The sequence below is a fragment of the Hordeum vulgare genome, chromosome 6H (genome assembly GCF_904849725.1).
Source record: "Hordeum vulgare subsp. vulgare chromosome 6H, MorexV3_pseudomolecules_assembly, whole genome shotgun sequence".
NCBI lineage: Eukaryota > Viridiplantae > Streptophyta > Magnoliopsida > Poales > Poaceae > Hordeum > Hordeum vulgare.
The window spans coordinates 33,756,171-33,827,636 of record NC_058523.1 but is presented as its reverse complement, the minus strand read 5'-3'; the positions used below and the strand labels follow the sequence as shown (position 1 = coordinate 33,827,636).

Genomic DNA, 71,466 nt, shown 5'->3' with positions numbered 1-71,466 from the left:
CCGCAGAAACGCGATCTAGAGGTAAAACCGTGGAGGTATGTGGTCGGGCTGCCGTGGCAAAAGTTGTCTCAAATCAGCCCTAAAACCCCACTATATATAGGAGGGAGGGAGGGGAGGAGGCAGCCTGAAAACCTAAAGGTTTGGCCGAAATTGGAGGTGGAGGAGTCCTACTCCAATCCTACTTGGAGTAGGATTCCACCTTCCCACTTGGAAACTCTTTCCACCTATTGTTTTTTCCTTCTCAAACCTTATGGGCCTTAGTGAGAACTTATTCCAGCCCACTAGGGGCTGGTTTATCTCTTCCCATAGCCCATGAGACCCTTTGGGGCGTGACACCCCTCCTGATGGTCCCCGGCACCCCTCCCGGCACTCCCAGTACACTGCCGATGAGCCCGAAACTTTTCCGGTAATGCACGAAAACCTTCCGGTAACCAAATGAGGTCATCCTATATATCAATCTTCGTTTCCGGACCATTCCGGAAACCCTCGTGACGTCTGTGATCTCATCCGGGACTCCGAACAACATTCGGTAACCAACCATATAACTCAAATACGCATAAAACAACGTCGAACCTTAAGTGTGCAGACCCTGCGGGTTCGAGAAGTATGTAGACATGACCTGAGAGACTCCTTGGTCAATATCCAATAGCGGGACCTGGATGCCCATATTGGATCCTACATATTCTACGAATATCTTATCGTTTGAACCTCAGTGCCAAGGATTCATATAATCCCGTATGTCATTCCCTTTGTCCTTCGGTATATTACTTGCCTGATATTCGAACGTCAGTATCCGCATACCTATTTCAATCTCGTTTACCGACAAGTCTCTTTACTCGTTCTGTAATACAAGATCCCGCAACTTACACTAAGTCACATTGCTTGCAAGGCTTGTGTGTGATGTTGTATTACCGAGTGGGCCCCGAGATACCTCTCCGTCATACGGAGTGACAAATCCCAGTCTTGATCCATACTAACTCAACGAACACCTTCGGAGATACCTGTAGAGCATCTTTATAGTCACCCAGTTACGTTGCGACGTTTGATACACATAAAGCATTCCTCCGGTGTGAGTGAGTTATATGATCTCATGGTCATAGGAACAAATACTTGACACGCAGAAAACAGTAGCAACAAAATGACACGATCAACATGCTACGTCTATTTGTTTGGGTCTAGTCCATCACATGATTCTCCTAATGATGTGATCCACTTATCAAGTAACAACACTTGCCTATGGCCAGGAAACCTTGACCATCTTTGATCAACGAGCTAGTCAACTAGAGGCTTACTAGGGACAGTGTTTTGTCTATGTATCCACACAAGTATTGTGTTTGCAATCAATACAATTATAGCATGGATAATAAACGATTATCATGAACAAAGAAATATAATATTAACTAACTATTATTGCCTCTAGGGCATATTTCCAACAGGTATACCTATACCTTGTTCAATCTCGTTACCGGTAAGTCTCTTTACTCGTTCCGTAGCACGTCATCGTGTGACTAAATCCTTTAGTCACATTGAGCTCATGATGATGTTCTACCGAGTGGGCCCAGAGATACCTCTCCGTCACACAGAGTGACAAATCCCGATCTCGATTTGTACCAACCCAACAGACACTTTCAGAGGTACCCGTAGTGCACCTTTATAGTCACCCAGTTACGTTGTGACGTTTGATACACCCAAAGCACTCCTACGGTATCCGGGAGTTGCACAATCTCACGGTCGAAGGAAAAGACACTTGACATTAGAAAAGCTTTAGCATACGAACAATACGATCTAGTGCTACGCTTAGGATTGGGTCTTGTCCATCACATCATTCTCCCAATGATGTGATCCCGTTATCAATGACATCTAATGCCCATGACCAGGAAACCATGATCATCTATTGACTAACGAGCTAGCCAACTAGAGGCTTGCTAGGGACACATTGTGATCTATTTAATCACACATGTATTACTGTTTCCTGTTAATACAATTATAGCATGAACAATAGACGATTATCATGAACAAGGAAATATGATAATAACCAGTTTATTATTGCCTCTAGGGCATATTTCCAACAGTCTCCCACTTGCTCTAGAGTCAATAATCTAGTTACATTGTGATGTATCGAACACCCATAGCATTATGGTGTTGATCATGTTTTGCTCGTGGAAGATGTTTAGTCAACGGGTCTGCAACATTCAGATCCGTATGTACTTTACAAATATCTATCACTCCACTCTGGACATGGTCCTTCTTGGGGCATAGTTTATGCCTAAGTAATTTTGGTGATTGATGACAGTACCGCAAAGGACTAACCGTGTGTGATTAAGATTTCAGATAACAGACGTCAACGGCACAAGACGACTCGCCCCCTCGTTCGTGGAACAGAAGGCCGGCGTTCTCTACGATTCTCTTTATTTGAGTCATAGGAAAGTCGTACTATTAAGAGGGGAACCGTACTGGAAAGGTTTGGGTGGAATCAATCTCTGCACGTGCACACTTCACATATTTCCCCTTGCCAGCATCTTTGGAGTGGCTCCCGCCTTTGTGTTTCCTTCTTCTTTGCAAATGGTCTCTCAGCGGTAGTACCGCTCGGCCAAGCGGTAGTACCGCTGGCCCTAGCGGTAGTACCGCTAGCCCTAGCGGTAGTACCGCTGGAGTGCTAGCGGTAGTACCGCTGCAGACAGCGGTAGTACCGCTAGCTGGCGGTAGTACCGCCCCTGGTCAATGGTAGTACCGCTCCAGTATCTTAGTACCGCCTGCCTAGCGGTTGTACGTGGACGGACCTTTTTGCGAAGACTTTCTTGGCGGTGGTAGTACTTATGCACTACCAGGGGGCCAGCGGTAGTACCGCTGCAGCCAGCGGTAGTACCGCTGGAGAGCCAGCGGTAGTACCGCTGCAGCCAGCGGTAGTACCGCTAGACTCGGGCTGAGAGTGGGAAAACGGTTGGATTTCCCCCCCCCCCCCCACTATATAAAGGGTTCTTCTAGCTGTGGAACCTTATCTCTTCCCCTCCCAAGCTCCATTGTAGCTCCCTAAGCTCAAAAGTGCCCGATCTCTCTCCCTAGCCAATCAAACTTGTTGATTCTTTAGGGATTGGTTGAGAAGGCCTAGATCCACACTTCCACCAAGAGAAAAGTTGATTCCCCCACCAATCCCTTGCGGATCTTGTTACTCTTGGGTGTTTGAGCATCCTAGACGGTTGAGGTCACCTCGAAGCCACATTCCATTGCGGTGAAGCTTCGTGGTCTTGTTGGGAGCCTCCAAGCTTTGTGTGGAGTTTGCCCCAACTTTGTTTGTAAAGGTCCGGTCGCCGCCTTCAAGGGCACCTATAGTGGAATCACGGTACCTTGCATCGTGCGAGGGCGTGAGGAGAATATGGTGGCCTAAGTAGCCTATTGGGGAGCATTGTGCCTCCACACCGCTCCAACGGAGACGTACTTCCTGTTAAAGGGAAGGAACTTCGGTAACACATCCTCGTCTCCATCGGTTCCACTTGTGGTTATCTCTAACATTTACTTTGTGTATGCTTATGTTGTCGTCTATCTCTTACTTGTCTTAGTAGCTCTCGTTATTAGCTTCATTAGGGTTCACCCCATTGTTGTAATATTTGTGAACCCATATGTTGTTTACCTTAACTTGCTAAGATTAATTAAAAAGTGGTCGTTGCCTATTCACCCCCCCCCTCTAGTCAACCACATCGATCCTTTCAATTGGTATCAGAGCCACGTCTCTTTATTAAGGGTTTAACCACCCGAAGAGTATGGAAGGCGAAGATGGAATTAACCATGGGCAACCCGAGGCCATGGACTTGACTTCGGTCACAAGGGACGACTTGAATATGGCTATGGCCGCCCTCAAGACGTCCTTGACGAACGAAGTCAAGACCATGCTTAAAGAGTTAATTGAGGGATTTAAAAGTTCACCCGAACCGGCTATAGTGGTTAAACCCACCGTCACCGATTTGGAGGCCAACTCCTCTAAGGAAGCGGCTAAAGGTATGCGACCTTCCTCATCTCACGAAAAGGATGGGACTGGAACATATGCCTCAGTTCCACCCTCCATGGTCTATGGAGGATCCGTTCCCGCTGTTGGGGAACGTCGCATGGGAAACAAAAAAATTCCTACGCGGACGAAGACCTATCATGGTGATGTCCATCTACGAGAGGGGATTTCCGATCTACGTACCCTTGTAGATCGCACAGCAGAAGCGTTAAGAAACGCGGTTGATGTAGTGGAACGTCCTCACGTCCCTCGATCCGCCCCGCGAACCGTCCCGCGATCCATCCCACGATCCGCTCCGATCTAGTGCCGAACGGACGGCACCTCCGCATTCAGCACACGTACAGCTCGACGATGATCTCGGCCTTCTTGATCCAGCAAGAGAGACGAAGAGGTAGATGAGTTCTCTGGCAGCGTGACGGCGCTCCGGAGGTTGGTGGTGATCTAATGTCAGCAGGGCTCCGCCCGAGCTCCGCAGAATCGCGATCTAGAGGAAAAACCGTGGAGGTATGTGGTCGGGCTGCCGTGGCAAAAGTTGTCTCAAATCAGCCCTAATACCTCAGTATATATAGGAGGGAGGGGGAGGGAAGAGGCAGCCTCAAACCCTCAAGGATTGGCCGAAATTGGAGGTGGAGGAGTCCTAGTCCAATCCTACTTGGAGTAGGATTCCACCTTCCCACTTGGAAACTATTTCCACCTTGTGTTTTTTCCTTCTCAAACCTTATGGGCCTTAGTGGGAACTTATTCCAGCCCACTAGGGGCTGGTTTATCTCTTCCCATAGCCCATGAGACCCCTTGGGGCGTGACACCCCTCTCGATGGTCCCCGGCACCCCTCCCGGCACTCCCGGTACACTACCGATGAGCCCGAAACTTTTCCGGTGACCAAAACAGGACTTCCTATATATCAATCTTTACCTCCGGACCATTCCGGAGCTCCTCGTGATGTCCTGGATCTCATCCGGGACTCCGAACAACATTCGGTAACCAACCATATAACTCAAATACGCATAAAACAACGTCGAACCTTAAGTGTGCAGACCCTGCGGGTTCGAGAAGTATGTAGACATGACCCGAGAGACTCCTCGGTCAATATCCAATAGCGGGACCTCGATGCCCATATTGGATCCTACATATTCTACGAAGATCTTATCGTTTGAACCTCAGTGCCAAGGATTCATATAATCCCGTATGTCATTCCCTTTGTCCTTCGGTATATTACTTGCCGGAGATTCGATCGTCAGTATCCGCATACCTATTTCAATCTCGTTTACCGGCAAGTCTCTTTACTCGTTCGTAATACAAGATCCCGCAACTTACAATAAGTCACATTGCTTGCAAGGCTTGTGTGTGATGTTGTATTACCGAGTGGGCCCCGAGATACCTCTCCGTCATACGGAGTGACAAATCCCAGTCTTGATCCATACTAACTCAACGAACACCTTCGGAGATACGTGTAGAGCATCTTTATAGTCACCCAGTTACGTTGCGACGTTTGATACACACAAAGCATTCCTCCGGTGTCAGTGAGTTATATGATCTCATGGTCATAGGAACAAATACTTGACACGCAGAAAACAGTAGCAACAAAATGACACAATCAACATGCTACGTCTATTAGTTTGGGTCTAGTCCATCACATGATTCTCCTAATGATGTGATCCCGTTAACAAGTAACAACACTTGCCTATGGCCAGGAAACCTTGACCATCTTTGATCAACGAGCTAGTCAACTAGAGGCTTACTAGGGACAGTGTTTTGTCTATGTATCCACACAAGTATTGTGTTTGCAATCAATACAATTATAGCATGGATAATAAACGATTATCATGAACAAAGAAATATAATAATAACTAATTATTATTGCCTCTAGGGCATATTTCCAACAGTCTCCCACTTGCACTAGAGTCAATAATCTAGTTCACATCACCATGTGATGTCAATAATCTAGTTCACATCACTTTGATGAGATGAAATCCGAGAGAGGATCCATTTACGAAAACAAAGTTTAGACTTTGGAAGAACTACTTGATGGTCATAGGACTATTGGGTAAAGATGGATCTTTAAAAGGAAGACAGACGATGATGGTGATTGGAAACACAGTGCATGTGTGGATACATAGACAAAACACTGTCCCTAGTAAGCCTCTAGTTGACTAGCTCGTTGATCAAAGATGGTCAAGGTTTCCTGACCATAGACAAGTGTTGTCACTTGATAACGGGATCACATCATTAGGAGAATCATGTGATGGACTAGACCCAAACTAATAGATGTAGCATGTTGATCGTGTCATTTTGTTGCTACTGTTTTCTGCGTGTCAAGTATTTGTTCCTATGACCATGATATCATATAACTCACTCACACCGGAGGAATGCTTTGTGTGTATCAAACGTCGCAACGTAACTAGGTGACTATAAAGATGCTCTACAGGTATCTCCGAAGGTGTTCGTTGAGTTAGTATGGATCGAGACTGGGATTTGTCACTCCGTGTGACGGAGAGGTATCTCGCGGCCCACTCGATAATACAACATCACACACAAGCCTTGCAAGCAATGTGACTTAGTGTAAGTTGCGGGATCTTGTATTACGGAACGAGTAAAGAGACTTGCCGGTAAACGAGATTGAAATAGGTATACGGATACTGACGATCGAATCTCGGGCAAGTAACATACCGAAGGACAAAGGGAATGACATACGGGATTATATGAATCCTTGGCACTGAGGTTCAAACGATAAGATCTTCGTAGAATATGTGGGATCCAATATGGGCATCGAGGTCCCACTATTGGATATTGACCGAGGAGTCACTCGGGTCATGTCTGCATAGTTCTCGAACCCGCAGGGTCTGCACACTTAAGGTTCGACGTTGTTATATGCGTATTTGAGTTATATGGTTTGTTATCGAATGTTGTTCGGAGTCCCGGATGAGATCACGGACGTCAAGAGGGTTTCCGGAATGGTCTGGAAACGAAGATTGATATATAGGATGACCTCATTTGATTACCGTAAGGTTTTCGGAGTTACCGGGAATGTACCGGGAATGACGAATTGGTTCCGGGTGTTCACCGGGGGGGGGGGCAACCCACCCCGGGGAAGCCCATAGGCCTTGGGGGTGGCGCACCAGCCCTTTGTGGGCTGGCGGGACAGCCCAAGAAGGCCCTATGCGCCATAGGAAGAAAATTAAAGAGAAAAAAAAGGAGGAGGTGGGAAAGGGAAGAAGGACTCCACCTTCCAAACCAAGTTGGATTCGGTTTGGAAGGGGAGACCTTCCCCCCTTGGCTCGGCCGACCCCCTTGGGGCTCCATGAGCCCCAAGGCAAGGCCCCCCCTCCCCCACCTATATATACGGAGGTTTTAGGGTTGATTTGAGACAACTTTGCCACGGCAGCCCGACCACATATCTCCACGGTTTTACCTCTAGATCGTGTTTCTGCGGAGCTCGGGCGGAGCCCTGCTGAGATTAGATCACCACCAACCTCCGGAGCGCCGTCACGCTGCCGGAGAACTCATCTACCTCTCCGTCTCTCTTGCTGGATCAAGAAGGCCGAGATCATCGTCGAGCTGTACGTGTGCTGAACGCGGAGGTGCCGTCCGTTCGGCACTAGATCGTGGGATTGATCGCGGGACGGTTCGCGGGGCGGATCGAGGGACGTGAGGACGTTCCACTACATCAACCGCGTTCACTAATGCTTCTTCTGTACGGTCTACAAGGGTACGTAGATCACACATCCCCTCTCGTAGATGGACATCACCATGATAGGTCTTCGTGCGCGTAGGAAATTTTTTGTTTCCCATGCGACGTTCCCCAACAGTGGCATCATGAGCTAGGTTCATGCGTAGATGTCTTCTTGAGTAGAACACAAAAGTTTTTGTGGGCGGTGATGTGCGTTTTGCTGCCCTCCTTAGTCTTTTCTTGATTCCGCGGTATTGTTGGATTGAAGCGGCTTGGACCGACATTACTCGTACGCTTACGAGAGACTGGTTTCATCGCTATGAGTAACCCCGTTGCTCAAAGATGAGTGGCAAGTGTCAGTTTCTCCAACTTTAGTTGAATCGGATTTGACCGAGGAGGTACTTGGATGAGGTTAAATAGCAACTCATATATCTCCGTTGTGGTGTTTGCGTAAGTAAGATGCGATCCTACTAGATACCCATGGTCACCACGTAAAACTTGCAACAACAATTAGAGGACGTCTAACTTGTTTTTGCAGGGTATGCTTGTGATGTGATATGGCCAACGATGTGATGTTATATATTGGATGTATGAGATGATCATGTTGTAATAGTTAATATCGACTTGCACGTCGATGGTACGACAACCGGCAGGAGCCATATGGTTGTCTTTAAACTAATGTTTGTGCTTGCAGATGCGTTTACTATATTGCTAAGACGTAGTTTTAGTAGTAATAGCATGAGTAGCACGACAACACCGATGGCGACACGTTGATGGAGATCATGGTGTGACGCCGTGACAAGAAGATCGTGCCGGTGCTTTGGTGATGGAGATCAAGAAGCGCATGATGATGGCCATATCATGTCACTTATGAATTGCATGTGATGTTAACCTTTTTGCACCTTATCTTGCTTAGAACGACGGTAGCATTATGAGGTGATCTCTCACTAAAATTTCAAGAAGAAATTGTGTTCTCCCCGACTGTGCACCGTTGCGACAGTTCTTCGTTTCGAGACACCACGTGATGATCGGGTGTGATAGACTCAACGTTCACATACAACGGGTGCAAAACAGTTGCACAAGTGGAACACTCGGGTTAAGCTTGACGAGCCTAGCATGTGCAGACATGGCCTCGGAACACATGAGACCGAAAGGTCGAGCATGAATCTTATAGTTGATATGATTAGCATAGAGATGCTTACCACTGAAAACTATTCTCGACTCACGTGATGATCAGACTTGAGATAGTGGATTTGGATCATGTACCACTCAAATGACTAGAGAGATGTACTTTTTGAGTGGGAGTTCTTAAGTAATATGATTAATTGAACTAATTGTCATGAACATAGTCTAATGGTCTTTGTGAATTACGATGTAGCTTGCGCTATAACTCTACTGTTTTTATATGTTCCTAGAGAAAATTTAGTTGAAAGTTGATAGTAGCAAACTTTGCAGAGGATTGTCCACGTTGCTGCGCAGAAGGCTTATGTCCTTAATGCACCACTCGGTGTGCTGCACCTCGAGCATTGTCTGTGGATGCTGTGAACATCCGACATACACGTTTCTAATGAGTACACGATAGTTCAGTGCAAAATACTTAATGGCTTAGAAGCAAGGCGCCGAAAACGTTTTGAAACGTCACGGAACATAAGTGATGTTCTAAAGAAATGAAATTGTGATTTCATGATTGTGCCCTTGTTAAGAGGTACGAGACCTCCAACAAGATTCTTTGTCCACAAAGTAAAGGAGAAAAGCTCAACCGTTGAGCGTGTGCTCAGATTGTCTGAGTACGACAATAGCTTGAATCAAGTGGGAGTTAATCTTCCACATGAGATAGTGATGGTTCTCCAAAGTCACTGCCACCAAGCTGTGAGAGCTTCGTGATGAACTATAACATATCAAGGATAGGTACAATGATCCTTGAGCGATTCGCGATGTTTGACGCTGCGAAAGTAGAAATCAAAAGGGAGCATCAATAGTTGATGGTTAGTAAAACCACTGAGTTTCAAGAAAGGCAAGGGCTAGAAGGGATACTTCGTGAAACGGCAAAACAGTTGCTGCACTAATGAAGAGACCCAAGATTAAACCCAAACCTGAGACTAAGTGCTTCTGTAATGAGGGGAACAGTCACTGAGGCAGAGCAACTCTAGATACTTGGTAGATAAGAAGGCTGGCAAAAGTCGAAAGAAGTATATTTGATATACATGATGTTGATGTGTACTTTACTAGTACTCCTAGTAGCATGAGGGTATTGGATACCTGTTCGGTTGCTAAGTGATTAGTAACACGAAATGATAGTTATGGCGTAAACGGAGACTAGCTAAAGGCGAGGTGACGATACGTGTTGGAAGTGTTTCCAAGATTGATATGATCAAAACGTCGCACACTCCCTCTACCATCGGGATTGGTGTTAAACCGAAATAATTGTTATTTGGTGCTTGCGTTAAGCATGAACATGATTGGATCGTGTTTATTGCAATACGATTATTCATTTAAAGAGAATAATGGTTACTCTATTTGCTTGAATAATCACCTTCAATGGTTTATTGAATCTCGATCGTAGTGTTACACATGTTCATATTATTGGTGCCAAAAGATACGAGGTAATGATGATAGTACCACTTACTTGTGGCACTGCCGCTTGAGTCATGTTAGTATACATTGCATGAAGAGGCTCCATACTGATGGATCTTTATATTCACTTGATTTTGAATCACTAGTGACATGCTAATCATACCACATGAGCAAGGCCTTGTTTTCATCGAGATGAAACAAGATAGTAACTTGTTGGAAGTGATACATTTTGATGTATGCAGTCCAATGGGTGCTGAGGCACGCAGTGGATATCATTATGTTCTTACTTCAATGACGATTTAAGTAGATACAAGAGTATTTACTTAATGAATCACAAGTCCGAAATATTGAAAAGTTCAATTCTGTTTCAGAGTGAAGTTCGTCGTAACAAGAGGATAAACTGTCTACGATATGATCATAGAAATGAATATCTGAGTTGCGAGTTTTGGTACGCAGTTAAGACAATGTGGAAATTGTTTCGCAGTTCATGCCACCTGGAACATAATAGTGTGATCATGTGTCTGAACGTTATAGCCACGCACTATTTGGTATGGTGCATGCTATGATGTCTCTTATCGAATTACCACTATCGTTTACGGGTTATGCATTAGAGACAACCGCATTCACTTTAAATAGGGCACCGCGTATTTCCGTTGAGATGACACAGTATAGGCTGAGGTTTGGAGAAATCTAAACTGTCGTTTCTTGAAAGTTTGGGGCTTCGACACTTATGTGAAAAAGTTTCAGTCTGATAAGCTCGAACCCAAAGCGGATAAATGCATCTTCATAGGATATCCAAAACAGTTGGGTACATCTCCTATCTCAGATCCGAAAGCAAAGTGTTTGTTTCTAGAAACGGATCCTTTCTCGAGGAAAGGTTTCTCTCGAAAGAATTGAGTGGGAGGATGGTAGAACTTGATGAGGTTATTGAACCATCACTTCAACCAGTGTGTAGCAGGGCGCAGGAAGTTGTTCCTGTGGCGCCTATACCAATTGAAGTGAAAGCTGATGATGGTGATCATCGAGCATCGGATCAAGTTACTACAAGCCTCGTAGGTTGACAAGGTCGCGTACTGCTGCAGAGTGGTACGGTAACCCTGTCTTGGAGGTCATGTTGTTAAGCAACAGTGAACCTACGAGTTATGGAGAAAGCAATGGTGGGCCCGGATTCCGACAAATGGCTGGAGGCCATGAAATCCGAGAGAGGATCCATGTATGAAAACAAAGTGTAGACTTTGGAAGAACTACTTGATGGTCATAGGACTATTGAGTAAAGATGGATCTTTAAAAGGAAGACAGACGATGATGGTGATATGTCACTATTAAGAAATGCTCGACTTGTCGCAAAGATGTTTCCGACAAGATCAAACAGTTTACTATGATGAGACTTTCTCACTCGTAGGATGTCAAAACATTGCTGCATTATTTATGAAATATTGCACGTAGGATGTCAAAACATTGTTTCCTCGATGGTTTCCTTGAGCAAACATTGTATGTGATACAACCAGGAGGTTTTCTCGATCATAAAGATACTAGCAGGTATGCAAGCTCCAGCAATCCTTCGATGGACTGGTGCAAGCATCTTGGAGTTGGAATATACACTTTGATAAGATGATCAAAGGTTTTGGGTTTGTACAAGGTTTATGAGAAACTTGTATTTCCAAAGAAGTTAGTGGGAGCACTATAGAATTTGTGATAAGTATATGTGGTTGACATATTGTGGATCAGAAGTAATGTAGAATTTCTGTAAAGCATACAAGGTTGTTTGAAAGGAGTTTTCAAAGGAGTACCTGGATTGCGCCACTTGAACGTTGAGCATCAAAAAAATCTATGGAGATAGATCGAAAGCGCTTAATGGAAGTTTCAACAAGATGCATGCCTTGACAAGTTTTTGAAAGAGTTCAAAATAGATCAGCAAAGAAGGAGTTCTTGGTTGCGTTGTAAGGTGTAAATATGAGTAAGACTCAAAACCCGACCACGGCAGAATAAAGAGAATAGACGAAGGTCGTCTTCTATGCCTTAGCCGTAGACTCTAAAGTATGCCATGCTGAGTACCGCACCTGATGTGTGCCTTGCAGCAAGTCTGTTAAGAGGTACACAAAGTGATCCAGGATTGAATCACTGATCAGCGGTCAAAGTTATCCTTAGTAACTAAATATACTAAGGAATTTTTCTCGATTATGGAGGTGGTTAAAGAGTTCGTCGTAAAGGGTTACGTCGATGCAAGCTTTGACACTAATCCGAATAACTATGAGTAGTGAAACAGATTCGTATAGTAGAGTAGATGTTTGGAGTATTTCCGAATAGCACATAGTAGGAGCATCTATAAGATGACATAAAGATTTGTAAAGAACACACGGATCTGAAAGTTTCAGAACCGTTGACTAAAACCCCTCTCACGAGCAAGACGTGATCAAACCCCAGAACTATATGGGTGTTGGATTCGTTGAAATCACATGGTGATGTGAACTAGATTATTGACTCTAGTGCAAGTGGGAGACTCTTGGAAATATGCCCTAGAGGCAATAATAAATTAGTTATTGTTATATTTCTTAATTTCATGATAATCGTTTATTGTCCATGCTATAATTGTATTGATTGGAAACACAGTGCATGTGTGGATACATAGACAAAACACTGTCCCTAGTAAGCCTCTAGTTGACTAGCTCGTTGATCAAAGATGGTCAAGGTTTCCTGACCATAGACAAGTGTTGTCACTTGATAACGGGATCACATCATTAGGAGAATCATGTGATGGACTAGACCCAAACTAATAGACGTAGCATGTTGATCGTGTCATTTTGTTGCTACTGTTTTCTGTGTGTCAAGTATTTGTTCCTATGACCATGAGATCATATAACTCACTGGCACCGGAGGAATGCTTTGTGTGTATCAAACGTCGCAACGTAACTGGGTGACTATAAAGATGCTCTACAGGTATCTCCGAAGGTGTTCGTTGAGTTAGTATGGATCGAGACTGGGATTTGTCACTCCGTGTGACGGAGAGGTATCTTGGGGCCCACTCGGTAATACAACATCACACACAAGCCTCGCAAGCAATGTGACTTAGTGTAAGTTGCGGGATCTTGTATTACGGAACGAGTAAAGAGACTTGCTGGTAAACGAGATTGAAATAGGTATACGGATACTGATGATCGAATCTCGGGCAAGTAACATACCGAAGGACAAAGGGAATGACATACGGGATTATATGAATCCTTGGCACTGAGGTTCAAACGATAAGATCTTCGTAGAATATGTGGGATCCAATATGGGCATCCAGGTCCCGCTATTGGATATTGACCGAGGAGTCACTCGGGTCATGTCTGCATAGTTCTCGAACCCGCAGGGTCTGCACACTTAAGGTTCGACGTTGTTTTATGCGTATTTGAGTTATATGGTTGGTTACGGAATGTTGTTCGGAGTCCCGGATGAGATCACGGACGTCACGAGGGTTTCCGGAATGGTCCGGAAACGAAGATTGATATATAGGATGACCTTATTTGATTACCGGAAGGTTTTCGGAGTTACCGAGAATGTACCGGGAATGACGAATGGGTTCCGGGTGTTCACCAGGGGGGCAACCCACTCCGGGGAAGCCCATAGGCTTTGGGGGTGGCGCACCAGCCCTTAGTGGGCTGGTGGGACAGCCCAAGAAGGCCCTATGTGCCATAGGAAGAAAATCACAGAGAAAAAAAGGAGGAGGTGGGAAAGGGAAGAAGGACTCCACCTTCCAAACCAAGTTGGATTCAGTTTGGAAGGGGAGACCTTTCCCCCTTGGCTCGGCCGACCCCCTTGGGGCTCCATGAGCCCCAAGGCAAGGCCCCCCTCTCCCACCTATATATACGGAGGTTTTAGGGTTGATTTGAGACAACTTTGCCACGGCAGCCCGACCACATATCTCCATGGTTTTACCTCTAGATCGCGTTTCTACGGAGCTCGGGCGGAGCCCTGCTGAGATTAGATCACCACCAACCTCCGGAGCGCCGTCACACTGCCGGAGAACTCATCTACCTCTCCGTCTCTCTTGCTGGATCAAGAAGGCCGAGATCATCGTCGAGCTGTACGTGTGCTGAACGCGGAGGTGCCGACCGTTCGGCACTAGATCGTGGGACTGATCACGGGACGGTTCGCGGGGCGGATCGAGGGACGTGAGGACGTTCCACTACATCAACCGCGTTCACTAACGCTTCTGCTGTACGGTCTACAAGGGTACGTAGATCACACATCCCCTCTCGTAGATGGACATCACCATGATAGGTCTTCGTGCGCGTAGGAAATTTTTTGTTTCCCATGTGACGTTCCCCAACACTTATCACCATCATCGTCTGTCTTCCTTTCAAAGATCCATCTTTACTCAATAGTCCTATGACCATCAAGTAGTTCTTCCAAAGTCTACTCTTTGTTTTCATACATGGATCCTCTCTCGGATTTCATGGCCTCCAGCCATTTGTCGGAATCCGGGCCCACCATTGCTTTCTCCATAACTCGTAGGTTCACTGTTGCTCAACAACATGACCTCCAAGACAGGGTTACCGTACCACTCTGCAGTAGTACGTGACCTTGTCAACCTACGAGGTTTGTAGTAACTTGATCCGATGCTCGATGATCACCATCATCAGCTTTCACTTCAATTGGTGTAGGCACCACAGGAACAACTTCCTGCGCCCTGCTACACACTGGTTGAAGTGATGGTTCAATAACCTCATCAAGTTCCACAACCCTCCCACTCAACTTTTTCGAGAGAAACCTTTCCTCGAGAAAGGATCCGTTTCTAGAAACAAACACTTTGCTTTCAGATCTGAGATAGGAGATGTACCCAACTGTTTTGGATATCCTATGAAGATGCATTTATCCGCTTCGGGTTCGAGCTTATCAGACTGAAACTTTTTCACATAAGTGTCGAAGCCCCAAACTTTCAAGAAACGACAGTTTAGATTTCTCTAAACCTCAGTCTATACTGTGTCATCTCAACGGAAATACGCGGTGCCCTATTTAAAGTGAATGCGGTTGTCTCTAATGCATAACCCATAAACGATAGTGGTAATTCGATAAGAGACATCATAGCATGCACCATATCAAATAGTGCGTGGCTATGACGTTCAGACACATCATCACACTATGATGTTCCAGGTGGCATGAACTGCGAAACAATTTCCACATTGTCTTAACTGCGTACCAAAACTCGTAACTCAGATATTCATTTCTATGATCATATCGTAGACAGTTTATCCTCTTGTTACGACGAACTTCACTCCTGAAACAGAATTGAACTTTTCAATATTTCAGACTTGTGATTCATTAAGTAAATACTCTTGTATCTACTCAAATCGTCATTGAAGTAAGAACATAATGACATCCACTGCGTGCCTCAGCAGCCATTGGACTGCATACATCAAAATGTATCACTTCCAACAAGTTACTATCTTATTTCATCTCCATGAAAACAAGGCCTTGCTCATGTGGTATGATTTGCATGTCACTAGTGATTCAAAATCAAGTGAGTATAAAGATCCATCAGCATGGAGCCTCTTCATGCAATTTATACCAACATGACTCAAGCGGCAGTGCCACAAGTAAGTGGTACTATCATCATTACCTCGTATCTTTTGGCACCAATATCATGAACATGTGTAACACTACAATCGAGATTCAATAAACCATTGAAGGTGATTATTCAAGCAAATAGAGTAACCATTATTCTCTTTAAATGAATAATCGTATTGCAATAAACACGATCCAATCCTGTTCATGCTTAACGCAAGCACCAAATAACAATTATTTAGGTTTAACACCAATCTCGATGGTAGAGGGATCGTGCGACGTTTGATCATATCAACCTTGGAAACACTTCCAACACGTATCGTCACCTCACCTTTAGCTAGTCTCCGTTTATGCCGTAGCTTTCATTTCGTGTTACTAATCACTTAGCAACCGAACCAGTATCCAATACCCTCTTGCTACTAGGAGTACTAGTAAAGTACACATCAACATCATGTATATCAAATATACTTCTTTTGACTTTTGCCAGCCTTCTTGTCTACCAAGTGTCTAGAGTTGCTCCGCCTCAGTGACCGTTCCCCTCATAACAGAAGCACTTAGTCCCGGGCTTGGGTTTAATCTGGGGTCTCTTCATTAGTGAAGCAACTGCTTTGTCGTTTCACGAAGTATCCCTTCTGTCCCTTGCCTTTCTCGAAACTTAGTGGTTTTACTAACCATCAACTATTGATGCTCCTTCTTGATTTCTACTTTCGCAGTGTCAAACATCGCGAATCGCTCAAGGATCATTGTATCTATCCTTGATATGTTATAGTTCATCACGAATCTCTCACAGCTTGGTGGGAGTGATTTTGGAGAACCATCACTATCTTATCTGGAAGATCAACTCCCACTTGATTCAAGCGATTGTCGTACTCAGATAATCTGAGCACACGCTCAACGATTGAGCTTTTCTCCTTTACTTCATGGACAAAGAATCTTGTCGGAGGTCTCATACCTCTTAACAAGGGCACAAGCATGAAATCACAATTTCATCTCTTTAGAACATCTCTTATATTCCGTGACGTTTCAAAACGTCTTCGGCGCCTTGCTTCTAAGCCATTAAGTATTTTGTACTGAACTATCGTGTAGTCATCAGAAACGTGTCGGATGTTCACAACATCTACAGACGACGCTCGAGGTGTAGCACACCGAGTGGTGTATTAAAGACATAAGCCTTCTGCGCAGCAACGAGGACAATCCTCGGTTTTACAGACTCGGTCTGCAAAGTTTGCTACTATCAACTTTCAACTAAATTTTTCTCTAGGAACATATAAAAACAGTAGAGCTATAGCGCAAGCTACATTGTAATTCGCAAAGACCATTAGACTATGTTCATGACAATTAGTTCTATTAATCATATTACTTAAGAACTCCCACTCAAAAAGTACATCTCTCTAGTCATTTGAGTGGTACATGATCGAAATCCACTATCTCAAGTCGGATCATCACGTGAGTCGAGAATAGTTTCAGTGGTAAGCATCTCTATGCTAATCATATCAACTATACGATTCATGCTCAACCTTTCGGTCTCATGTGTTTCGAGGCCATGTCTGCACATGCTAGGCTCGTCAAGCTTAACCCGAGTGTTCCGCGTGTGCAACTGTTTTGGACCCGTTGTATGTGAACGTTGAGTCTATCACACCCGATCATCACATGGTGTCTCGAAACGAAGAACTGTCGCAACGGTGCACAGTCGGGGAGAACACAATTTCGTCTTGAAATTTTAGTGAGAGCTTACCTCATAATGCTACCGTCGTTCTAAGCAAGATAAGGTGCATAAAGGATTAACATCACATGCAATTCATAAGTGACATGATAAGGCCATCATCATGTGCTTCTTGATCTCCATCACCAAAGCACCGGCACGATCTTCTTGTCACCGGCGTCACACCATGATCTCCATCATCATGATCTCCTTCAACGTGTTGCCATCGGGGTTGTCGTGCTACTCATGCTATTACTGCTAAAGCTACGTCCTAGCAATATAGTAAACGCATCTGCAAGCACAAACGTTAGTTTAAAGACAACCCTATGGCTCCTGTCGGTTGTCGTACCATCGATGTGCAAGTCGATATTAACTATTACAACATGATCATCTCATACATCCAATATATCACATCACATCGTTGGCCATATCACATCACAAGCATACCCTGCAAAAACAAGTTAGACGTCCTCTAATTGTTGTTGCATGTTTTACGTGGTTACCATGGGTATCTAGTAGGATCGCATCTTACTTACGCAAACACCACAACGGAGATATATGAATTGCTATTTAACCTCATCCAAGGACCTCCTCGGTCAAATCCGATTCAACTAAAGTTGGAGAAACCGACACTCGCCGGTCATCTTTGAGCAACGGAGTTACTCGTAGCGATGAAACCAGTCTCTCGTAAGCGTACGAGTAATGTCGGCCGAGCCGCTTCGATCCAACAATACCGCGGAATCAAGAAAAGACTAAGGAGGGCAGCAAAACGCACATCACCGCCCACAAAAAACTTTTGTGTTCTACTCGAGAAGACATCTACGCATGAACCTAGCTCATGATGCCACTGTTGGGGAACGTCGCATGGGAAACAAAAAATTTCCTACGCGCACGAAGACCTATCATGGTGATGTCCATCTACGAGAGGGGATTTCCGATCTACGTACCCTTGTAGATCACACAGCAGAAGCGTTAAGAAACGCGGTTGATGTAGTGGAACGTCCTCACGTCCCTCGATCCACCCCGCGAACCGTCCCGCGATCCGTCCCACGATCCGCTCCGATCTAGTGCCGAACGGACGACACCTCCGCGTTCAGCACACGTATAGCTCGACGATGATCTCGGCCTTCTTGATCCAACAAGAGAGACGGAGAGGTAGATGAGTTCTCCTGCAGCGTGATGGCTCTCCGGAGGTTGGTGGTGATCTAATCTCAGCAGGGCTCCGCCCGAGTTCCGCAGAAACGCAATCTAGAGGAAAAACCGTGGAGGTATGTGGTCGGGCTGCCGTGGAAAAAGTTGTCTCAAATCAGCCCTAATACCTCAGTATATATAGGAGGGAGGGGGAGGGAAGAGGCAGCCTCAAACCCTCAAGGTTTGGCCAAAATTGGAGGTGGAGGAGTCCTACTCCAATCCTACTTGGAGTAGGATTCCACCTTCCCACTTGGAAACTCTTTCCACCTTGTGTTTTTTCCTTCTCAAACCTTATGGGCCTTAGTGGGAACTTATTCCAGCCCACTAGGGGCTGGTTTATCTCTTCCCATAGCCCATGAGACCCCTTGGGGCGTGACACCCCTCCCGATGGTCCCCGGCACCCCTCCCGGCGCTCCCGGTACACTACCGATGAGCCCGAAACTTTTCCGGTGACCAAAACAGGACTTTCTATATATGAATCTTTACCTCCGGACTATTCCGGAGCTCCTCGTGACGTCCTGGATCTCATCCGAGACTCCGAACAACATTTAGTAACCAACCATATAACTCAAATACGCATAAAACAACGTCGAACCTTAAGTGTGCAGACCCTGCGGGTTCGAGAACTATGTAGACATGACCCGAGGGACTCCTCGGTCAATATCCAATAGCGGGACCTGGATGCCCATATTGGATCCTACATATTCCGAAGATCTTTATCGGTTGAACCTCAGTGTCAAGGATTCATATAATCCCGTATGTCATTCCCTTTGTCCTTCGGTATGTTACTTGCCTGAGATTCGATCGTCAGTATCCGCATACCTATTTCAATCTCGTTTACCGGCAAGTCTCTTTACTCGTTCCATAATACAAGATATCGCAACTTACACTAAGTCACATTGCTTGCAAGGCTTGTGTGTGATGTTGTATTACCGAGTGGGCCACGAGATACCTCTCCGTCACACGGAGTGACAAATCCCAGTCTCGATCCATACTAACTCAACGAACACCTTCGGAGATACCTGTAGAGCATCTTTATAGTCACCCAGTTACGTTGCGACGTTTGATACACACAAAGCATTCCTCCGGTGTGAGTGAGTTATATGATCTCATGGTCATAGGAACAAATACTTGACACGCAGAAAACAGTAGCAACAAAATGACATGATCAACATGCTACGTCTATTAGTTTGGGTCTAGTCCATCACATGATTCTCCTAATGATGTGATCCCGTTATCAAGTGACAACACTTGCCTATGGTCAGGAAACCTTGACCATCTTTGATCAATGAGCTAGTCAACTAGAGGCTTACTAGGGACAGTGTTTTGTCTATGTATCCACACATGCACTGTGTTTCCAATCAATACAATTATAGCATGGATATTAAACGATTATCATGAACAAAGAAATATAATAATAACTAATTAATTATTGCCTCTAGGGCATATTTCCAACACCCGCACCGCGTCTTAATCCTGTTGGTCCTCCTCTTAAGCTTGTAAAAGGTGACTTTGCTAACTGGGTATTTTCTATTAAGTCTCATTTGAATCACAGCTCAACAAACTTGTGGAGAATCATCGAGCAAGGATATTATCCCCATGATCCAAGCAACCTCACTCCAAGAGAAGATGCAGACAATCAATACAATCACTCCACTTTGTTTATTCTCCAGTCCGTAGTGCCACCTGAAGATCTTCCTCACTTGCGTCCCTTCACATTGGCCAAGGATTGTTGGGAGCATATTATGGTGTTGTACAAGGGAAGCTCAAGCATTCAACGATCCAACTATGAAGTGATACTTGATAAGGCCGATGAGTTTGTGATGAAGGAAGACGAGGACCCTCGTGATCTCTATCGGAGGGTGACTGCTATTGCTGTGGCACTCAAGGATCATGGGAGCAAGGATGTGGATGATACATGGGTCAAGCGCAAGTTTCTCAAAGCCATCATGCCTTTCAACAAAGCCATGTCATCTGTCATTCGTCAGCGGCCAGACTTCCATTCCTTGTCTTCCGATGAGGTGTTGGATGAATTCATTGCAATGTCAATCATGAACGAAACAGCCGACAATGCACTTGCTCGTGTTCGCTCAAAGACAACTTCACCCAACCTTGCGTTGAAAGCAAAAGCAATGCTTGAAGAAGAAGAAGAGGATGATGAAGAGGAGAGCTGCCCTGAAGACACAAAGTATGCCTATCATGAGCACATGTCTCTTGCATCAAGGCAATTCTGGGGAAACAAGAGGAACTCAAGACCCACCTTCACCAAGAACAACTCGAGTGGATTCAAACCCAAACAACGAGTAAGGACATGTTATAACTGTGGTAACATGAGTCACTTCGTGGCCGAATGTCCCTATGAGTAAAGGGAAGGCAACGGGGGCAAGCTCATTCGCAAAGACAAAACCAAATCATTTCCAATCAAGAACAACTTTGTGAAAAAAACCCACCCAAAAGGGATGGTGGCCCTTGAAGAGTACCCTTCCGATGATGATGATGATGATGATACAGTGGCAACGGCAACTGTTGCTATTGCCACTACCTCTCCCCGGAAGGTGTCTCTCTTCAACGCCCCCAACGAGAACCACATCACCAAGTGCCTCATGGCAAAAGGTATCAATCAGGTAACTCCCATCATTAAGACCAACATCGCTACTGCTCCTTCATTGTTAAATTGTGTTGATGATAGTGATGTTGGGGAACTTAATGAGCATGATCTTGACAAGTTTCTATGCACTATTAAGGGAGAACCCAAGAAGCACTTTGTTGCTCTCTTGGAACAACTGGGTGAGGCCACTGACCTCATTGAGTCTCATGAGGAGACCATCTCCGAGATTCAGGGACATAGTCGTGACTATGCCGATGAAATTGCTGAATTATCTAATGCTCTAGAAAAGGAGCGCACTCTTCGTTTGGCTCTTGAGGAGTCATATAACGATGACTGCGCTAAAATGCAAAAGAAACTAGATCATGATGTTGTTCTTACTCGTATGCTTAAGTCTGAAAAGTATGCTCTTGGGGTTGGCCATGACAGACTCAAAGAGGAGTTTGACACACTTGACAAGGCCCATAAGGTCTTGAAAGGTGTTCATTTCTCTCTGAAAGAGTCTCATGATCAACTCCAAGCAAAGCTTACCAAGGAGATCTCTACTTGTCCTTCCTTTGTGTTAATTGATAATGCTTGTGCAACTAATCCCTGTTGTGAGCATGTACATCTTGTGGAGAAAAATGCCAAGTTAAAGGAGAAACTTGAGAAGGGCCTTGTGGCATGCATACAAGGTGAGAAGAGCCTGAACGACCTCTTGAGCACTCAAAAAGGTGTTGTTGGAAAGGAGGGACTTGGACTTACCTCCAAGTCAAAAGGTAAAAGGAGGAACAGGAACAAACGATCTCCTACCCTCATGGACATCTTTTTCAAAGAGGGTGAGGGGATTCAGAAGGTGAACAGGAACAAGGTGGACTATGGAAACCTCAAGAAGGGCAAAACCGTTCCTACTAACACAGCCGACAAACTCAATTCTTCTTATGTCTTATGTTGTGCTAGTGATGGGCATGTTTATGCCAGATTTGTTGGTTCCTACGATGATTATATTGAATGGGCTATCTGGGTTCCTAAGACCCTTGTCTCTAACATGAAAGGACCCATTAAAAAATGGGTACCTAAAACCAAGCCTTGATCTATTGCAGGAGTTTGCTTCCGGTGGGGTGTCATGGTTGCTCGATAGTGGAGCAACAAATCATATGACCGGGAGCAAGGATTTAGTGGTGGATGTGCATCCTTATCCATCTATGCCCACCCATGTCCAATTCGCCGATGCATCCTCGTCAAAGGTATTGGGATTTGGTAAGGTGGTCGTCTCTCAAGAGTTATCTATTGAGAAGGTCATGCTTGTTGAGTCACTTGCCTACAATTTACTTTCGGTTCGTCAACTTGCAATTATGGGTTTTTCCACATTCTTTAATCTTGATACCGTGGTCCTCCTGAGGAGCAAGACTCTTAAAGTAGCCTATGTTGGATATGTCGAAAATGGTCTTTATGTGGTGAACTTCTCAAAGCGACCCACTAAGACCGCGACATGTTTAATGGCTAAAGTTGATGTGGGCTGGCTTTGGCATCGCCGTTTAGCTCATGTCAATATGAGATCTTTGCAAAGTCTTCTGACAGGGGACCATATTCGTGGACTAACAAATGTGAGTTTTGCTAAAGATCGTGTTTGTAGTGCCTGCATTGAAGGAAAGATTCATGAAACTGCTCATCGTCCAACGACTCTTATCTACACTAAGAGGCCATTTGAGCTCCTCCATATGGATCTGTTTGGCCCTCCATCATTTGATAGTCTTGGAGGCAGAAAGTATTGCTTGGTGATTGTTGACGACTACTCAAGATATACCTGGGTATATTTCTTCACAAAGAAGAGTGAAACTCAACAAACTGTCATCAACTTTGCTAATGAAGCCCAACGTCAACATGAAGCAAAGATCTTGATGATTAGAAGTGACAACGGCACCGAGTTCAAGAACTACACCTTGGATGAGTTTCTAGGTGATGAGGGAATAAAACACCAATATTCTGCACCATATACCCCTCAACAAAACGGCGTGGCAGAAAGGAAGAACCGGACCTTGATAGACGCTGCAAGGACAATGATGGCAGAATTCAAATCTCCATATAACTTCTGGGCAGAGGCCATCAACACAGCATGTCATGCATCCAATCGGCTCTATATCCGCAAAGGCTTGAACAAGACTCCGTATGAGATTCTGACTGGAAACAAACCCAATCTCAAGTACTTCCGGCTATTCGGTTGTAAGTGTTTCATTCTCAAGAAAGGTGCATGTTTAGCTAAATTTGATTCTAGAGCATATGAGGGCATCTTTGTTGGTTATGCTACAAACTCTCATGCTTACCGTGTCCTCAACAAGTCCACCGGACTCATTGAGGAGACGTGTAACGTGGAGTTTGATGAAAATAATGGCTCCCAAGTGGAGCAAAGTGGTCTTTGTGATGTAGGTGATGAAATTCCTCCCCAAGCCATAAGAAGAATGGGGATTGGTCAAATACTCCCCATTGAGGAACCCCTTGTGGCCGAAGGAGAAGGACAATGCTCTACTCAAGTGGAGCCATCACCTCCACAAGCCCCACACGCTTCCGATGAACAAAGAGAAGACTCTCAACAAAATGAACAAGCTCAAGGTCAAGATAAATTGTCCAACAATGATGATGTGTCTCATGATATTCAAGCACTCTCCCAAGACTCGGAACCTGCTCATGATCAAGATCAAGTGCAACCACGAGATCCAGACCAAGTAGAAGCACAAGATCAAGATCAAGTGCAACCCCAAATACAAGAACAAACTAGTGAACCTGCTCAAGTCGAAGGACAAGATGATCAGGATACTGTCTCACAATTCCCTTCTGCAGCACCAACAGCCGGTGCCAAGGGAGGCTCAAGACGCAAGGGCAAGCAAAGTAAACAAGTCGATGCTCCCCCGTTATCCAATGAAGAACTCTTGGAGCGTCGAGCAGCCAAGATTGCGAACAAGCTGAGAGTCAAGTCACATCTTATGAAGAACGTACTTGGCAGTTTGAAAAGGGGAGTATCCACCCGTCAACAGATTTGAAATTATTGTGAGCATCACGTGTTTGTTTCGTATTTTAAACCTCAACAGGTACAGGAAGCGCTCGGTGATGAGGATTGGCTTATGGCCATGCATGAAGAACTTAACAACTTCGAGTGCAACCAAGTCTGGGATTTAGTGCCTAGGCCAACGGAGGAACATAATGTCATCGGGACCAAATGGATATTCAAGAACAAGCAAGATGCCAATGGGATTGTGATTCGAAACAAGGCAAGACTGGTGGCTCAAGGCTACTCCCAAGTCGAGGGTATCGACTACGGTGAAACCTTTGCCCCTGTTGCTCGTCTAGAATCTATTCGCATGTTGCTTGCATTTGCTTCTCATCATAACTTCAAATTACAACAAATGGATGTGAAAAGTGCCTTTCTTAATGGTCCTTTAAATGAGTTGGTCTATGTCAAACAACCCCCGGGATTCGAACATCCCAAGCTCCCCAATCATGTGTACAAACTTAATAAGGCACTCTATGGCCTTAAACAAGCCCCACGTGCGTGGTATGAGTATCTTACTGAGTTGTTACAAGATCGTGGGTTTGAAATTGGGAAGATAGATCCCACTCTTTTTACTAAGAGGGTTAAAGGGGATTTGTTCATATGCCAACTATATGTTGATGATATTATCTTTGGCTCTCCTAACATTTCCTTCAATGAAGAATTTGCTGCATTAATGACTGAGAAATTTGAGATGTCCATGATGGGAGAGTTGAAGTTCTTCCTCGGGTTCGAGATTAAACAAGGCCTAGAAGGGACCTTCATCAAACAAGCCAAGTACACTCAAGACATGCTCAAACGGTTCGAGCTCGAAGATGTCAAACCGGTCAAGTTCCCCATGCCAACAAGATGCAAGCTTGACAGTGATCCCAATGGTAAAGCAGTGGATCAAAAGGTATATCGCTCCATAATGGATCCCTCCTTTACCTTTGTGCATCTAGACCGGATATTATGTTGAGTGTAGGGATATGTGCACGGTTTCAATCTGCACCAAAAGAAAGTCATTATATGGCTGTTAAGCGAATCTTTCGATATTTGGCTCATACCCCAAACTTTGGTCTTTGGTATCCCAAAGGAGCAAACTTCAATCTAGTTGGCTATTCTGACTCAGATTGGGCAGGAGATTGTGTGGAGAGTAAGTCAACTTCTGGAGGATGCCAATTCCTTGGTCGCTCATTGGTAAGTTGGTCTTCAAAGAAGCATAATTGCGTCTCTCTATCATCCACCGAAGCTGAGTATGTGGCAGCTGCAAGTTGTTGTGCACAATTGCTATGGATGAGGCAAACTTTAAAGGATTACGGTGTCACTTGTGACAAAGTGCCTCTTCTATGTGATAATAAAAGTGCTATCAAGATTTCCCTCAACCCAGTGCAACATAGCAAAACCAAGCATATTGATATTCGTCATCACTTCATTCGTGAACATATCAAGCTAGGTGATATTGAGGTTCACTTCATCCACACTGAAGAGCAACTTGCAGATATTTTCACTAAGCCTCTAGATGAAGCAAGGTTCCGGGAGTTAAGGCCTGAACTAAATATCATTGATTCAAGTAATGTGGATTGAAGCTAGGCATGTTGCACCTCACTATGCATTCTATCTTGGTCTAGATGTAGGCATGGACATAGGGGGGGGTGTTGTTCTCTCAATGAACTTTTCATCCCCCCATTATGCATAAATCAATCTAGTCTTTCACTTTAGCCATTGTCAAATGGCACTTGTGCTTCAAAGACGAGCATTGGTCATGAACCCAAGGATAATTCTTCGCGGTGTCATACCTTTGTCTCAAACATAGGTGGCCTCGGCCACCGCCCCCCCCCCCACCACCTTTCTCTCACATCAGAGAAAGGTTATAAAATGACAAGTCAGTATATATTTCTGGTGCTATCTTCTTTTTCCACTTACTTGTCATTTGCCCACGTTCTTCTCTTCTCTAGGTCCCGTTGTGACATTTGCAGCGGTACTACCGCCAGGGGTAGCAGTACTACCGCCAGGACCCCAGCGGTACTACCGCCAGGGGTAGCGGTACTACCTCCAGGGATAGCGGTACTATCGCCAGGATCCCAATCTACCACGACCTAACTAGGAAATTTTTAGGGCCGTCTCAGGAGGAGCGGTACTACCGCCAGGGGGAGCGGTACTACCGTCAGGACCCCAGCGGTACTACCGCTGCAGCTAGCAGTACTACCGCCAGGTAGCGGTACTACCGCCAGGACCACATCGGTACTACCGTCGGCCCGTACCCCTTGGGCTATATAAAGGAGGGGGAGCCCGTTTTTTTCTACCTCTTTCTTCTTCCTCGCGGCTTCTTCCTCGCGGCTCCTCCCTCCCCAACCCCGAACTCCTCCTATTTCGATCTCTATTCGTGGAGCCCCTTCTCTCCGTTGAGTTCGAGGGTTTGCTTCACTTCTCCTTCCTCCTCCAAGTACCATGGACCCCGGTAAAGCTCCTCTCCTTCTTCTCTTGGTTGATGTTCTTGTTCTACGGTTAGGAGCATTGGTGTTTGGATCCATGTCTTTGCCTTGTTCTTGGATGGCATGAAGGAGATATTTGAGGGGAGTGTAGGTCTTATGAATCTTTGCTGTTTATTTTGCCATGCCCTAGGATTTACATGTTTTAGATCAAGCACTTGAACTATGTTTGGATTAGATCTAAAACTTGCTCTCTCTTGATTAGGCATGTGCTTATTTAGATGGTACTTGTGATCCTCATGTGATTAGGGCTGTGGTGGAGTTCTTAGTGTTCATACACAGCCCATGCCCCTCGTAAAATCCGTGTAGCCATATCTATGGGGTCTATTTTTTATTACAGATCTGAAAATCAAACCCCAGTGGTACTACCGCGAGGGGTAGCGGTACTACCGCCAGGACCCCAGCGGTACTACCGCCAGGGGTAGCGGTACTACCGCCAGGAGGATTCTCTGTGTATTCTTTTCATATGCTTGGCAATGTGTGTTTACTTTTCTGCCTTCTCTTGTTCATTGCCTTGACTCCTTTTGTCGCTCTTTTTCGGTGTGCGTTTTGTTTCATAGGTGGTGCTCGCCGCTCGAACCCCCCACGGGACACACAGTCAAAGCATTTTCGCAATCCATAGGCTCCAGAGGGTTCCGCCACTTCAGGTCTGCAACCCAAAAAGCAGGCCTTCAAGAAGACCGCTCACAAGGACAAGGGGCTCAACGTTCGCACCATGCCCCCTAAGGATTTTCTGCGGTTCCGCACCCAAAACCACTATCTCCAAGAGCGGGCTGTGATCAAGAATGTCGAGCATGTGTGGACAAGGGATCACTGCAAGATCTACCGTGATATCATCAACCATTTCAAGAAGAACTTTGTCCCCGTTCAGTGGATTGACCTGGCTCACCTTCAGCGGAACATGGACTACTTTGGTGATGCTCTCTCTCTCTGATTGACAAACTGGGCATCAAGGACATCATCTCTTTCAAGACAGACTTTGACCCCAATGTTGTTGCCCAGTTCTATGTCACGGTTCACTTCTCTCCTGATGACGAGCGCTCCATGGTGTGCATGACTGGGACTCAGAAGATGACCGGTTCCTGGCATGAATTCATGGCATTCCTCAAGGTTGAGTTCCAGGGAGCTGACACTCCACTTGGCTCGCGTCCTCATGCTGCAGCTTCCACTGATAGGGCCCCTGCCAAGGACAGATTGCAGCTACTCTATGTGAAGAAGGGTGTGCTCCCTAGGCATCTGGACATCATGCATCGGATCTTCCGCAACACCCTCTTTCCTCGCATTGGCAACTTCGACGAGGTACATGGCTCTCTGGCTGAGATGCTACTGCTCTGTGAGGAGGCTATGACTAAGGAGTCTGCCCCTCTTGATATTTCTGATGTGATGTTCACTGAGCTCTCGAACTGTATCATGATGTGCAAGGTTCCCATCTACGGGCCCTATCTGTTTGCTTATATCCGTCAGAAGTGGCAAGACACCTATCCGCAGGAGGAGTTATACATTCAGGCTGACTACATTGTGCACGACCCTGTCAAGCTTCGCGTCAAGGATAAATGGGCCAACCCATCAACTTCCTCTCAGCACATGGACACTGACACAGAGACGCTGCTGACAGAGGAACCGCCTCTCAGTCCCACCCTTCTGCCATGCCATCTTGGGCCATCAAACTGTAGGATAAGATGAAGACTCTCTTCTATATGCAGGCTAAGGGCCAGTACCAGACGCACGTGGCTCAGAAGGAGAATCGTCAGAGGCACAAGCGTGTCCTAAGGACTCTTGATGTTGACATCTCCAGCGGATCAGAGGACGACATAACTCCAGAGGCTACTTGGATGCGGGATCAAGGATACCAGTGGTCTGGCGCTGAGGAGGAAGAGGAGGAGCAGGACGATCCGAAGGGTACAGACGAGTCTGGCGATGCTGAGGATGAGGAGTAACCACCTGTGGCGTTAGGTGTGCCCCTTTTTGGTGTCTTGTGCCAAAGGGGGAGAGAGTCTAGGAGCTGGATTTGCTTTGAGAGTCGAACTTTGCTTTGCTTTGCTTATCTTTCGTGTTTTGCTTCGAACTTGGTTTGCTTCTATTTTGCTATCTTTTGTGAGACATGAACTTGTGTGAGATTTATTTCCATCATATGTTGTGAGTCATATGCTCCTTATTGTCATATATCTCTATCTTTTAGTTCTCGTATTATTCTCTGTGCAAATCCGGTATTGTCATCAATCCACCAAAAAGGGGGAGATTGTTGGGGCATAGTTTATGCCTAAGTAATTTTGGTGATTGATGACAGTACCGCAAAGGACTAACCGTGTGTGATTAAGATTTCAGATAACACACGTCAACGGCACAAGACCACTCGCCCCCTCGTTCGTGGAACAGAAGGCCGGCGTTCTCTTCGATTCTCTTTATTTGAGTCATAGGAAAGCCGTACTATTAAGAGGGGAACCGTAGTGGAAAGGTTTGGGTGGAATCAATCTTTGCACGCGCACACTTCACATATTTTCCCCTTGCCAGCATCTTTGGAGTGGCTCCCGCCTTTGTGTTTCCTTCTTCTTTGCAAATGGTCCCTCAGCGGTAGTACCGCTAGGCCAAGTGGTAGTACCGCTGGCCCTAGCGGTAGTACCGCTGCAGACAGCGGTAGTACCGCCCCTGGTCTGCGGTAGTACCGCTCCAGGAGCTTAGTACCGCCTGCCTAGCGGTTGTACGTGGACGGACCTTTTTGCGAAGACTTTCTTGGCGGTGGTAGTACTTATGCACTACCAGGGGGCCAACGATAGTACCGCTGCAGCCAGCGGTAGTACCGCTGGAGTGCTAGCGGTAGTACCGCTGCATCCAGTGGTAGTACCGCTAGACTCGGGCTGAGAGTGGGAAAACGGTTGGATTTTCCCCCCACTATATAAAGGGTTCTTCTAGCTGTGGAACCTTATCTCTTCCCCTCCCAAGCTCCATTGTTGCTCCCTAAGCTCAAAAGTGTCCGATCTCTCTCCCTAGCCAATCAAACTTGTTGATTCTTTAGGGATTGGTTGAGAAGGCCTAGATCCACACTTGCACCAAGAGAAAAGTTGATTCCCCCACCAATCCCTTGCGGATCTTGTTACTCTTTGGTGTTTGAGCATCCTAGACGGTTGAGGTCACCTCGAAGCCACATTCCAATGTGGTGAAGCTTCGTGGTCTTGTTGGGAGCCTCCAAGCTTTGTGTGGAGTTTGCCCCAACCTTGTTTGTAAAGGTTCGGTCTCCGCCTTCAAGGGCACATATAGTGGAATCACGGTACCTTGCATCGTGCGAGGGCGTGAGGAGAATACGGTGGCCTTAGTGGCTTATTGGGGAGCATTGTGCCTCCACACCGCTACAACGGAGACGTACTTCCTGTCAAAGAGAAGGAACTTTGGTAACACATCCTCGTCTCCATCGGTTCCACTTGTGGTTATCTCTAACCTTTACTTTGTGTATGCTTATGTTGTCGTCTATCTCTTACTTGTCTTAGTAGCTCTCGTTATTAGCTTCATTAGGGTTCACCCCATTGTTGTAATATTTGTGAACCCATATATTGTTTACCTTAACTTGCTAAGATTAATTAAAAAGTGATCGTTGCCTATTCACCCCCCCCCCCCTCTAGTCAACCATATCGATCCTTTCAGTCCTGGATGGAGTTGTAGCGGCGTTTGATGTGCTTCGTCTTCCGGTGAAACATGGGCTCCTTAGCTATGGCAATGGCCCCAGTGTTATCATAGAAGAGTGTCATTGGACCCGACGCGCTTGGAACCACTCCAAGGTCGGTGATGAGCTCCTTCATCCAAATTCCTTCATGAGCCACTTCTGAAGCAGCTATGTACTCCGCTTCACATGTAGATCCTGCCACGACTTCTTGCTTGCTGCTGCACCAGCTCACTGCCCCACCATTCAAAACATATACATATCCGGTCTGTGACTTAGAGTCATCCGGATCTGTGTCGAAGCTAGCGTCGACGTAACCCTTTACGACGAGCTCTTCGTCACCTTCATAAACGAGAAACATTTCCTTAGTCCTTTTCAAGTACTGAACGATATTCTTGACCGTTGTCCAGTGTTCCATACCGGGATCACTTTGGTACCTCCCTACCAAACTCATGGCAAGGTTTATATCAGGTCTGGTACACAGCATGGCATCCATAAGAGATCCTACGGTTGAAGCGTAGGGGACATAACTCATCTTCTCTCTATCTGCTGTCGTGGTCGGCGACTGAGTCTTACTCAATCTCATACCTTGCAAAACTGGCAAGAACCCTTTCTTTGAGTTTTCCACATTGAACTTCTTCAATATCTTGTCAAGGTATGTACTTTGCGAAAGACCTATGAGGCGTCTCGATCTATCTCTATAGATCTTGATGCCTAATATGTATGCAGCTTCTCCAAGGTCCTTCATTGAAAAACTCTTGTTCAAATAGGCCTTTATGCTCTCCAACATCTCTATATTATTCCCCATCAATAATATGCCATCCACATACAGTATGAGGAAAGCTACAGAGCTCCCACTCACTTTCTTGTACAGACAGGCTTCTCCGTAAACCTGTATGAACCCAAACGCTTTAATCACCTCATTAAAGCGAATGTTCCAACTCCGAGATGCTTGCACCAGCCCATAGATGGAGCGTTGGAGCTTGCACACTTTGTTAGCACCCTTAGGGTCGACAAAACCTTCTGGTTGCATCATATACAACTCTTCTTTAAGGTTCCCGTTAAGGAACGCTGTTTTGACGTCCATTTGCCAAATTTCATAATCATAAAAGGCGGAAATTGCTAACATGATTCGGACTGATTTCAGCTTCGCTACGGGAGATAAAGTCTCTTCATAGTCAATACCTTGAATTTGTCAAAAACCCTTTGCGACAAGTCGAGCTTTATAAACGGTTACATTACCGTTTGCATCAGTCTTCTTCTTGAAGATCCATTTATTTTCTATGGCTCGCCGGTCATCGGGCAAGTCCACCAAAGTCCATACTTTGTTCTCATACATGGATCCTATCTCGGATTTCATAGCTTCAAGCCATTTGTTGGAATCCGGGCCTGCCATCGCTTCTTCATAGTTCGAAGGTTCACCGTTGTTTAACAACATGATTTCCATTACAAGGTTGCCGTACCACTCTGGTGCGGAGCGTACCCTTGTGGACCTTCGTGGTTCAGTAGCAACTTGATCCGAAGCTTCATGATCATTATCATTAACTTCCTCTTTAGTTGGTGTAGGCGCCACAGGAACAACTTCCCGCGCTGCGCTAGTATCTTGTTCGAGAGGGGGTGTAATTACCTCATCAAGTTCTACCTTCCTCCCACTTACTTCTTTCGAGAGAAACTCTTTCTCTAGAAAGGATCCGTTCTTGGCAACAAAGGTTTTACCTTCGGATCTAAGATAGAAGGTATACCCAATAGTTTCCTTAGGGTATCCTATGAATACGCATTTCTCCGCTTTGGCTTCGAGCTTTTCTGGTTGAAGTTTCTTCACATAAGCATCGCAGCCCCAAACTTTAAGAAACGACAACTTAGGTTTCTTGCCAAACCATAGTTCATATGGTGTCGTCTCAACGGATTTAGACGGTGCCCTATTTAAAGTGAATGTTGAAGTTTCTAATGCGTATCCCCAAAATGATAGCGGTAAGTCGGTAAGAGACATCATAGATCGTATCATATCTAATAAAGTGCGATTACGACGTTTAGACACTCCGTTGCGTTGCGGTGTGCCAGGCGGCGTCAGTTGTGAAACGATTCCACACTTCCTTAGGTGTGTGACAAACTCGTGACTCAAATATTCTCCTCCACGATCAGATCATAGACACTTAATTTTTGTGTCACGTTGATTCTCGGCCTCACTCTGAAATTCCTTGAACTTTTCAAATGGCTCAGATTTGTGCTTCATCAAGTAGATATACCCATACCTACTCAAATCATCGGTGAGAGTGAGAACATAACGATAGCCACCGCGAGCTTCAACGTTCATTGGACCACACACATCAGTATGTATTATTTCCAATAAGTCGGTTGCTCTCTCCATTATTCCTGAGAATGGAGTCTTAGTCATCTTACCCATGAGGCACGGTTCGCATGTGTCAAATGATTCAAAGTCAAGAGACTCTAATACTTCATCAGTATGGAGCTTCTTCATGCGCTTAACGCCAATATGACCAAGGCGGCAGTGCCACAAGTATGTGGGACTATCATTGTCAACTTTACATTTTTGGTACTCACACTATGAATATGTGTAACATCACGATCGAGATTCATCAAGAATAAATCATTCACCAGTGGAGCATGACCATAAAACATATCACTCATATAAATAGAACAACCATTATTCTCTGACTTAAATGAGTAGCCGTCTCGCATTAAGCAAGACCCTGATACAATATTCATGCTCAAAGCTGGTACTAAATAACAATTATTAAGGTTTAAAACTAATCCCGACGGTAGATGTAGAGGTAGCGTGCCAACGGCGATCACATCGACCTTGGAGCCATTCCCGACGCGCATCGTCACCTCGTCCTTGGCCAGTCTCCGCTTATTCCGCAGGTCCTGCTTTGAGTTGCAAATGTGAGCAACAACACCGGTATCAAATACCCAGGAGCTACTACGAGCGCTAGTAAGGTACACATCAATAACATGTATATCACATATATCTTTAACGTTGTCGGCCTTCTTGTCCGTTAAGTATTTGGGGCAGTTCCGCTTCCAGTGACCCTTTCCCTTACAATAGAAGCACTCAGTCTCAGGCTTGGGTCCATTCTTTTTCTTCTTCCCGGCATCTGGCGTACCGGGCGCGGCAACGGCTTTGCCGTCTTTCTTGAAGTTCTTCTTACCCTTGCCCTTCTTGAAACTAGTGGTCTTGTTGACCATCAACACTTGATGCTCTTTCTTGATTTCTACTTCTGCAGACTTGAGCATCGAGTACAACTCGGGAATGGTCTTCTCCATCCCTTGCATGTTGTAGTTCAGCACAAAACCTTTGTAGCTTGATGGGAGATATTGGAGGATTCCGTCAATTATAGCATCATCCGGAAGTTCGACTCCAAATGAAGTCAGACGACCGTGTAACCCAGACATTTTGAGTATGTGCTCACTGACAGAACTATTCTCCTCCATCTTACATCTAAAGAACTTGTCGGAGACTTCATATCTCTCGACACGGGCATGAGCTTGAAAAAATAGCTTCATCTCTTGGAACATCTCATATGCACAGTGTTGCTCAAAACGCCTTTGGAGCCCCGTTTCCAAACTGTATAACATGCCACACCTAACCAGAGAGTAATCATCACTCCGCGTTTGCCATACATTCAGAATGTGCTGGGCTGTTGCAGGAGCGGGAGGGTCACCTAGCGCCGCATCAAGGACATAAGCCTTTTTAGCTGCTTCAAGGACGAGCTTCAAGTTGCGAACCCAGTCCACATAGTTGCTACCATCATCTTTCAGCTTGTTTTTCTCTAGGAATGCATTGAAATTGAGGTTGACGTTGGCCATCTACAATATTTATAAAGACAACTTTTAGACTAAGTTCATGACAATAAAGTTCATTTAATCAAATTAAGTATGAACTCCCACTTAAATCGACATCCCTCTAGTCATCTAAGTGATACATGATCCATGTTGACTAACCCGTGTCCGATCATCACGTGAGACGAACTAGTCACAATGGTGAGCAAATCCATGCTGGTCGTATTCAACCATACGACCCATGTTCGACCTTTCGGTCTCTTGTATTCGAGGTCATGTCTGTACATGCTAAGCTCGTCGAGTCAACCTAGGTGTTTCGCGTGTGTAAATCTGGCTTACACCCGTTGTATGCGAACGTTAGAATCTATCACACCCGATCATCACGTGGTGCTTCGAGACAACGATCCTTCGCAACGGTGCACACTTAGGGAATACGTTCTCAAAATTTTAAGAGGGATCATCTTATTATGCTACCGTCGTTCTAAGAAATAAGATGAAAAACATGATAAACATCACAATGCAATCATATAGTGACATGATATGGCCATTATCATCTTTGCTCTTTCGATCTCCATCTTCAGGCATCGCATGATCATCATCGTCACCGACGTGACACCATGATCTCCATCATCATGATCTCCATCATCGTGTCTCCGTGAAGTTGTCATGCCAACTACTACTATCACTACTACTATAGCTAACCGTTAGCAATGAAGTAAAAGTAGTAAGCACATGGCGTTGCATCTCATACAATAAATTAAGACAACTCCTATGGCTCCTGCCGGTTGTCATACTCATCGACATGCAAGTCGTGAAACCTATTACAATAACATGATCATCTCATACATCATACATGCAACATCACAACTTTGGCCATATCACATCACATGTCAAACCCTGCAAAAACAAGTTAGACATCCTCCAATTGTTGTTGCAAGTTTTACGTGGCTGATTTGGGTTTCTAGCAAGAACGCTTTCTTACCTACGTGACAGCCACAACGATGATATGCCAAAGCTATTTACCCTTCATAAGGACCCTTTTCATCAAATCCAATCCGACTAGAGTGGGAGAGACAGACACCCGCTAGCAATCATTATGCACGGTGTGCATGTCTGTCGGTGGAACCAGTCTTACGTAAGCGTACGTGTAATGTCAGTCCAGGCCGCTTCATCCCACAATACCGCCGGAAAAGAATAAGACTAGTAGCGACAAGAAATTGACAAATCATCGCCCACAACCTTTTGTGTTCTACTCGTGCATAGAATCTACGCATAGAAAATCTGGCTCGGATACCACTGTTGGGTAACGTAGCATAAATTCAAAAAAATTCCTACGCATATTCATATCTTCCTATGGAGAGACCAGCAACGAGAGAGGGGTGAGTGCATCTTCATACCTTTGAAGATCTCTAAGCGAAAGCGTTACTAGAACGCGGTTGATGGAGTCGTACTCGCGGCGATTCAGATCGTGGTGTGATTCCGATCTAGTGCCGAACTACGACACCTCCGCGTTCAACACACGTGCAGCCCGGTGACGTCTCCCGCAACTTGATCCAGCAAGGAGGAGGGAGAGGTTGGGGAAGATCTCTAGCAGCACGACGGCGTGGTGTCGATGGAGAGATGAGGTCTCCCGGCACGGCTTCGCCAAGCACCGGCAGAGACGAGGAGAAAGAAGAGCAGGGTTGCGCCGAGGGAGAGGGAAAACTGTGTCTCCAAAAGCCCAAAAGTGCCCACTATATATAGGAGGAGGGGAGGGGGGGTGCCACCCCTAGGGTTCCCACCCTAGGTGGTGCGGCAGCCCCCCCCCAGATGGGAGGTGCGGCGACAAAGGCAAGGGGGAGGGGTGGCGCATCCCTAGGTGGGCCTTAGGCCCACCAGCGCCTAGGGTTCCCCCCCCCTCCACCTCCTGCGCCTTGGGCTGAGTGTGGGAGGCGCACCAGCCACCTAGGGGCTGGTTCCCTCCCGCACTTGGCCCATCTAGCCTCCCGGGGTCGTTGCCCCCTTCCGATGGACCCCCGGGGCCACCTCCGGTGGTCCCGGTACGTTACCGGTGACGCCCGAAACACTTCCGGTGTCCGAAACCATCCGTCCTATATATCAATCTTTACCTCCGGACCATTCCGGAGCTCCTCGTGACGTCCGGGATCTCATCCGGGACTTCGAACAACTTTCGATAACCTCGTATAACAATTCCCTATAACCCTAGCGTCATCGAACCTTAAGTGTGTAGACCCTACGGGTTCGGGAGATAGGTAGACATGACCGAGACACCTCTCTGGCCAATAACCATCAGCGGGGTCTGGATACCCATGGTGGCTCCCACTTTATCCACGATGATCTCATCGGATGAACCATGATGTCAAGGATTCAATTAATCACGTATACAATTCCCTTTGTCTATCGGTACAGAACTTGCCCGAGATTCGATCGTCGGTATACCTATACCTTGTTCAATCTCGTTACTCGTAAGTCTCTTTACTCGTTCCGTAGCACGTCATCGTGTGACTAAATCGTTTAGTCACATTGAGCTCATGATGATGTTCTATCGAGTGGGCCCAGAGATACCTCTCCGTCACATGGAGTGACAAATCCCGATCTCGATTCGTACCAACCCAACAAACACTTTCAGAGATACCCGTAGTGCACCTTTATAGTCACCCAGTTACGTTGTGACGTTTGATACACCCAAAGCACTCCTACGGTATCCGGGACCTGCACAATCTCACGGTCGAAGGAAAAGACACTTGGCATTAGAAAAGCTTTAGCATACGAACAATACGATCTAGTGCTACGCTTAGGATTGAGTCTTGTCCATCACATCATTCTCCCAATGATGTGATCCCGTTATCAATGACATCTAATGCCCATGACCAGGAAACCATGATCATCTATTGACTAACGAGCTAGCCAACTAGAGGCTTGCTAGGGACACATTGTGATCTATTTATTCACACATGTATTACTGTTTCCTGTTAATACAATTATAGCATGAACAATAGACGATTATCATGAACAAGGAAATATGATAATAGCCATTTTATTATTGCCTCTAGGGCATATTTCCAACACCTGCAACTTAGATTCACCTTTTAGATGTTGGTCATGGTAATAGAATGACGGCGCGCGCCATATGAAGGAGGAAAGTGACATGTCCCTTATTTTCACTGAGGTGCGACACCAAATACTCCTAAGGAGAACTTAAACACGGTCCCTTCGTCCAAGTGAAATTGCACTGAGATAGTATTTGAAGTTCCAACGGTGAAATGGAAAATTCTGCTCAAGATGCCAAGCTAATCAATTAACATCCAAATGATAATTGTTGCTCCTACTATGACATTCACAATTATTTTTGCTTCCGCAAAAGTTCTCCACTTTGTTCATTGGTACTGCGTGCATGTGCATCAATGCATCAACTTTACACGCAAGTGGTCCTAACATGGATATGATGAGGAATCGACTTGCTACCGACGTTGCTCTAGGCTGATGAGGTTTGGTTGATGTGTGTCCATTTTGATTTGCAAATGCAATGCTTTTATTGTATGAAATGTGATGTTTTTATTGTGTGAAATGTGAAGCTTTACTATATTTTACAATCCAATTGATAATTCGAGTGCATGAATTCATCATTTCTGTACTGCAACGAACTGTAAAATTCCTCTTTGTTAGTCCAAGATTTAGAGGAAAAATAATCCTCACCTCCCTCCGAAATGAGCTGAACAATCGGCCTTCCTAAACGTGCAAATTATCAATAGGCCCTCGGCCTACCTCGATTAGTATTCAATGTTTCACGCGGCAGTTACTTTGTTAGGGGGAATTGGCGCACATCCTTGATTCCTTCTTGCTAGCGAACTGGTGTGTCCCAAGTCATGTACTCCCATCATTGATTTTAGGTCCCCTTTGGGTTTTTTTTGGGGGGGGGGGGGGGGGGGGTGAGTCCTTGTGTTTTTCGTCTTTCACCAGTTTTTGTTCAGTTTTTGGTGTTCTTCTTCTTTTTTTACCTTTACCCTTTTTCAATAAATCAGGAATTTACAAAAGCGCTCATGAATTTAGACAATGTTCGGGAATTCACGAACAATGTTTGCTGGAATTAAAGAAGAGTTCAGGAATTTAATTATTTTTTTGCAAGTTCCAAAATAAATTTAAAAGTTTGAAAAAAAAAACTTCATGAATTAAGAAAATATTCATCAATTTGAACAAAAGTTTTGAATTATTTTAAAAAAAGCCCTATTTAGGAAGAAAAAAATAAAAAGGAAAGCAAATGGAAAAGAGAAAAGATAAACAATACACTCAAAAAACTAAACAAAAATCGATGAAACACTAACACCATAAAAAGCCAGCTCCAGAAAACTGGAGGGAACCTTCGGGAAGGTTTCCAAAACCAATGTTGGGAGTATGTTATTTGGACCGGCCCAGTTCGCTGTCTAGAAGGAATCGAGTGTGTGCGCTAGTTCCCGGTAACGAAGTAACTAGCACCTCAAGCGCTAAATAGGAATTGTCCAGGTTAAGAGGTCCCTTAGACCACGAATGCTATGTCTCGGCTATAAAGAGACTAGCATCGAAATCACTAATTAGAGACTATTCTTTTCAAAGATCACTTTAACCTTTTTAAGTTGCGATAAATGGTGTACTGCATGCGTGTCATTTGTCATAACCTGAGAATTTTTCTTTTTCGTAGATTCGTATTTTTAAAATGTTTTATCTCCTAAACCGTGCATCCAAATCTTGAACTATTTTCATTGTTGAATTTCTCGCGTTGAGATCTTCAAAACTAGATCCATGTTGATAGATTATGATGAACCTTTTTTCATGAAAAAAACGGCCCAAAAAACCGTTGCTCTCGCAATAAGAAAAAACCCAGAAAACGTGTTCTTTTCCTTTCCGACAGGCACGACTGTGCTTTTCATAAAGGCAAAACCGTGTTTCTTGTGAAAACAAAATCATGCATCTCACGAGAAAAACGTTATTTTTCCTTTTCGAGAGACATGGGTGTGCCTCTCACAAAGGCAAAACTATGTCTCTCGCAGAAACAAAACCATGCCTCTCACGAAAAAAAGAAAATGCGTTATTTTTCCCTTTTCGAGAGGCTCGGCCATGCCTCTCGCGAAGGTAAAATCGTGCCTCTCGTAAAAAACGCGTTTTTCGTTTTCGAGAAGAACGGACGTGCCTCTTGCAAAGACAAAACTGTGCCTCTTACGGAAGCAAAACCGTGTCTTTCACGGAAAAAAAACATAAAACAAATCTTTTGCGGAAAAAAAATAAAAAAAATCCCGTCAAAAAAATTAAGGAAGAACGATGAAAAATCGAAATACCAAAAGATCGAAAAAAATAACAATCTAAAAGGCCGAAAACGCATGCGGAAAAATAAAATAAAATGAAATCCGGAGAAAGCGCTCAGAGCGCAACATGTGATGGCGGTTGAGAATGCGCTAAGTAATGATCGTGTGAGAGTGCATGCTGTGAATTTCCCGAAGGAGCGCTCGTTAACTAGTGACTCCCGACTAGCATTCATCTCGCTTGAGACTAGCATCCACGTGTATGGGCCAGCTTAATAGCTTGTTATTGATTCGTTCTTTAGCTAGTCTCTATTTTCTTCTCCTGCATTAATTTTTAATTGTATTCTTTTGTTTTTGTTTGTTTCTTTATCTTGTTTCAATTTTCCCCCATTCTTTCTACACTTGTTTCTTTGAGATTTTTGGTTTTCTTTCTTCTTTGGTTTCCTTCATTTATTTTTCCATTTTTATTGAATTTTCCCATTTTATTTATTTATTGGTTTCCATTCTACATTTTTCTTATACATCAAGAGCATTTTATAATACATGTTTAAAATAATTTCAATACAAGTTTAATTTTGTTAGCACATAGTCAAACTTATTATATTCATATTTTAGAAAATACATACTATACTTGATTAACGTTTTTCAAATGCAAGATAAATGTTTTCTAATGCATGTTAAACAGTTTTTGCTATACACATTTTTATATTTTCAAATGCCTGATTAACATTTTTGAGGTACAAGATTACATTTTTTAATACATGGCAGCATTGCTTTACATTCAGCCTGTTTTAAATTCTCGATAAACATTTTTTACGAAAGGTTAACTCTTTTGAATACATGGTAATCATTTCTTCTATACACATTTGACATTTTTCAAGTTCATAATAACATTTTAAATACTTGTTAAAAATGTCTATAATGCTTAATTCAAATTATATCAATAAATGATAAAAAATCATATAATTGTATTTTTTGTATTCATGTCTTGTATACATGAGAAACATTTTCTCTGTACATATTTCACACTTCTCAAATGCTTGGTTAACATTTTTCTTCAAAAGTTTTTATGTAAAGTGCTTTGCTAACATATTTATTTAGAATATATGAAAGTACAGAGAAAAATAAGAAAACTAGATTGTGGCCTCCCATGTGCATTAGTCGACCCGTCTCGCGCCTCCTTTCAGGCGAGGTTTCGATCTCTCTCATGTGAAGCGAGAACATAGGAGAGCACCTAATCGATGGTACCCCTTTGCCGGGTGGGGTGGGGTGGGGGGAGGGGGGGCAATGGTCACTTTGGAAGGCAAAGAACGTGCCAGGTGGCACACTCTCAATTGTCGCCACACAAATTGGGTGCTCCCTCGGGATTTTATTTCATTTATTTATTTAACGTATTTATGGGTTTTAGATGGGTTTTTCTCAAGTTTTCTGGCTTTTTGGTTACGCCCGGTTTTCCCTAGGTTTTGGTTGGAAATAAATTTGCGAAAAATTATGTTTTTTTCTTCCACATAGGCACATATTTTCTTCTCGCGAAGCCATGATTTTTTTCGCAAGAGGCACAACTAAAACTTTTTTTACGGTAGACACAGATTTACTTTTCGTAGAGGCACATATTTATTTTTATGAAAACGTGTTTTTTATGAGAAACACATATTTGCTTCGTGTGGTGGTATGGATTTGTTTCCCCAAAAGGCACACATGTGCCCCCGCCCCTTCAAAGAGAAAACAATATTATTTTTTTGGAATTCACGGGACGCCCAAATATGCTTTCGCCAAATACAAAATTGTGTCGCTCAGGAAAGGTTGAAAATCTTGTTCTTTTCTTCCATGAGGAGAACATGGTTTCTTCATGGGGGAGGAAAATTTTGTCTCCGCGACAGACACAATTGTGCCTCTCAAAATGAAAAAAGAAAGAAAGAAAATGCATGCTCCCATCTCGTTTATTTCCTTTCATTTTTTGTTTTTTCGTGAGTAAAAAGTTCGTCGAAACCTATTAACATGTGATCTTACTTTGAAGATCTCGACTGAGAATTCCAATGATGAGAATGGTTCGCGTTTTGACAGTATGGTTTAAGAGATAAAATATTTTAAAAAGACAAATATAAAAAAAGGAAAAACTCCTGGTTGCAATAAATAACGCACATGAAGTACGTCACTTTGTGAATCCGTGAGAAGGTGGGAGTGACCTTTCCAATGGGCATGGCTTAACTAGCGCAACAACTATGTGTTGCCCATACTATTTACTAATAGGCATCGCTTACAAGTCTACCCATTAATTGCGTGACTCGACGGCTTCACTCACGCCCCATTGTGTTCCTACGCTCGATCGATTCACTCTGATTTCATCATCCTTTTTTTTCTTTTGTGTTTTTTAATTCAGGTTTCTTTGTTTTCTTTTCAGGTTTTCTTTGATTTACCTTTTTCTAATTATGTGTACACTTCTGTTCGTTTTTGCAATGTTTTTCTTTTGTTCTTTTTCTTTGGTTTTAGGTTATTTTGTTTCTTTTTTTGTTGGTTCGATGACAATTTTTCTATTTTAGTTTTCCAACACGTGTCTACTTTGTCGTACACATTGTTCTTTTTTGTATACATTCAAAATATTTCCTATACTCATTTAACATTTTCTTTAAACGTTAGCATTTGAAAAATATTAAACTAGTATGTAAAAAATGTTTATCAAGCAATGAAAGAAAAGTTAAATGTGTATAAAAAAGTTTAACCATGTGTAAGATGTTAATATTGTACTTTTAAAATGTTAATGAAACATTTGATATTTTTTCTTAAAGTGTGTTTAGAAAAGATATTTATCATGTATTCGAATAATGTTGATCTTGTATATGAAAAATGTTAATCAAGATTTTAAAAATGTAAAACATATTTATATAAAAAATATTGACTATGTACTAATTTTGTTTATCAAAAGTATTAATCAAACCTTTTTTAAGTGCTTGACCATGTATCCAGAAAAATGTTATTAAAAAATGTTAAATGCGTATTATGAGAATAAAATGAAAACTACGAGAACAAAGAAACACAATAGGAAAATTAGTAACTAAAGAAATACAGATAACAATAATGAAAGAAAAACCAAAATAAAAAGGGAAAAACAGGAGAAGAAATAAGAAAGCCTAACCAAAAACATAACAAAACGATAAAAAAACATAGAAACCAGAATAAAAATAAAAGCAAAAGGAGAGATAAGAAAAAGATCAGTAAAAACATGGAAACCGGGCTAGTTTCCCTCAAGTATTTCGCGCCCTACTACTACTACGTGTGCACCGATTTCTCAAAAGAAGAAAAAATTATCTGGCACCCCCGCTTCACCAGGGAGATGCTCTTCTGTCTGTCTCGCGTGAAGCGAGATATAGGCAAGTGCTCAGCCTGGCCTGCTCTCTCGCCTGTGAATAGAATCGAATGCCTGGCCTGATTTCCCTCCCAGTTGGGCCTACCTGCCCAGCGGAATAAGATTTTCAATTTAATTTAAAATTCTCTCAAAAAAGTTCTAGTTAAAAAAAGCAGAACCCATCGTTTAAAAAAAAAGGGGAGTAAGGTTTCCATGATCGATAGACTCGCCTGAGAAGCACAGACAGAGGCTCTGTTTCTTTAAAAAGTTCTAAGATTTTTTTTAGTTCCAATTGAAAAGTCTCTAGTCCCTATTTGTTTTTTTTCAGGGACTAAACAAGGAATAAAGGTCATTAAATGATATGAAAAGGCCATGTTATCCCTATAATGTACTAGAAGTTATTAAATGGTATGCTAAAAATAAGGACACTATTGGAAAAAGGTGTCAAAAAAGTCCCCGAAAGACCCTTTGATAGGGATTTCTTCCTTCACTCCCAAATACTCTCTTTTAGTCTCTAAAAAGCCCTTATGTTTCTTTCATATAAGACTAAAAGAGATTTTTTTTAGTCCCTATAGCAAAAAGTCCGTGTAAAAAAACATTCTCAGAGTATCTGATAATTTGCACCCCCTGAGATTTACAGATAGGGCCAGGTCCACCCGTCATTCAAACAACTGGGGCAAATCATCCCCAAAGCACAGAACTAGAGCGAGCTGGAGAGTTACAGTTACCCAACACCCAACGTACCTTAACAGGCCGGTCCGTCACCCCGTCAAGACGGCACGACACGAACCTGACCCAGCACGATTTAAATGGATCGTGCGAGGCACACGGCACGCCTTTTTATATATTTTTATATTTTTAATATATACAGAGTATATACATAACATATGGTCCAATAAGTCTAAAAACAAGCCCATGAAGCTGAAACTAATCGGACCAACAGCCCGTACCTAGGCTTGGAGGCGCAGCCCACGGACTACCACGACACGACCCGATTACTAAACATGCTTCAACGGACCGTGCCGGGCCATGCACGGGCCGTTTGGCCAGGTATGAACGTACGTGCAGGTCGCTTTTCCATTGAAACGTTTGCTCGCTCCTGTAGCACTGTATTCAACTGTACGCGTACAAGTTACAACCACTGTCATCTTGCTCGGGCAAGAAACTACTCCATCCGTTTCTAAATATAAGCGTTTTAAGATATTTTACTAGATGACTACATACAAAACAAAATGAGTAAATATACACTCTAAAGTATGTCTACATACATTTGTATGTACTTCCTTCGTTCCTAAATACTCCCTCCGTCCGAAAATACTTGTCCTAAAATAGATGTATCTAGACATATTTTAGTTATAGATACATCCATTTTGTACATTTTTAGAACAATTATTTTCAGACGGAGGGAGTATAAGTTTTTGTAGAGGTTTCACTGGTAAACTACATACAGATGTATATAGACATACTTTAGACTAGAGATTCACTTATTTTGCCCCGTATGAGACGTGAAATCTCTTAAAAGAATTATACTTCCTCCGTTCGGAAATGCTTGTCCTAAAAATGCATATAATGGATGTATCTATAATTAAAATAAGTCTAGATATATTCATCTTTAGGACAAGTATTTCCGGACGAAGGTAGTATTTAGGAACGGAAGGAGTAGTCCTCTATTAGAATCTCTAGAAGCACAGAGTAATTAATTAACCTCGCTTTACATTTTGTCTAAGGAATCTATACTGCCGCTGCACCGCCTTCGTCGAGGCCGACGCGCTCTGCCTGCCTCTAGGCTGTAGGTGCTCCGCTATCTGCTGCGTGCGGCGGCGAGCTCCCGCGCGAGCTCCTGGACCTCGCCCTGGTACGCGCGCGCGAGCTCGAGGGCCTCGCACTCGGCCTCGCCGAGCTGCACGCACAGCCGCTCCTCGGCCTCCTCCGCGGCCTCGGCGCGCAGCCGCGCGGCCTCCAGCTCCGCCCGCAGCAGCGCCACCTCGCGCTCCAGCTCGGCGTTCCGGCGCCGCAGCAGCGCCGCCTCCGCCTCGCCCTCCGCGGCCTTCCTGCCGCTCTTCCAGCCCGAGGCCGGCGTAGGGACGGCAATGGAGATGGACGGCGCCATGGACCGAGATCGGAGCACGGAGAGCTCGAAAGAGAGAGAGGACCGAAACGAATCGAGTGCTTGAGTGGCTGTTATGATTGGCTGCAGTGTGCTGGGGTTGCTTTGAGATGTGGCAACTGGTGCTCGGGTTAATTTATGGGCGGGGGTGAGGGCCGGGAAGGCGTCCAGGTTCGGTGTATCTGGACGTGCGGACGGGAGGCGGCGACGGGTAGTACGCCAGCAGTGACCGGTGGTGATTCTGGCACCTCGAAAAATATCGACGGAATGGGGGAATCGAGCGAGAGTGACCGGAGGTGAAGGGTGTGGACGCGGGCGGGCCAGACTCGGCGGCTCGTTGGGTTTCCCTGGTTCAAAGAAGAGGCGAATCGAGCGAAAGTGATAGGGTGAGCTCGGGCTGTATGGTGAACAGTATGTATGAATTTTGAAAGAAGTATGCATTGTTGAATCATTGTTTTCTATTTGACTTGTTTTAAACTATTTGGTTAATACTCCCTCCGTTTCAAAATTCTTGTCTTAAGTTTGTTTAGAAATGAATGTATCAAAATACTAAAACATGACTATATACATTCATATCTAGACAAATCTAAGACAAGAATTTTGGGACCGAGGGAGTACTTATGTATGAATTGGAGTTTCATCTTCAAACTATTTGTGTGCCATGCTAACTTTGTTTCACAACTCGTTGATGCATATACGTAGATGTCATCTGAAAATGATAATAATAATGACAATGGTTGTCAAATGAAAAAAAAAAGACGTTTGGATGCAACAACCATAGTGTAAAAGTATTGTGAAAGTTGGGTGATCAAGGTCAAACCTAAGACATCCATATTAACTAGATTTGGAGGCGAATCAGGGAAAGTGCTAGGGTGAGCTCGAGCTATATGATGCACAGTAAATTTCAAAGCCAATAGAAACACTTTTTTCTAGGGGTAATAGAAACACGTTTTAGTGTTAGTTACATCCGACCTAAACAATTTTAAGACAACAAATTCAGGGCGGAGGTCGTCGCAAAAAAAGAAGAATGGAGGTCGTCGCAAGAAGAAGGGAGGGAGAGGGAAGAAGAGGGAGAGAGAGGGAGGGAGAGAGAGGGGGAGAGGGGAAGAGAGAGGGAGAGAGAGAGATGACAATGATGGATGGGAGAGATTGAACCTCGGATTTGACGGTAAGGAAAAAGCTCCACGTTGCAGCCGTAACCCGTCGCCATCTCACCACCCATGTGGTCAAGAACGCCGACCAAAACCTCCCACGTACGCTGTTTTTCCAAGGGCTACGTCGCCTTGCCATCGTGGGCCACCACCCCCTAGATTCCTATGTCCTCCACCCTAAAATGGAGCAACAAAGACCACACCACCATCGCTCATCGTGAGTAGGCTATCTAACTGTTCATTCTTCATGAAGCTATCATAGAAGATAGGAAGTCGAGCCATGAGAACTAGTTGCTCGATAGGGGCGGAGGATGGCGTGATATACCTTTATTTTTCATGATATCATCTACACCATAAGACCGACATCTTTCGAGGGCACACAAATCTAACAACACACACGCACGAAAATAACATAGGTTCTCTCTTATAGCTTGGATTGGCGATGATATATCTCACATGTTGGGAGAAATTGCCCACGTCTTCATCACACACGTGAGTAGGCTATCTAACTGTTCATTTTTTATGGAACTATCATAGAAAATAGAAAGTCAAGTTATGAGAACTAGTTGCTCGATAGAGGTAGAGGATGATTTGATAAACCTTTATTTTTCACAATATCATGTACACCATAAGACCACCATCTTTTGAGGGCGCACAAATCTAACAACACACATACAGGAAAAAACATAGGTTCTTTCTTGTAGCTTGGATTGGTGAATGCTATATCTCACATGTTGGGAGAAATTGCTCACGTCTTCATCACCCATGTTTCGGCCTAAAAGCGGTCATTTTTTCCTTTTGTTTTTATTTTTATTTTTAAAATTAATTTTAATTTTATATTTCTTTGTTCTATGAATATATATTCTTATTTTACATATTTATATTATATTTTTTTAATAAATTCATGAGTACTCTCTCTGCTTGGAAGTAAGTGTCGCTTATTTGTCCATACGACACGATACTTATTCATGGATGGAGAAAGTATTTATTTATGAGATGCACAAACAAATTTTTTGTTTAATTTATTTTAAAACATAAACATCCCTTTAAGGGCTCCATTGGTTCAAAGGAATTGCATGGGATTTTAGATTCATCATAAGAAAAGAATTCTACATTCGCAGTATTAGGATCCTTAGGAAAAAAATTCTAAGTATTACTTTGCACTCTATTTTGGAGAAACTTTCCATCTGCTCAAAACACTTGGTGCAGTTTTTTTTCCTGACATGACACACTAGTTGATCCAAAATTCCGTGGCTTGGAAATCTTATACTTGATTCAAGAGGGCATGCTACTTGAATTTAGTATTTCTCACTTTTTTTAGTTTTTGAGAATCCTGTGAACTACTCCCTCCGGTCACAAATATATTTTGAATATTTCAATATCAACTACATATGAGATATCGGCTAAAATGAGTGAACAAACATACTGAAATATGTCTATATACTACCCATGTCCCGTAATGGAAGACGCTTTTTGACACTACACTAATGTAAAAGAATATGCTACATTATAGGACGGGGGAGTACATTTGATTTAAGGAAAAACTAGCATATCTTATACTCCCTCCGTTCAAAAATACTTGTCAGAGAAATGAATGTTTATAGACATATTTTAGTTTTACATACATCTATTTTTATCCATTTGTTTAACTTATTTTTTATCCATTTCTGTGATAAATAATTTCGGATGGAGGGAGTAGTTATGATTATTTTTTGAGGCAAAGGGAGTGTTTGTGAATGGAGGGAGTAGTAATCAAAGAGGCCTTTACAAAATTTATATGGACAGCGTCACAGGGGTCAGGGCCCAACAGAATGGGCCACCTTCTGGACTGGCCTGGGCTTATGCTCTGCTCAGTGAAGTCGCCAGTGTCCGTCCATACACACCGCCGCGGCGGATAGAGTTGTTCTTCCAGAGGCGGACGCCGCGCCAGCGCCACGGCGAGGCACCCACCACCGTCCACCGCACCGCAGGCAGCGCGCCATGCTCTCCCTCCTCCCGCCCGCGCGGCTCCGCGCCGCGCCCTCCGACGTCCCCGTCACCGCGCCGCGCCGCCCGGCCGTCATCCTCCCAGTTAATCACTGCCCCGGCTCCTTTTTGTCTTTCCGGTTGTCTGTGCGCGCGTGTGTGACGCGCGGCGGTCTGTCGTAGTGGCGCGCAGGGGCTCGGGAACAACACGGGCGACTACGCGCGGCTGGCCGCGGCGCTGCGGGACGGCCACGGCGTGCCGTCCGTCGTCGCGCGGGTGTCGCGCCCCGACTGGCTCCGCAACGCCGCCGGCCTCGCCGACCCCAGCTACTGGCGGGGCACCCTCCGCCCGCGCCCCGTCCTCGACTGGTAAAACGCAGCAATCCTACCATACCATCCGCATGCGTACGCGATTGATTTTGTGCCGTCGGGTTTCACCGAACACCTTGCCTGCACTCACCGCAGGTACCTGAACCGAGTGGAGGAGGCGGTGTCCGAGGCCAGGGAGCTAGGCTCTCCAGGTTCGTCCATCAAATCATGGTGCAATTTCTGCCAGTCATCAGTGCCCTGCGAATGAAGCTCTAGCAGTTTTACTACTTCTGTGCCGTCGAACAGTTTGGACTTGACTTGGTTTCAGCTACCATGACAAGGAAATTGTTGCTTCAAATTCACCATCTAAACTTCGATTTCCTTCTGTTCCTGCTAGTTTCAGCCATCTGAAGATTCTGGGATGTATTCTCAGTTGTCCATAATATTGCAGGCAGAAAACCATGGAATAAAATGATCGATGTTCTAAAAGTGAGGGCATTCGTCTTGACTCTGAACTGTTTGATGCTTGCAGACGGGAAGCTGTCGTTGATAGGGCATTCAGCTGGGGGCTGGCTCGCGCGCGTGTACATGGAGGAATTCGGGACTTCTGACATAAGTTTACTGCTCACGCTTGGCACTCCCCACCTGTACGGTTTTTTATTTGGTCATTGTTTCAAATCATGAATATATGGTCCAGTAATACCTTATTTTTTGTTCTAACTCGCACTTGGGAGTAACGCAAGCTTAGTGGCTTGTATTCCTTAGTTTGACAAGTTCTTGCAGAAATATATGGGCCTCTTACATCACAGACATGAATTATGGAATGGGGGAAATTAGATTTGGCGCCTATTGTTACACCCCCCTTCTGTTTTTTTCTCCTAGAACATGCAAGTTTATGTTGTCCCAGCTTACAACAGTGCAAATATACCTGTTACCTTCACAATATGATCCAGACTTGTATATGGACTTCAGTAGTTTTGTGTTTACAGGATATGATTAGGCACTGTTTGGGAAGGTGATAAATATTATCCTGTTTCCTTTGAATGTGCAAATATTTTACTTAAATTTTCTATCCACTGAAGGGATTTAGCTTAATACGCTGCCATCCAAACAAGCCCTTACATGTAAAAATCTCCCAACTATTGCTATATATTTTGACATGTGGATTGCTACATAAAAGTAATGTACATGTTTATTCATGCAAGCTTTACTATTTTAACTTGATAGCAGGTGGAATTTTGAGAACAATGTACTGTCAAAATTGAATCCGGAGCATGCTTTTCTTGTATCTGAATTGCTTTTCTTTTTTCTCTCTAATTCCTAGGCCACCTCCCAAAGGTGTTTCTGGCGTAATTGACCAAACTAGAGGACTACTGAACTACGTCGAGAAGAATTGTGCCCCTGCAGTTTACACACCAGAACTACGATATGTATGCATTGCTGGAAGGTACCTTAACGTTATAGTTCAGGTTCTGAATAATTGACTATATGTTAATCATATCATAGAATTGAGGCTTATGCATTACATTTCATCTTCTTAACCAAGAAGGCTGAAACCATTTCATTGTGGATGTGATGATTATACAAGTTTTTGAACATAAAGGTCAAAGGGTCACAACATCAAATATTTAGCGACTTATTTTCTTGGCGTTGAAAATATTTATTACCGTTGATGTTGCTCTTGCCAGACTGGTTATCATCCTGGATTAGCTAAAGTAACTAACATTCTCTTATTTTGAATTCTTGATGGAACAATTTCTGCTATATGGATGAATGAACGCCAATTTTATAGTCTTCCTTCTTGACAGGTATATTCAGGGTGCTCCTTTAACTGGAAGCTCCCTTGCTGCTACCACAGATGAGCTTGTCGCCGTGGATGCCCCGTCAGAAGTAGCTGAAGCAGTCATGGTCAGTGCCGATAACAAAACCGCTCCGACAGGCCCCACCTTCCGGGCCCGTTTCGTCGGACAAGGCTACAAACAGGTGAGTGACACCCCCAAGCAATGCCATGCTGTGGAATATTCCACATTTATTTTCCAAACAGAAACTACTGAACAATACCCTAAATCCCATACTAGGTTTGCGGCCGCGCCGACGTCTGGGGAGATGGGGTCGTCCCCGAAGTGTCAGCGCATCTGGAGGGCGCACTGAATATAAGCTTCGACGGCGTGTACCATTCTCCTGTAGGTTCTGATGATGAAGAGAGGCCCTGGTATGGCTCACCAGCGATCCTAGAGCAATGGGTGCACCATCTCCTTAGTTGATTCCACAGAAGCTTTACCAACTCCAAAAGTTTGTCAACAAAATGGTGTACTGCCATGCCCCTTTTCACTAGTGAACAGCACAGCATAACATCATATATACAGTAATCATGTACAGAAGATGCAGCTGTACTCTCTTCTCATACTGTTCCAGAGTGCGTCTAGATGTCTCAGGCCTCGGCGCTCCTTGTATCGTGTAACCATGATTCTCAAAAAAGAAGAAAAAGATGCAGTCTGTGTCTGTACACAGCTTAGGCCGGTGTTTTCCTTTCCCTTTTGACAAATTGTTACACTGTAGTATAACATTGCGCAATGTTCAGGCCCATTCAGTATGTATGAAATTGCATATACAATGCGAGCTACAAACATCTTTTCAAAGAGATTTTCCATCATGTTTCTTGCAGCAGGAAAACAATCAGAGGTTAGCTGGACTATTGCTCCAGCCAAGACATAATAATAGGCAAGCACAAACAATGTATAATATGCGTGCAGGTAACCATCCATGATGCTTACAGGAAACCAAGCAGAACTCTTAGGAACGCCACTGACACGACATTTGACCACAACCTGCTTATTATCACAAATTCACCATCCACTGCAACCAAGAGACCAGCATGATATATATGACTAGGACAAAGTGGAATTAACAGACTAAACACACTGAAACCACATCAACATGCATGTGTATGTGGGTGCCCTCTCATGATGGCAGGAGCTACAAACCACAAAACACAGGGAATCCTTCTTACATGCATCATCACCGAGCCCCAAACCTTAAATGGCAAACAAAGTCTGAAGCCATGACTACTTAACTACCTAGTAGAACATTGACTTGACAGGGGTCGCAAAATAAGCTTTTCCAGCGCTGGCTCTGGGCAGAAAGCACCAGCGCCAACCCCCCATTCGGCTGCTTTAGTTAGGTAGACTTCACGAAATGAGGGGACAACAGCTTGGTGACCTCCGTCATATGAACCGTGTTCCTCCCATCAAAGATGGTTTTGAGCTTCTCGTCGCAGATGATCTCCTTCTTGTTCGCTGGGTTCTGCAAATCATGTAGAGGCAAGTAACGCAGTCAATTGCGATTTCTTTACTTAATCGGCCAATAGATTATGCAACATCAGTATAATTGAGCTACCTAGTAAAAGCAGTCAAAATAGCATATCTAACACTGAATTTCAACTTTATGTTTATGACTTTGCAAGTTGCTAGTGCAGCCTGCAGAGTAGACTTCAATGGAAACTATTAATTGTTTCTCATACAGGAACGATGTCATACATGTTCAACGATGCAACTAGAAAGGCACAATCAAGAAACCAGACATTCATCAAACAACGGTCAATTACATAACTTCCTCCAAACAGATGGCAAGCCAGTAAAGTGGTCAACTGCAATTGTTATCTAATTAGCCAATAGATTATGCAACATCACTATAACTCTGTTGAAGGCAGTGAAAAGAACATATCTAATATATATGGTTCATAAATTTGCAAGTGCAGAGTGGACTTCAATTGAAAGTTTGAAACTATTAACTATTTTTGATACAGCAAACCAGATGATATAGGTATAACCATGCGAATTAAAAAGGTGCAATCAACAATACAGATGTTTTATGAAAGTATCAAACAACATAAATTCTTCCAAACACACAGAAATTCTTGCCTCAACACAGAGGAACATAGTGAACAGAAAGATTAGGACCTAACAGCAGTGTTTAGCAAGTATTGTTGATGATGTGCTCGATAGACACCAAAGCAACGAACTGCGACCGAACATGAAATTTTGAACAGCAATTGGCCTGCTCATTAATACTAGATGTACAGCACAACAACCTCAGCGCAAAATTAAAATGCTAGTAAGGCAGTCTACCCAGTGAGATTAATACACTACCTACCTAAGACAGGGGAATGAGGAATGAACTACACCATGGAGGGGTTTCCCTCTAACATAATCTTGCAACACAAACAAATGAAAGGTGCTTTATCTTAAGCAGAATCCACAAAATTTATCAGGGTTGAGCACAACTCTAATTTGGATGAAACTTTTTGTCAAATTTCATGTACCGGTTACTGCTAAAATACAGCAGCAGATCCCTGATGAACAGCTGAAAGAAAACTACACCCAAAGCCAGCATTGGCGTTTCACCCCACCACCAGCCCCAGCCCCAGCCCAACATCAACTCAGGCAATACAGTCGCTAATCGCTGGCAACACAAACGAATCTACAGCCAAATCGACCAAAACGGGGTTCGCTTCTTTGAAACCCCCACCCTTATCCAACATTCGAACGATTAACATGCCGCAATACAGGCGAGACCGCAGAAATGGGATCAACGGACAGCTAGGGCTCCGTCGACGGGCGGGCACTACCTGGAGGGAGTTGGCCTTGACGTAGTCCCAGACGATCTTGAGGACGCCGGAGCGGGAGATGTTGGGGGCGCCGCCGAACTTGCTCAGGGCGTCGGAGACCGGCACCGGCCGCATGATCCCGCGGAGGTTGTTCGGATCCACCGGGCCCTTCTCCTTGGCCGCCTTGGGTTTCGCGGCGGCCGTTGCGGACTTCTTGCCCCCCTTCGCCGCCGCCGCCGCCGCCGCCGCCGCTGCGGGCTTCTTGCTCCCCGCGGCAGCCGCCGCCGCCGCGGAGGACATGAAGGACCGGCACCCGCGGAGCACCGTGTACGCCGCCGTCGACATCGCCGTGGGATGGGTGGGTGGGTCTCTCCGCGCTCCGCTTCGGCGGGGAGTGAGGGTGTGGGGACGGGGACGGCGGAGGGTTTTCGGAGGTTTAGGGTTTGGGGGAAGGCATGGAGCACATTTTGTATTTGCAGCCTTTTGGTCTCGGCAGTGGGGAAGGAGGAGACCAGCCGCTTTTGCGTTCCGGTCCTTACGACTATTCATAACTACATATTTTATTTCAAGAAGAATCCATAATTACATTTTTTTTAGATAATCATAATTACATATGGATGTGCGTTTCTGGCTTTGACTATGACGCTACCACATCAACCCTAACCAGACCCACGCGTGAAGAATTTGACATGTTTGATTGTTGGGCTTAACTACTGAATCTTTTCATGTGGCGGTTAAGTCCATCTCCCTACAATGCATGCATGCAAATGACGTCATTAAAATTCTCTTTATTGTCTTAAAATTTTAAAAAATTTATCTCTAAAACTGTTAATTTAATTGACAATCCGTTTTCATCGTTGGCTTTATCGCGACGAGATCTTTAAAACTAGACCCATGACGACATGTTTCGAGGACTTTTTTTTCTCCATCCATAATTGCCATATTTTTAGACTTACTTGTCGTATTATTAGCCACTTACTTATCTGAAAAAAATAACTTAATTGCCATTTTTTTTCTCGATGTGAACCATGCATCAAATGTATCTATATTGCAGCACACAACAGCGTGGACTAAAAGGATATGCAGATGACATCATAAAAATATGCATTGCATGTAAAGCGTCACATAGAAAATCGATAGAAAAAGTGTCACACACAAAACATGTGTTGACAGACCTTATTCACTAGCTAAATGCATCTGGTTAGTACTAGTACTACTAGTAGTAGTTTAAAATTGCATAGTTGCCAATTTTATAAAAACTTAGTTGTCAAGATGCTAGTTTAACTACGTCGAGTTGTCATATGTACAAACGATGACCAAATTTTTTTATGGTCATTGATTTTAAATATGTTGAGTTGTCATATTTTTGTGTGTAATCATCTAAAAAAAGTTGTTTGTGCTTGCCATTTTGATTATGTCGAGATGTCATATTTATACATAATTTCCAAAAAATTGGCGATTAAATTATTGTTTATCAGACAAGAAAGTACTTCTAATATGACAAGTAAGTTCAACAAATGTGGTAAGTATGAGCAAATTCTTTTTATCAAAATATATCGACATGGGATCTAGTTTTGAAGATTTTGTCGAAACAAAATCAACGATGAAAATGGATCATCGATTGAATTAACGATTTAAGAGATAATTTTATTTGAATTTCCAATCATTTAAAATGAATCTGATGACATCATATCATGCACGAGAAAGAGAGCACACAAACCCCAGCCGCACCGGATGTCCACGGTGCGGCGCTTCTAGATAGAATTTTCCTTGATTGTTTAGGTTGCATAAAAAATTGGTTAGTACAAAACTTAAAACACCATCATAACACGTGACTCTTACGTGTCATGCATAGTTGTTAAATCTTAATCGTGTTTCATGTATGCAAACAAACATCATTTGCATCAGCCTACCCAATGCACGCAACCAAACGGGAGGCAAAAATTGCTTCCCTGTTGGAGGCAGCCTACATGCACGCAACCAATCAACATGTAGATATTGATATTTTTACTGCATTTGCTCCAAAAGGCCAAACTGAAATAAGTATGTAAAATGTCAAAAACAATGCAAACAACCAAACAACCAAACACGTTACTTGTGCCTTGACGCGTTCTTGCACTAGAGGGGTAAATTTTCATTTCTTTACTGGGGTTAATTGTGCCGCCTTTTTATGCCCTCCCACATTCTCATCATGCATTTCGTATTTCAAACTATATTTATAACGAAAAAAATAATTACTAAGAATTTGTGCAATGGAGCAACTTGTCTCTAATCGTCGTGTATTTTTTTGACATAATTTATTTAATAATTTGTTCTGAAAATGGCAATGAAAAACAAAAAAAGATTATATACAAAAGGCTGGCTAAAAAGAGAGATTATGACAATCCATCACAATGCCAAACACAAGCCTTTTAAGATGCGCGGACAAGACAATGGCGCGAGAGAAGATTGCCTGACAAATGCAACAAATGCATAGTACTCCCTCGGTTTCTAAATATAAGTCTTTTAGAGATTTCAATACAAGCTACATATGTATATAGACGAATTTTAGAGTATAGATTCACTTATTTTACTCCGTATGTAGTCCTTATTGAAATATCTAAAACGACTTATATTTAGGAAGAGAGGGAGTAGCATTGAAGGTACTCAGCACTGAATATAAAACAAAACGGCGTTATCTGTCATCATGCTAGAAAATTTTCTATCATCACGCTGACATGAAAACCATGAGAAATATACATAACCATTCAATTGATGTGTATTACTGCAGCGACACACATATCCAATGGTCAGCTTCCTTCTCAGAGCAATACCATAGCGTTTGGAGCACAATGGCAATTATTTTGACTGGCACAGCTTCGATGCCAGAAACATCCACTGGACCGGGCATAACAAATGCCCAAAATCCTTTCCTGTCAGCAACCGGATGATCAAATTTCGGTTTTCCTAGCTCTACTCGAAAATGGGTAGATCAGGAGCCTTATTCTTCGACCCAACTTCTGCATTGTTTGAAGATGCAGATAGCGATAGCGCGGCCAAGGCCTTTGCTTGAGATTCTTTGTCCATGTCCAAGAAGAGTTGATGCCTGGCGAGGAGCAGAGCGAAGCAATGTCTTCGGTGTTAGACGCTTGACCACTGAGCGGTGAAGTAAATAACATAAAGTCACACGGACGAAGAACGTTTACCATCTAGAGTCTGATGTTAGCTCTGGGTGAAATGCGGTGGCAAGGATGTTCCCTTGTCGTACTGCAACAATCACCCGATCTTTGGAGTACACTTGGTCCTGCAAGGTTTGATTTGCCCGTCAGTTTCTGTGCTTATTTGATTAGACCGATAAATCCTACTTAGTCCATCTACATTGGACCCTATAACTCTAATCTTTTCAAATATGAGCAGAATATTATAACCAGCAGCAGGAGATGGATATTATGATCAAACTCAAGAGGGCAAAAAAAAGCAAACCTCCACACCCTCGCCAGATGTTATTGTAATGCTGGGTCTGCCAGCAGGAACAGGGCAATCGGCCAATACTTCAACATCCTGGCCTACTTCTAGGATAGCAGGTGCCCGTATAAATACGCCACGACATGTATTACTCCCTCCTTCCTTCTCTGCAAGCATTGGCACTGAAAGTTCTGTTTCGAAGCTTTGAAGCTGCAAGAGAAATGGAGTCTGCAATCAGACATGGAGTTCACATTCTTCTCTCTTTATCTGAAGAACTTTCGAAGATGTAAAATCCAAATGATATTACCAACAATTTTAGCCATCAAATAAACAAACGTGGACCACAAATTTACCTGACTCCCAAAAAAGTTACGGTGGACAGTACAATCTAGCCCACCAACAAGCTCTTGGCCTCCTGTTTTCTGCCCTGCAAGTTATATTGCTTATCAGTCATGATGTCCCAATTCCCATCAATTAATCTCATCGAGAGAAGGTCTAAAGCAGTTGTACTGACCAGTGGTTCAGAATTCCACATACCTACTGCCTTGTTTGCAAGGAAGATGAGCCCAGCACAGGTTCCCCATACGGGTTTTCCTGTGCCGACAAACTCTCGAAGTGCAGGAAACTGCAAAGAAAGATGGGGTGAAATGTTTGAGCATTTTACAGTGTAAGCAAATAAACAGGTAACAGTTAATTAAATTTGTCACAAGCTGTTATGCTGATGCTACAGGAGAGAATGGCATGACCATGTAGGGGAAATGTCGAATACTATGAGGATGCAATTTCAGATGAGAGCCATTTTTCACAATTCTCTACTCAGACAGCCAGAACTACTACACATGGACGACTAACTGAATTTTACTTGGATGCGGTTCTCTTTTCCTTTTGATCAATGCAATGAAGCACTAAAACAACCACTCTTTGGAACAGGGGGGAAATGTGCATCAATAGGGATAAGACAGGGTTTTTCAAATCCGATCAAAAGCAAGTTATTTGATCGAACTCAAGTGACGAATATATACCCACTTGATTCGTTTTCGGCCACGGCAAAATCCAATCAAGAAAGAACATTATCACTCAAATCAAACCTCTCGCCCACCAGTGAACATCGACCATATCGTGCCATGACTGATGCTTGGATTTCAGACACATTCCGCAGAGCCTCCATCAGCACGTACACAACCAATCTCGGGAATTTAGAGGAACGGAGAGGGCCAGACGACGGTTATGAATCATGATTAATGAATCGTGTGAGAAATGGAGAGCGTACGAGGTTGTCGTAGTTGGCGAGCTTGGCCATGGTGGTGCTCTCGCCGCCGGGGATGATGAGCGAGTCGACGGCCAGCAGCTGCTCCGGCTTCCGCACCTCCACCCCCTTGGCCCCGATCCTCCTCAGCGCTGCACCCAGAAAAAATAAATTAATCAACAACACGCAATAAGGCGAGTGGAAAGAAGAAGGGGGAGGAGGAACGCGCACGCACCGGCCATGTGCTCGTTGTAGGAGCCCTGCAGCGCGAGGACGCCGACCACCGCCGCCATGGCCGCTCCCTCTCTGTCCCTTCGCCGCCTGCCTCGGAACGTGTGGCGCGGCTTGGGTAGGTGGGTGGAAATGGAGCGGTGACGTCACGGGAATGGGGAGAGAGGGGAGGAAGGAGGCGCACGTCGCCGTGGGCGGCGGCCGCCACACCACACGCGGGGAGTGGGTGACGGACGGACGGGGACGGCGCCACTGGGGGAGTGGGGGTCGAGCGACGGCGGCCGTCCGATCGTCGGTGAGATGGTCCTGGCCGTCCGTTCTTCTTACTGGGTAGGGGCCGGGCTCGGGTGGCCGCTGTGAGATCGCTAGCCCACCAGACGTCCACACCTAGTGGCACATACTATCTTGTATCTTCCTTCACTATAAAATAAATAAATAAATAAACCTAAATTCTAATTAGTGCAGCTGTGCCGGTTTGTTGTCTCGGGCAAACGCTCTCCGCACCGTTCGATTACTATCAAACCGTTTTCGTTGAGCGGCGCGTGGTTGGCCAGGTCTTTCGGTTGCCGCGCCAGGTGTCCCCTGATCGGGTCCCTCCATCCTCATTCGCTCCGCTCCGTCATTTCGAATCCTCCTCCATCCCTCTCCCCTTCCTCCCCTTCCTCTCCTGCCACCGGTAAATCCCGAGCCCCTCTGTCAACCAAATCCAAATCCCCCAAACCAGGAGCGAGGCGGTGGTGTGGCGGCGATTCGTGGCCCTTTGTGCTGCCCGATGTGCATCTAGAGGCGAGCAACTGTCGTGCGGTGACAGAGAAGAAGAGGAACGGGCCACCGCAGCAACAACCGCACCAGCAACAACAGTATCGCGGGAGAGGAGGAACTGGTCGCGCGTACGCCGTCCCTGACTTCCATTGCGGCGACGAGGGGAGGTGCGACCACCCCAGCAAACACCACCGCGTCGTTGCTGTGGAAGTAGGAGTCGGCGGCATCGTTGCTATGGAAGTAGGAGTCGGCAGCGGAACATCAGCAGTACCGGAGACACGGCAGAGAAGAACAACAACCGAGGACTTCGTCGGAGGGTACATTCGCTGCAAGCTCCCCTTGGTGAGTTTATCCACTCTGTTTCAGATCTGTTCTGTTCTCTGTTTTGGCACATTTACTGCTATCCTAGGGGTCCTTCTAGTGCATGTGTACTGCTATCCTAGGGGGTTCTTCTAGTGCATGTATGGACGACTTGAGTTAGGGTTTGAATGCCTTGAGCTCCTGCGAGGGTTCATGATTGCTGAGTCCTAGATCAGGCAACATTGGCTATGATTTGCTGAGTTAGGGTTGTTGGATTGCTGAGTAGGTTGTGGGGTGTGTGGTAGGTCAACATTGGCTATGATTTGCTCGTCGTTTGTAGATCAGGCAAGTCCATTTTTGTTGCTCCATTTTTATGTTTGAGTTGCCCAACAATAGCACATGAGGTTTTGTATCTCGGGCAGGGTTTGGGGCTCTTCTACATGAAAAGGTGTTCAAGTCCAGTGAGGTAGGCAAGGGAGGGGGTAATTTGCACTGAGTCCTCCATTTGTTGGTTGTTGGTGTTCATTGCTGTCAGGTGACTAAAGATGGGAAGGCCACAGAGATGTTGAAGTGTTGCAATGTAGCTTGTTGATATTTGTTCAGTTGGTAGTAGGCATTTGGTTTTTATTCAGTATGCAGTAGTGTTTGCATATGTAGCTTGTTGATTTTTGTTTAGTAGGCAGTAGTTTTGTATTGTAGTAGTTATCACCCTCATTTGTTTGTTGATGCTAATTAGTTTGCTTGTTGGTTATTTGTCACCCATCTTTACAGTACAGTTGTTGTTCATTTAGTTTTTGTTGCCTATCAGTCATAGGTTTTAGGTTCACATAGGTAGTATAGATGTTACATTGGAACTGATGTGTCCAAAATGAATGGTTAACTGCATTTTTAGGGGCTGTTTTCTGCTAGTTTTCTGTGTGTTGTTGCTTATTCGTGTTTTATCATGTGTTGCCTAGGTTTTATATTTTCACTTGCCCAGTGTCTTATCATGTGTTGCCTAGGTTTTATATTACAATTGCGTGTAGTGTACATTGCTCTGCTTTTTAAGTAGTTTCTAATGTTGGAGCTCTCCTACTTTAGTAGTTTCTGTTTTTGTTGGAACAGTCTGAATTTCATTTAGTGGACAACAATCCTTTTTGGCGCTTCTAGTCATGCTTTGTTACCTGAATTTTTTAGGGTGCATGATATACAGTTACAACCCTTTGCAGAACTGAATTGTTTGAGTTTTGCTTGATGTTCTTAATGTTTCCCTTTTTTCTACGCAACAGAAAATAGATGGTTGGAAGAAGCAAAAAGGAAAAACAGGATGATCCTCCTGTAGCAAGCCATGATGAAGTTGCGTCTCATAAAAATGAAGAGCAGCAATCACAGGTGTTCGAATTTCTTTTGAAGTTTTATGTTATTTTTGTACATAACATGTTTTTTTACTGATTTGTGTGTTTTTACTCTTTAGCCACCGAGTGGTTCAACAATGATTGGGTACAAGCGTCAGAGTTGCCAGGCTATTATTCCGCGACGGAAGAGTCCTGATGATATTAATTCAAATCAGAGCCTAGGCGGAGATTCTGAAAATGTAAATGCTGAAGGTCCAACTGTGGATCAACCTCAAAATACAAAACGACAAAAGACTGGAGGAACTGAGGTATTTGCAGTGGTTGCCTCTGTTTTTCAAAACCGTCGCCCAACAATGTCCAGTAATGAACATTATTGCTAATTCTTTCCTTATTTTTTCATCTTGTTGTGCAATAGGGTCGTAGGAACAGGGCATCACCTGCAAGGCTCTTCAAGTTGAACAAGGACTTGAATTTTGAGCAAAAAGGTGCCATCATTGAAAAAGAGTTTGGTGGCCTTATGGACCTTGCAGCGAATAGCATGCCTCGTGATCTTAGCCAATGGATAATGAGGCATTATGATCCTGAGATGTCGCAGATAGTTATTCCAGAAAGGAACAAGATTCCTGTAGATGCTGCAAGTGTCCATAGGATATGGGGTTTGCCAAACAGGGACAGGAAGGTTTGCTTTGATAACCGTCCTGAAATCACAAAGGCAATGTACAACATTTACAATATCACCTCCAAGAATTCACCGACTCTCACAAATTGGTGCAAGATGATCAAGGAAAGGAATGGATCTCATGATGATGACTTCGTCCGCGCTTGGCTAGCTCTTTCTTTTTCTTCCTTCCTTGCCCCCTCTACCAGTTTAAGTATTTCCCCAAAAAGCTTCCCGACGGTCATGTATGTCAATGTGATAACAGAGACGGACATATGTCAGTTTGTTGTTGATCAACTGAAGCTAGCATTCACATTGGGTCGTCGCAACAAGAAGGCTGTTTGTTGCTGTGTCTTCCACATTGTTGTAAGTGCTTCTAGCTTGTTTGTTGCTAGCATCATTTTTTTTTCAAACATCAACTAACTTCAAACGTCTGGTTTTTTTGTCATCACACAACTTTTGTATCTAGACTCGTTGGATGTTGATGAGCCAATTCCCAACTTGGTACCAAGGGTGTCAGTTTGGAATTCAGATTTAATTTCTAAAGTTATCAAGAAGGACAGGAAGGCCCCGGGAGAATACGGCAATTTGAGGGTAACCTCATTTCCTTTTCTTTTTCTATTACACTTTTTTTCCATGTGCAAATGCAATCCTTTTTTGTTTGTAAGGACCTATGTTTTCTGAAGAAACTTGATGTACTCTACTGTAGGAGGCAACGAAATGTGAAAGAGCAAGCAAGTTAATAAGATTTTTTGGGCAACTGCTTTACACATATTTTAAGTAGTTTTCAGTTTTAGTTTGAACTTGTGTTTTTATGACAGTAATTGCACATGTTTTGTACTACTTTTTGAAATTAATAGTAGGCAAACGGTGGATAGTTTAACTATTCAGCATTTTATATGTTTAACATCAGCTAGTTTCTCTTTGCAACAGAAGCAATTTATGCACTCAAAACTAGCAAACTACATACATTTTTTCTGCAACTCTAACACCTACTAAATCTTAACTACCCATTATTTTTAGTAGGCATCAAGAAATCTGATAGTGGATGCAGGCAAATTCATACAATTAGAATTACCTTTTTTTCATTTGAAATATGCATCTGCCACATTTTGTTGTCACTCATATTTTCCTTTTTTGATAACAAAAACACCAGCTTAAGACCGAGTTTTCACGGTGTGCGGATGATAGCTTGTTTGGAAGCATGGATCACATCACCATATTTGTTGCCACAAGATTGCCCGAGTCATATGACAAAACAGTAAGTCAACCGATGGCTGTTTCTTTTCATGTAATAGTGATTCTCTTTTCTTGATCATCTTTTTTTACTTGATCCATTTTTTGATATCCTCAACAGATGGTGATTCTTATAATGGTTTTTATTGTCCACTTTTTATGTTTTGCAGAAGCAAAATAAACTCAGAGGGATGGTGCACGAAATGTGTTCTGTAATTTCACATGCAGTTGGAAAACTCGTGACTAGGTTTGGGAGGATCGATGATGATGAATGGGGGGGCAAGGACAACAGATCCTGATGATGTTGAGACAAGTAGGCGACAGTCGAAGAGAAGACATCAACAAGTACCAACCGGCACAGACAACTTGCCAAGTGACGAAGAGTCATTTATTTCTGATGATGATGGCAGTGAGGAAATCATAGTGAAAATGACGAAGTTTGGGAGGACAAAGATAATGACGGCAGCGAAGAAGATGGCAGTTCGGACAATGATGATGGTGACAAGGTGGGAACAAGTGTTCACATGAGGAGGGAAGTCGAAATTGATGGAAACAAGGACAAAGAAGATGAGGAGGAAGGAAAGGAAGACGATGGTGATGATGAAGGTGATGACAACAAAGAAGAGAAGGAAGATGATGAAGGTGATGACAATGACGAAGAGAAGGAAGACGATGAAGGTGATGACAATGAAGAACAGAAGGAAGATGATGAGCAGGGGGATGATGAAGATGATGATGACGACAATGGAGGCAACAGTGGCTCAGGCGGCAACGGTGGCTCAGGCAGCAACGGTGGCTCAGGCGACAATGGCGGCTCAGGCGGGACACCGGCCAGCGTTGATGATGAACAATGCACACTGCAATTTCTATTTGAAAAGAGGAGAGACAACAAGAAGAAAAAAAATCACTGGATGAGGCAGATAGCATCCGTGTCAGAGATCTTGTGATGACAGACCTTAAAACTGCTGCATCCCCAACCCCACACTTCTCATTATTTGAAGTGAGAGAAATGTTGGACATTGAAGACAGATCCCTTGCACTGGAAGCAAAGAGGATTTTTGAAGAGTTGTTGAGCGCAAAAGATTTGGATCTGCCGTTCACATTCACCCCCGAGGAAATATGCCCAAAGGAGATTCGCCGGAAAGTTATGAGAGAAATTGGTTCTGCACTTGAAGTTGGAGAACCAAAGCAAGTTGGTCACAACCAAGTTCCACCGCCTCCGTTACCTAAGAAGAAGAAGAAAAGTGTCAACTTCATATTAGAGCCAATTGTGATGAATGATACAGGAGGGGATCCACAAACATTTCTTTCTGAAAATAGCAAATATGGCCAAGGGGGGAAGGCAAGGCAGCCAGCCATGAAAAAATCCGGGGCTTCTCAGCAGCAATACGAAGCAATAAGTGAAGTAAAAGAGGCAAGTAATGGAATTGACGAAACACAACCCAACATGAATGACTGCCCATGCCTATTAATTCCAATGAATGGCGCAAAGGGCATGTTGTACATGTTAGTCATATATGTTGTGTCAAAGGAGATGCAATCATGATAAGATTCCATGTAAGCCTTCCTTGATGCACCATCGACCCAGAAAATATTTTCAACCCTGTCCTCCTCATCATACTTTATCTTGTAAAAAAATCTAGATCTTCTTTCTGCTGATCTTTAAAGTATGCAACTGTCTCTATCATATCCCCTTCTTTTGTAGCATCCTGGTTCAAGACCGTCTTGAGGTTTGTAATGTGCTTAGTGGTATAAGGGACAATGAGTTCCGTCCCATAGAATTCTGACATGATGTGCATCATATGACCTGCCGCCATCAAGTGACAATAGTGGTTAACCATTTTTTACACAAAAATAGTATCAAGAACAATTTCTATTTCTTAGATGAAGGCAACTCTAATGCAGAGTCTAGGCAAATCACAGAAGCTATACAACCAACTACGACAAAAATGTATCAGGCAATACACGAGCAAACTACACACAATAGTTATATGTTTCAAGCAAGTCAGACAGGAGTTGGAAGCAAGAAACACAAAATTTGTTACTTGCTACTTGCAACTACAATTAGACAAATCATAGGTAAGTCTAGATTCACATCAAAATTGTTTTACCGATAATAATCAGGCAAGTAGAAACTTCCAATCGAGCACAAACTGATAAGCGTTATGCAAGTTCAGCAACCAGAGTGTTAAACAAATCATGCATTATCATGCCCAGTTGCAAGCAAGTTCTTTGTTATTATCAAGCAAATAAGGCACATGTTTTCAAGCAAGTCAGACAGGGAGTTGGAATCAAGAAACAAAAAATTGTTAGGCATCTCCAGGGTGTCAAAGTTTTAACCATGTGTTAATGTTGGTGCTCGTTGTAGGGGGCTAGGGGTGTTGGTTTAAACCTGTAGTCAAATTGCAGTTATGAAGATGTGTAAGGAATGCCCTTTCTTCTGCTGGGATCCCTTGGTGTGATCGCAGATACTTAGTCAAAGATGGCTTGTCAACCAATGGATGGTTGTGCTCGCCAACAAAGTGGATCACTTCCCATCCGCCATCAATTAGTTTCACAACCATCTTAGCTTTGCAACCAGTTTGCAATATTGTATCTCTCTTCCGCTTCTTGGTCGTCTTTTTGGTTTTACTGTCATCATCAAGAAAGACAATATCCTCATCTTGATCATCATCTTTTGTTTCGTCAACAATTTCATCTAGCATAGGAATCTTTTCTGCCCCTCCGTCATCGACCTTAGGCTTTCGAAACTTGTTGCAAACAAACTGCTGCTTTATCAGCTCTCCAGTTTTTGCAGCCTTCCTTGAAGTATTCATTTTTATTGAAAAGCCAATCTGCAATGAATAAGAATTGTAGTGTTTTTTTGCGCCTTCCAAAGTGCGAACCTCATGCCCACATGAGGCTCCTTTGGTTGTGACCAAGCTTCATCATCATTTTCATCACCGAACCCATTAGCAACAGTCCCACCAGTATTGCTCGGTGCACCTGTGCCATCAAGGGTATGTCCATCACTCTCAGAAGCTACCGCTGCAGGTATTTGTGTATTACCTGGAGCAGCCATCACTAGACTTGAGTGCCCATCTGTAAAAATTCCTTCTGCAGCAACAACACCGACTTTCTGAATCATAGGAGGATTAGGTGATGCCGGAACAAACTTTGTATTTCCAGCAGCATGTTGTGTACAGTACACAGGATCACCATTATTTTCATCGGGGTTCCTCATTCAGGTCAATCATCGTCAACCTGATCATTTTTGAACATAAAAAAAGATGAAGCTAGTTAGCTCAACCATGCATCCAACTATTCATCATCAAATAGATGAAGCAAGCTAGCTCAATGAAGCTAGCAAGTAGCACACTTAATACAGGCAAGCAAGCAGCACACTTAATACAAGCAAGCTGCTCCCTTCGTTTTCGCAGCTCATTAACTGAAGACAATGTACTAACTGTCCTTTCCTTTCTACAAGCAAGCAAATAAAACAGCACCCCAAGACCACCATAATCAGAGCAATAGAATAGCTTCAGATTTTTGTACATTAGTTCTTACAAGAATAGCTTGAGTTTTTTGCATCAGTTTTTTGCCTCATAGTGAAACTATTCTTGCTCAAAAAGTACTAGCAATTTGCCTTACTAAAATCTTTGGACTACCATGGTTTCTAGCACTAATCAGGTGGTTAACAGGAGAAGCAGGGAAGCATGCAGGAAAGCAGGAGAGATGCTGCAAACCAAAGAGATGATGGATCCAACATGTTGGATGAGAAAGAGAAGCCTCCAACCTAGAACACAACTAACTGTGGATGCATAAGGGGGGAAGGTGAGAAAATCTGATGGCTTTACCTCTGTGATTCTTCACCCTTCTGTTCTAAACTGCCTTTTCTTTTCTGCTATGCAATTCCTCTGATTTCTGCTGCTTGTTTTGCTTGGTGAAGTTTCAGATCTGGGATGGGGCAACTGCCCCCTTGTTTGCTTGATGGAGAAGAAGATGGGGAGGGAGATGCTGCGTGTAGATGTGGAGGGAGAAGAAGATGCGCAGGGAAGATGTGCTTTTGGGAGAAAAGTAGTGTAGGGACTGTACCTTTTGGGAGAAAAGTTTGTGGACCAGCCGTGGTTTTGCTCGGGCTTTGGTGAACCAGCCGTGGTGCGCTGGGAACCAGCCGGACCAGCCCTTTCCTTTTTTATATGTGTGGGGACAAAAACTTACCTTTTATGGAAGGATGCCAGCTAAGGCTAGCCAGCACCCGACTGCTGCCTAGACGCGTCCATAAATAAATTGTTTTCAAACTTTTTAAAGTTGTTATTATATCTTACAAAAGAAGCCATCATTTTTTATCACCGACCATAAAAAGATGTTATCCTACAAAAGAATAGCAATTCATTCATTAGAAAAGATAGGGAACTTATATGATAGTTGTCGAGTGGACTGGCCGTTTTTTTTCATATTTTACAGTCGATTAGGAGATGGAAAAAATATATATTAACATAAAGCGTGTGTGCTCCCATCTTCTATGGTAATTCCATGAGGAGTGAGAGGTTTGACTGCCCCCCATCAAGTATGTGATCTTGGTATAACTGATTCACGATTTTAGGTTTAGGGGTTATTAAAGCTTGTACAAATTTGCCCTTCTGCGATTGTGCCAACACCTTCTCGGTGATCACGCCGTCGCACTCCTCTGGTCTCGGCAGGCATCCTCCTCCCTCCATTGACGTCAGCGTACGTGGAGATCTTTGGTGGGGGTTGGGGATTAGGGGTTTGGCTGATGTTGCCCCCCAATTCTCGCGCAAGAAGTATTGATGCATGTGATATGAACTATCGAAATAGAAATGGCCCATGGGCTTGGATTACGTACATATCCCATGTACCGACTTGATCTCCCCCCGATTTTTTGTGTGGAGCCCGTAATAAGCACAATGCCACTTCTTTTAGACTTTCGGAGCGAACGCGCTGATTGTCGTTGGATGAGGCTCACAGATCTTAAAGCAATGAGAGGAGACATGACAGGTTCCTGAAAACCTTCACCGAATCAACGCATCCACACGAACGCTATCCACCTTTTCTCGGCATTGTGTCTTTCATTCCCAATCCCCTCATTTAACGAGTGACACCATCCATTATCCCGATTTCAATTCCGCTATCGATTCTGACGATGTGTCGAGCGGCGACCACGCCGTGGTCAACACGGACTGCCATCGCCTAATTGGACCTGCACCACCCCTAACTCGTGTCGGAACCCACCAAAGAACCAAATTCTCGAGTACCGCCTATGACCCCTTACATTTGGCAACAAATTTGTCAAAATTGCTATGGTTCCCTTAAACTTTGCCATGTCATCAAGTTTGCCATTTCACTATTTTTTTCCCATGGCAAAATTATCATTGTTTTAAAGGAAATAACAAATAGGTTAGTTAATTTTGCCATCACCTCAACATTTTTTTGCCATAGCTAATTCGTTTTTGTTATTGCAACTTATATTTTTGTTTGCTCCCATGGAAAATATGGCTTGTTCTTTATGGGGGAAACAGTTTGTCAATTCCAAAACATGTTTGTGTTGCCATGGTCTACAAAAGTTTCACGCTATGGCAAATTTGCCATGCTTTTGTATAGGTTTTATATAGGTTGTCATATTTAATGGAAAAAAAATTCTATGTGCATCATAACATGACAATGGCACATGGAAAATTCATAATACGTTGCTTTCCGAACCATGGAAAACTGTATAAATCTTCGGAACATACACATGGCAAATCTATAAATTTAAGAAATTGTCACACGGCAATTTTATTTATTATTGTGCAATTATTTACATATATTTTTTAATTCTCACAAGTTAAGTAGAATAATTTGGTTTTTAGAAAACTATGGTAGACATGGGGTGATATTTTCAATTAGCATGGCAGCATGTTTTAAGTCTTCATGTCAACAAAACTATTTAAGTAACCATTCAACATGTTTTTGTGGTCGCCACGACAACAATTTCGAAATTGCCGCCACACGGTAATAATATATGTGATGTCCGAAACCCCTGGAAAGCGAAAAAAAACATTATTTAAAGATTTATGTCAAGTAGTATGTTTTCCATGTTCACATAGCAAATGCATGCCATTTCTATACTGATTTCCACCATGGCAACAAAATTGTATTTTACCATGGTATTTTCATAATAGATACCATGTCAAGTTCTCTCTACCATGGCATTTTGTATTTTGTAGATAGCATGGAAATTAGTGAACACGTGGAAAATTTATCTTTATAAACTTGGCAAATCCTTAAATTTTCATTATGTCATTTTTGAAAAAATCTTATATTTTTTCATGCGCCCATGGCAACTTCCTAAATTTTCCATATTTTCCAAAGAAACAAAATCCTTATTTTTTTGCCACGATGTAAAATGGTTTGTACCTTCATGCATGACAATCTTACATATTTTTTGCACCTTCTCTAAAAATATTCGTACACATTACAAATTTGGTATATGTACAATGGAAAATTTATTGCATTGAGCGGCATTACTTTTATGGACCATGGCAAATTAACTTTTTGTCCAATGCACAAATTTGCCAATCCCATGGTTTTTAATCAAACCTAGGCAAAGACAACCTTGGCGCTAATAATATGTTCCACATTTGCCATGATAAGTATAGTTGCCCCTATGCATGTACTTTTTATGTACATATGCCTTAATGTACAAAAATAAATTTCCCTGTTTTTGGTTTGGATTGTGAGACAAAAATTGGACCATGGCATTTTTAATACTATGAAACATGGTAATTTTAATTTAGATGCCTTTAAATTTACAATTTAGAGAATGTAAATTTTATTTATTAGACCTTGCAATTTCAAGTTTTGTAGCATGGAAATTTTAATTTTTTAGATCACGGAAATGTTATTAATTATACCATGGATTTTTCAGTTTATGCAGCATGACAATTATATATTTAAGATCATCGCAATTTTCTTGATACCATGGAAAATTTGCTAATTACATGATGTTAGTTTTATTATTCGTGACATGTCAATTTTTATTCTTAAGACCATGAAAACTTTATTAAATAAATCGTCGTACATTTATTATTTAGACCATGGCAATTTTACTTGTTAGATGGTTGTAGTTATTAATTTGTCATGTTCCCATAGCAAATCCTAGTTTTTTATTGATGGTACCATTTTTTGAGAGACAACAACTTTTCCATTTTTTGTCATGTTTCCAAGGCAAATTGCAATTTTGCCACCTTTGTTGTTCAAAGTTTTTTTTTAATTTACAATCTATTTTTCAAAGAGAGAAAAATCCTTTCGAAAGTGAATCTGCCACACCGTGAAATTTTCAAAGGAAAACATTAATAAATCTGCAATTTTATCTTTAAAGGAACAATTTTATTTTTGAAAGTGAATCGCCATGCTTTTAAAAGTATAATGGAAAATTATGGAGACACATTGTCGTGGGTATAAGTGTGACAGTAGAAGTATGGGGTACGAAAGTATATGGGCAGAGCCTTAGCTACGGCGAGGATGTATGAGTTCAGGCCCCTCTACGGTGGAGGTAAAAGCCCTACGTCTCAGTGCTCTTGGGAGCTTTGTGTCGAGTGGATTATAGGATTACAGCAAGTGCCAACCCTTGCACCGGTGGGGAAGGGCGGCTTATATAGAGTGCGATGCCCTTCATAATGGCCCGGTGGACAAGGGTGGAATAGTGGCGAGTAAATGCTTATGTTACAAGTAACGTAAGCTTTAAATGCTAATAATGGTGTATGAAAATGTATGACCGTTGCCCTCCTGGGAGGTTACGATGTACAGAGTGGATTCCAGTCGGTACGTTAGATATGCTCCGAGTGGATCGTCGCCGACTGGATGATGGGGGCGTCCTTAGTTCAGTCGGAACTGTCTAAGGGCCTTGTCTTCTATGAAGGGTAGTCCTTGGATAGGTCCTATAGGGCAGACCTATGACCCTACCCTGGGACTATAACCCCATCATTAGTCCCCGAATGGATCGGGGTTCGAACGATGAAGTGATGTCTGGAGTTTGGAACCGATTGGTATTGAGGTGACTTTAGCGTTGTTTGCCTCGATCCATTTTATCCTTTCAGCCAGTGATCCAAGTGAATATACCAGTGAAACAAACTGTCAGGGACCGAGTGCTTCCGCGGAATCTTTCGACGTGACTGGTCAAATTGACAGCGCCGGATTTTCCGGGATCCTCAAATTTCGGTTGCCGCGCGCTCAGCGGGGATGACGACATCGCCATCGAGTAGGTTTTGCCTCCTCGATTACCGCACCGTTATATTCTCCACTAATCTTGCAGCAGCCGGTTGGGGGGATAAGATCCTGGGCCCACGTGTAAGTGACCCAGTCGGAGGCCTATTAAAGCCTCCCCGGCGGGATTTCTTGTTGCGCTGCTCATCCTCCTCCCATTAATCTCGCTCCTCCCGCAGCTCTCTGCACACCTCAATCCACCTCCCACCTCTCCTCCTCTGTGGATCCGTCGTCCTCGCCATGACGAAGGGGCAGACCAGCAAGCTCAAGGCGCAGAAGAAGAAGAAGAAGGGGGCGGCCTCCACTCAGCGGCGGCAGCGGGCGTTGCCAGCGGGCTGGATCCAGGGGGACTTCCTCCCCTCCTCGTTGACGGAGAACGACGTGCTGGAGCTGGTGGAGCACGGCATGGTCGCCAACAAGTCCTGGAGGCTGCTGGAAGGCGAGACGGAGCCGGCGCCGAAGGAGGGGGAGCGCGTTCTGCTGCTCAGCCACGTGGCTAGAGGTTTCTCCTTGCCTCCCCATCCTTTCTTCCGAGGTATCATGAATTACTTCGGGGTGCAGCTCCATCACTTTCCTCCGAATGCAATAGCTCATCTTTCCTCGTTCGTCACCCTCTGCGAGTGCTTCATAGGATGTCCTCCCCACTGGGGGCTCTTTAAATATGTCTTCTCCGCTAGATCCCAAACTGTTAAGAAGCTTAGCCAGTCGGATGATAAGACACACATCCTCCAGCTCTACGGGGGTTTAGGCTTCCAGAAGAAAACAAAGAGTAGCTATCCCTCCCTCCAGCTATCCGAGTCAGTTAGGAACTGGCAATCGTCCTGGTTCTATTGCGAGGACATTGCTTGCCCGAATGCTTCGAGTGGGTTGCCACCTTTCAGTTTAGACCGTCCGGGCCCTCCCAGGAAGCTTGCGCTCTCTAAGGGAGAAAGAACCCAGATCCAACCTTTGGTCGACGCGCTGATAGCTGTCGTCCGGAGGGGAGTCACCGGCATGGACCTGCTGGAGACTTTTCTGGGTCGGC

General features: G+C 43.8%; 5 protein-coding genes across 5 annotated transcripts; 1 reads left to right on the top strand and 4 right to left on the bottom strand.

The window, feature by feature from the left end:
• Positions 1-44,520: 44,520 nt before the first annotated feature.
• On the bottom strand, positions 44,521-45,350 carry LOC123402564 (protein RESPONSE TO LOW SULFUR 2-like). The gene has a single exon (XM_045096486.1). The coding sequence runs from the start codon at positions 44,957-44,959 to the stop codon at positions 44,651-44,653; it is 309 nt and encodes a 102-aa protein (XP_044952421.1). The 5' UTR covers positions 44,960-45,350; the 3' UTR covers positions 44,521-44,650.
• A 2,736-nt stretch (positions 45,351-48,086) lies between these two features.
• On the top strand, positions 48,087-50,990 carry LOC123401562. The gene is made up of 7 exons (XM_045095389.1): positions 48,087-48,177; positions 48,266-48,441; positions 48,538-48,593; positions 48,914-49,028; positions 49,706-49,828; positions 50,190-50,364; positions 50,460-50,990. Exons 1-7 carry the CDS (start codon positions 48,088-48,090, stop codon positions 50,643-50,645), a joined length of 921 nt encoding a protein of 306 aa, XP_044951324.1. The 5' UTR covers position 48,087; the 3' UTR covers positions 50,646-50,990.
• Positions 50,991-51,197: 207 nt separating this feature from the next.
• On the bottom strand, positions 51,198-53,476 carry LOC123401563 (upstream activation factor subunit spp27-like). Its single transcript, XM_045095390.1, has 2 exons — positions 53,009-53,476; positions 51,198-51,684 (listed from the first exon to the last, which is right to left on the bottom strand). The coding sequence occupies exons 1-2, from the start codon at positions 53,330-53,332 to the stop codon at positions 51,559-51,561; spliced, it is 450 nt and encodes a 149-aa protein (XP_044951325.1). The 5' UTR covers positions 53,333-53,476; the 3' UTR covers positions 51,198-51,558.
• A 2,170-nt stretch (positions 53,477-55,646) lies between these two features.
• LOC123403124 (probable pyridoxal 5'-phosphate synthase subunit PDX2) lies at positions 55,647-58,105 on the bottom strand. Its single transcript, XM_045097087.1, has 7 exons — positions 57,913-58,105; positions 57,702-57,829; positions 56,969-57,056; positions 56,785-56,858; positions 56,450-56,641; positions 56,173-56,270; positions 55,647-56,072 (listed from the first exon to the last, which is right to left on the bottom strand). Exons 1-7 carry the CDS (start codon positions 57,968-57,970, stop codon positions 55,940-55,942), a joined length of 771 nt encoding a protein of 256 aa, XP_044953022.1. The 5' UTR covers positions 57,971-58,105; the 3' UTR covers positions 55,647-55,939.
• A 5,715-nt stretch (positions 58,106-63,820) lies between these two features.
• On the bottom strand, positions 63,821-66,203 carry LOC123405010. Its single transcript, XM_045098886.1, has 3 exons — positions 66,035-66,203; positions 64,591-65,441; positions 63,821-64,005 (listed from the first exon to the last, which is right to left on the bottom strand). The coding sequence occupies exons 2-3, from the start codon at positions 65,012-65,014 to the stop codon at positions 63,821-63,823; spliced, it is 609 nt and encodes a 202-aa protein (XP_044954821.1). The 5' UTR covers positions 65,015-65,441; positions 66,035-66,203.
• Between the last annotated feature and the right edge of the window lie 5,263 nt (positions 66,204-71,466).

What these genes read in the sequence shown, in the direction of transcription:
- LOC123403124 (XM_045097087.1), bottom strand. Translation starts at nt 57,970, where the DNA reads ATGGCGGCGGTGGTCGGCGTCCTCGCGCTGCAGGGCTCCTACAACGAG. An exon ending in CTACAACGAGCACATGGCCG is followed by an intron (nt 57,830 to 57,912) that starts GTGCGTGCGCGT and finishes TTCTGGGTGCAG; the next exon opens with CGCTGAGGAGGATCGGGGCC. An exon ending in CCTTGCAAACAAGGCAGTAG is followed by an intron (nt 56,859 to 56,968) that starts GTATGTGGAATT and finishes TATAACTTGCAG; the next exon opens with GGCAGAAAACAGGAGGCCAA.
- LOC123405010 (XM_045098886.1), bottom strand. Translation starts at nt 65,014, where the DNA reads ATGAATACTTCAAGGAAGGCTGCAAAAACTGGAGAGCTGATAAAGCAG. An exon ending in TAACTGCAATTTGACTACAG is followed by an intron (nt 64,006 to 64,590) that starts GTTTAAACCAAC and finishes TGATGGCGGCAG; the next exon opens with GTCATATGATGCACATCATG.
- LOC123401562 (XM_045095389.1), top strand. Translation starts at nt 48,088, where the DNA reads ATGCTCTCCCTCCTCCCGCCCGCGCGGCTCCGCGCCGCGCCCTCCGAC. An exon ending in CAGGGAGCTAGGCTCTCCAG is followed by an intron (nt 48,594 to 48,913) that starts GTTCGTCCATCA and finishes TGATGCTTGCAG; the next exon opens with ACGGGAAGCTGTCGTTGATA. An exon ending in TATGTATGCATTGCTGGAAG is followed by an intron (nt 49,829 to 50,189) that starts GTACCTTAACGT and finishes CCTTCTTGACAG; the next exon opens with GTATATTCAGGGTGCTCCTT.
- LOC123401563 (XM_045095390.1), bottom strand. Translation starts at nt 53,332, where the DNA reads ATGTCGACGGCGGCGTACACGGTGCTCCGCGGGTGCCGGTCCTTCATG. An exon ending in TCAAGGCCAACTCCCTCCAG is followed by an intron (nt 51,685 to 53,008) that starts GTAGTGCCCGCC and finishes CATGATTTGCAG; the next exon opens with AACCCAGCGAACAAGAAGGA.
- LOC123402564 (XM_045096486.1), bottom strand. Translation starts at nt 44,959, where the DNA reads ATGGCGCCGTCCATCTCCATTGCCGTCCCTACGCCGGCCTCGGGCTGG.